Source organism: Netta rufina (assembly GCF_964035555.1).
Source record: "Netta rufina genome assembly, chromosome: 9".
Taxonomy (NCBI): Eukaryota; Metazoa; Chordata; class Aves; order Anseriformes; family Anatidae; genus Netta; species Netta rufina.
In genome coordinates, this window is record NC_140132.1 from 8,735,429 (window position 1) to 8,806,865 (window position 71,437).

General features: G+C 46.7%; 3 protein-coding genes across 3 annotated transcripts; 1 reads left to right on the plus strand and 2 right to left on the minus strand.

Moving 5' to 3' along the window:
- Nucleotides 1-15,518: 15,518 nt before the first annotated feature.
- ADIPOQ (adiponectin, C1Q and collagen domain containing) lies at nucleotides 15,519-19,950 on the plus strand. The gene is made up of 3 exons (XM_084291643.1): nucleotides 15,519-15,631; nucleotides 17,759-17,978; nucleotides 18,106-19,950. The coding sequence occupies exons 2-3, from the start codon at nucleotides 17,768-17,770 to the stop codon at nucleotides 18,630-18,632; spliced, it is 738 nt and encodes a 245-aa protein (XP_084147769.1). The 5' UTR covers nucleotides 15,519-15,631; nucleotides 17,759-17,767; the 3' UTR covers nucleotides 18,633-19,950.
- A 5,897-nt stretch (nucleotides 19,951-25,847) lies between these two features.
- COPS9 (COP9 signalosome subunit 9) lies at nucleotides 25,848-27,187 on the minus strand. The gene is made up of 3 exons (XM_084292089.1): nucleotides 27,088-27,187; nucleotides 26,934-27,006; nucleotides 25,848-26,156 (listed from the first exon to the last, which is right to left on the minus strand). The coding sequence occupies exons 1-3, from the start codon at nucleotides 27,148-27,150 to the stop codon at nucleotides 26,119-26,121; spliced, it is 174 nt and encodes a 57-aa protein (XP_084148215.1). The 5' UTR covers nucleotides 27,151-27,187; the 3' UTR covers nucleotides 25,848-26,118.
- Nucleotides 27,188-27,782: 595 nt separating this feature from the next.
- Nucleotides 27,783-30,057, minus strand: OTOS (otospiralin; the record flags this gene model as incomplete). The annotated part of the gene is made up of 3 exons (XM_084291916.1): nucleotides 27,783-27,967; nucleotides 29,645-29,671; nucleotides 30,006-30,057. The coding sequence occupies 3 exons, from the start codon at nucleotides 30,055-30,057 to the stop codon at nucleotides 27,783-27,785; spliced, it is 264 nt and encodes an 87-aa protein (XP_084148042.1).
- Nucleotides 30,058-71,437: the final 41,380 nt, after the last annotated feature.

The window sequence follows — 71,437 nt, forward strand, 5'->3', positions numbered from 1 at the left end:
GGTGGCTGCACGGAAAGGAACAGGCCTCAGGGTGGTGGCTGGCACAGCTTTGCCCCCTGGCTACGTGCACACACCAAGGTACAGCTGTCTGGTCAGAGGAGGAAGGGCACAGCGTAGCAGTTCTTGCTAGAAACACTGCAGACAAGCAGTCAGCTCTCCAGTGAGGAGCATTTGTGATCTGTGCCTGCTAACGTTAGAAGTTTGGGAAGAACAGGACTCCTTTATTGAGAGGCATGTAAGGGTGGCTTTGAGTGGTTTTTATGTGAAAAAAATAAATATATTCAGTCCTATCTTCAGTTTCTTAGCTCTTTGATTAAAGCTTTAATAGCTTCATGACAAAAAGTTGCCCCTATCTCTGTTGCTCAGCCTGGCTTTCCTTGAAGCACACAGGAACCTGCACGAATGGCCTTACTCTGAGCTACAGCAAAAAACTTCTCCTGAAGCGTCTGATGTCAGTACAGAAACAGCTGGAAACAATTGGAATGAGAGTTCAGAAGGTCCCCCAAATCCACACTGTCCATCCTCCTTGCCCCAAAGCATGGTTCTTGACAAAGGTTTGTCTAACCTGGTCTTAAAAACATCCACTGATGGAGATGTCGCAAGCTGTATCTCTGCCAGGGTTTAATTATCCTGCAGTTGGAAGCTTTCTCTCACCGTCTTTTCAAAATCTCTGCTGTTGTAATTTTTCCCCTGTCCCCAGTGGGCACAGAGAACAGTTTATTGACGTACTCTGCGGTAGGCTGTTATATATTTAGAGGTTAACTCATCTCCCTTGTCTTGTTCTGGGTAGAACAACGCCAGTTCGTTCAGCCTGTCCCCACGGGTCATGTTGCCGAACTCTGCCGTCCTTCTTGCTGCTTACCTCCAGTTCCTCCCCAGCCAGAGGTTAAATTTTTATTGCCCCAGCCTGGCCGCAGATGGCTGTTCTGAAGCCCAGCCTGCCCTGAGCAGAGTGCAGGGGTTGCACAGCACCACACGGGCACGCTTCTGCCCATAGTCTCCAACTCACGAGCTGCCTTCATGGGAGGCTGCTGTCACCGACTCGTGGTGTCACCCTGGCACTCACTGTGCTGGCCACGGCTCTTTCCATCACCCTGGTGTCAGAAGCTGGGCAGCCTGCCCTGGGCAGCAGGAGCAGCCTGCGCCCCCTGACAATGCAGTGTGGTGCCAGCCTCCTCCCTGCTGGGCGCTCCTGCTCCTCTTGGCATCCGGGATTCTTGCATGGGCACGATGCCTCCTGCTTCCTGCATTCCCACGGGTGCACTCTCCAAGCAAAAGGGAAGTAAAAGAAAAACAGGCCATGGTGTTTTCTCCTTTGGCCAGCTCCAGACAGTCTCTTGGGACTGGGGCGAGGCTACCAGAGCTTGTGATTCATTGTGCCCATGGTGTATTTATCTCTTCTCAGTGTTGTGCTGTTGGCATTCAACAAAAATATGACACATTTAACTGGGAGAGAAATGGCAGACCCCAGGCAACAACAGCAACAGGATTTATAATTGTTGCTGGCACACAGCATATAGACTCAGCAACAATTTAGGAAGGTTCAATTGTCTCAGATTGCACTTGCAGACACGGTAACAAATGCAAGTCCACACACAGCCCCAGCTGGAAACAAAATAAAAATAATAAAAAGGTGGGTCGTTTTTTTCTTGGAAAATCCTATGTCACTGGGTTGCAACACAAGGAGGTAAAATCTCCCTTCAGGCCAGGCTGAAGAACGCTGTAGCATCAATGCCATCAGCTCAGTTTCCATCCCCTACCTGCACACCATGCTGCGTGGCAGCACACAGCAGAGGGAAGCCGTAGCCCTCCCTCCCGTGCCATGTATGTAAAAATAACGAACATCCAAGTGCAGCTTTCGTTCTCTTTGTTGTCTTCACACAGGAGAGGGTTCAAGTCCAGACAATTAACACCTAGATCGATTTCTGCAATCAGCGTCCCAGCAGGATGCTGCTCGTGCCTTGGCTCCTTGGAAGTTTAAATTAGGGAATAAAATGTCACTTCCTATTGTTTAGGGAGAGAGGAATTCATATATTTTAGAGCCTAACAGAACCAGAGTGTATGAACAACTTTTCTCCCCCATCCCCTTCCAATCATCTTGATTATGGCAACACAGGAGGAATCTTCTCCTGCTGAGAAGGAAAAGGATCCTGGAGACCCTCAGGCTGCACCACATCACAGGGGGAACTTGAAGGTACTGCTACAGAATCTGCCATTAGCTGAAAAACACTTCGTAGAGTGGTTAAGTGCAACTGAAACACCTTTAAATCATGTCTTGGATATCCATAGCAGCAGCACATTTCTGGAAGAAAAGCCCAGCCCTGGCTACGCTCCAAGCCACCCAGCTGCTGAGGTGACAGTGAGCAGCACCATGGGTTCTCCCGGGCACAGCTGGCAGAAGCAGGCAGGGACAGGGTGGACCTGTAACTCCTGATGTGGACCTGTAACTCTTCACAAGGTCTCTTCCTGCACGTCAGGCGTACCGCAGCCACGCTGCTGGAGGAGGAGATCTTCCTTGGGTCACAGCCAGCAGCCTGGGAGGTCAAGGATGAGCAGGAGGAATTTCCTTGGACGAGAGCAGCATTCCCCGGAACAGGCTCGCGGCAAGAAGTGGTTCCTTGCAGGGCTGTGCTTTATTCCACACACATCGGTGCTTTTTCAGGCTAGCCAGGAGAGCAACCCCAGTATTCATTCCTTTGGGACAATGAAGTTGGAGGCCATCCTTTGGAGATTTCCTGGCAGTGCAAGAGGTGCCCCTTCAGCAGCCAGACCACCTGACCGCGCAGGGCTGCTTTCTGGGGGGACACGGCTTCCCCGGGAAAGGAAAAGGGGCTGTGCTGTGGCACTAAGGGACAGTGCTGTTGGCACCTGACATCACTGATAGGAAAACAGCAAAAGGACAGAGCTACTCGCACCGCACTGCCCCACGACATGAATTCACAGAAGGATTAGCGGCGTTCTCAGCATTGCCCGACTTACCAGGAAATCCCGTAAGCACAAATTGAAAGCAGTGATGTAATATTTTCATGAAAACCACAAATTTCAACATAGAAAGTACTCTGTTTGAAATGTTTTCTTGATTAAAAAAATAATTTTCAGTTTGTTAGAAAAAAAAACACAACACACCACTTCAACTGAAAAATAATTTCAACAAAACATTTCCAAGTAGTGCTCACGGAGATATACTACTCCTCATTGCTCCCCAGAGTCTGGGACAAGAGGCAGGGGCTCTGTGAGCCTCCTCCTGCAGAGATGTTCCAGCCCGATGCAGAGTTAAGGAGCAGTGGATCCAGTGTGATTACTTCACACCCCACCTTGTGCACGTCTGCTCAGTGATGAAGAAGTAGGAGCTTATCTGAGCTAACTGTGTACAGTAACCCTGAGAAACCTTTCAAGACATCGTAAGTAGGTCCATAACGTGATGGCTCTGCAGGACAAAGGCAAGCTTGCTGCTGCCCAGGCCAACAGGGAGGTTGACACCCAGCCGCCAGCCCCCAAGAGCTGTCGTGGTCACCCCCACGGGGCTGTCAGCACCTGCATTATGCTTGCCTGGATTTGCCCTACAGGGAAGTAGGGCTAGGTGCTGGTTTAAGCACAGACTTTTTGGCCAGCTGCCCACCCTGCCCCATTGTTACCACCTGGGGAAGCCCAGCGCATCCCCCATGCTCAGTCAGGTCTCCTAACACCCCAAGCAGGCTGCGCGCAGGGAATGGAGACAAGGCAGACACTGCACCCCCAGCCCCGCCTGGGCCCTAAGGTGGTTTGGGACCCAGCATCTGATCACAGTGCACGGAGCGATGCTTGGTGCTGCTTACCAGGAGGTGTCAGCTTCTCCCAGCTTGTGGTCCACAGCACAGAGAGTGCTGATGAGGAGCTGTGCACCCTTGGCATCCTTGTGTGGGGTGTTCTGCAGATCCATCAAGCCATCCGACCCACTGCAACAGGGCTGAAATTAGAGGACGTGTGAGGCAGGCTTTAAGAAAGGAAGTCATTACTTACCTGCTTTTTTAGTGAATTTACGAATAGCCTAGTGACTTCAAAGGGTTGAAATGTATGCCATTCCTCTGTGCTTCAACAAAATACAATTTTTCTGGGTGTGCTTTGCAGCTTTTCCTTCTGTTTACGGCGCTAGCTGAAGCTGGTGGGACCAGGCACCTGGAACCAAGTCCCCAGGCACTGATGACCAGCCTTACTCCAGCTGAACCAGCTCTGCTGCAACCACAGGTGTACAGCAGAAATACCGGTGGCACACCAGGACATCACAGTGCTCTGCAACCACTTCTTTCCTTTAAATCAAGAACCGGGCTTTGAATTTAAGGAAGTGTAAAGTTTCTTTCTGTATTAACCAGCTACTTGACGTTGTGCTGTGTTGTGCTGAAGAAGGGTAGCTGCAGGATGTTCTCACCATGTGCTCTCTATATTGAGAGTTATCAATTCCTCCTTACTCCTCCTAGGTGTGATTTAATTATCACGTGAGTACTTTCACCTTTACACCGGGAGGATCCTGAACTGATCTGCAGACTGATTACCTGCATTTTCAGGTTGCAAACATGGAAGTTCAGGGACAGATTTTACAACTCTCACTCTGGTTGATCAGTGCTAATTTGTAGGAGTAGTTCTGCCACAGTCACAGTGAGGTGTTGCTCAACACAGTAAAACAGATTCTGCCTTTTTAGGATTTCCAGAGAGCCGGTGGGGTGGTGAGAGGTCTTCACACTCTCATTTTCCGGATGGTTCATTTGAAACTCAAAATTTAAGTCCTCCATATTAATTCTGGAGCCTGCTATTTAGCGAACTCTTAAAGCAACATATTATTTTATGCTCAGTCTCAGTGCCTATTTCCTAAAGAACTGCAAGAAGAGCTCGTTGTAATGGTGCTGGAATGGTGATTACAGCACATCCTGTGCCACAGCAGCCGGCAGGTGCTTTGCACCCTCTTTCCAGACAGCCCAGTGGGGAAGGTGAGGCAGCCAGCAGCACTGGCCAGGTGGCACACTGGCTTTTTGATCTGCACTCAAGACAGGATTAAGGAGCGCTCAGGCAGCACATGGCCCCGGGCTGCACGTGCAGCACACCCCCAGAAGTTGCTCCAAGTGAGCCCTGGAGCAACACGCTGGGACTGGGAGCGAAACCACACTCACACAGAGCCCTACAGCCTCTCGAAGTAATGAAACCCCTAGGAGAGCATCCACTAGAAACACAGCGTGGAGGTCGTCAGGGCAGCTCGCTGGCCCATGGCTATAATTCACCATCAATATGTGCTGTTTGGAAGCTGATTTCTCAAACAATCCAAGAGGATAATTTCTGCGAGGTCACAGCCTCCCCCAGGCCAAGAGCGGATGCTTTCCATTCTCCCCTAGCAGCAGCATCAAGTCCAGCCTTGGCCTCAACACCAGTCCAACCCTGCAGCATGCACAGGTGATTTGAGTGTTGCAAAGCTCTCCCCTTGCACATCCCCAGCCCCTGTTCCTTCCAGGAGGCAGCAAGGGACAAGGAGAGGGATGCTCTGCAGCCAGACACAGAGTGCTCTCCAGGCTCAAGTCCAAGGCAAACCATGCTCTGCAGGACCAGCCCAAGCACCAAGCACTTACTGGGTAGCACAACAGCCCTAAAAGCTTTGGAGGAGCTCTGGGGACACATAGCCCACTGGCAAACAGCTGAGGTCACTGACAAGTAATGTTTATGCAGCTGAAGGAAACATATAGGGGATTTTTATCTGGCATTGCAATCCCAGATAAACAAGGAGCAAATAAAGATGTCACCAGCTGGTAATATATGCACAGGAATTTCCAGGCAATGATTTACACTGACACCGGTGTATTTGCCAGTGCAGAAATACAGTTGCAAGCAAAGCATTTGGGATGCAGCTCTCCCTCCTTCTGAAGGCCCCTGCCATTTGCTCCAGTTTGCTTTGGAATTGTCCAAACGAGAGTCGCTGGATGCCTTCCAGGCATTCACCCAGCACCTTCCTAGCTGGGAGCCCCTCACGCCCACTGGGTTTTGTGCACAATGCTCCAGACACTCAAGTACAACTTTCCAATCACTGTTGGGGTGGAGAAGGAAAACCCCCCAGTTATTCTGCCAGCACAGCAGCACAGGCAGGGTGCTGGTACAAGCAGAAGCCAGCACAGCCCAAGCTCTCCCTCTCCTCCCACCTCCTGTACCCGTACGCAGAGGTACAGGCGTGTTTCTGGCCAAATCCTCTCTTCTCAAGACCAAGGTTCCCATGGGACTGTGAGGAGCCCTGTGCACACTCATGAGACCTTCCAGGGCTGGCGTGGGGGGCCACCAGCTGGAAGCACTGGTCCAGAGCCACGCTCTCTGCATGTCCCCAGAGCAGGCTGGCCCTGGCCCCAGCTCTGCCCCTTTGCACGGGAGCCTCCGTTCACGGTACCTCTTCTCTCCACCCTCCTCCTTTTTGAAGTATTTTGCCTTCTGCTGGACAGATGCCAACTGCAAGCACAGGACCACGGCAGGCGTTATTCCCAGCCCGCAGCTCCTGCACCACCTCTTTTCCAAGGCGTAGCTTCAGGGCAGGATGCGACCCGAAAGCTGCCCGCATCAGGGCGTGCAGAGGGCATGCTGCAAATTTAGAAAAAAAAAACAACCTCAAGGAAATGAAGTTCATGAGGAAAGAGGGTTTCTACATTAACTGCAGCAACACAGGAAGTAAAAATCTCACTATTAGATAAGAGCAGCAGATAACTTCTCATTTTATCACCGACCAACTGAAGTATAAAAAGATCAGCCCCTCACCGCTTCCTGTTTTCCCCACACCACTGCCTCTCCGGCTCTCACAGCACAGGGTGGTGAAGCCAAAAGCCGCTGGCACAAGGTGCCAGGGCAGCAGCCGCGGCCACCACCAGGGAACGGGGAGCACTGGGGCTGCCGCTGTGCTGCTGCCTGCAGCAAGGAACCGACCGCAGCCGATGGTATTTCAGTGGCAGCAACCTGAGAGAAACACCCCAGGCTTGCCCCACGCTGTTCCCAACTCACGGGCAGGTTCAGTGCAGAAGGCTGCCTCCAAAGTCCCTGTTTTTCCTCAGACTCTCCAAAATGCCTCAGCCAGCTGGAAAAGACTCCAGCAAGAAACTCAGCTTCTCAAGGAGGCAGAAGGAACCTGAAAGGAAGTATGAATAAAAGCAACATCTCTGATTTAATACCTCTGATTCTAAGGCAGCGGGACTGCTCAAATGTTAACTGGGGAACAGTAAGCCAGTTGTCGTGTGCTTCTGCAGATTTTAAAGCTGTTGTATTCGTGGATGGAGTTAAGCCTTGAAAAATACCCTATTTACAGCAGAAATGAGATGAGCAGGGGACTTGTGAGGAGGCTGCACTAAGTGAACAAGCTCTCCTCGAGGACAGGGAACCCCTCACTATGCTGTTATGGGTTCAGAAGTGTAGAAGGGAGGAAGAAACTGCCAGAATATTCCTTCCTCAGCACGGAAATACAGAGCTTGGCTTGGGTAGAAGCCACACGGGTGGGTGAGATGCTGGGCGGCAGACCATGGAGGCACCACAGCAGTGGCACAGCAGCCCTAGGCCACAGGAATGTGCTGAAACAGGGCAGGAATCAGAGCTCCGAGGAAATGCTCACAAAACCAAAACTGAGTCAAGGAGCAGGGAACGGTGAGAGGAGGCACACAGACGGTGAGAACAGGCACAGACCAAAACAGAGTCCTACCTGCAGGCTGCGGGATCTGCAAGAAGCAAGGCTGGTTTGCAGAAGTATGAGAATAAACAAAGCATTTAGCTGTGAAGGGAGGGGAAGGAGGTGACAGCAGGGGCACCGGGCACCGCTCTCCAAGCTGGGGGCCAGGCAGGTGGCAGACCAGTCCTCCTGACATCTCCTGCAACAGCTGTGCTGGGGCCCGGAGTCAGGGAGCTCTGCAGGGTGCCACTGCAGGACAGAGACATGCTGTGCGCCCAGGCCCGGCACACAGAGCCCCGAGAAACACCCCCAGTGCTTAAGACAGAGCCTGAAGGAAGGGTCAACGCACACAGCTCGAAGAAACATCAGGGAGACGACACGCCAGGTTCCTTTCCCATGGAAAGGGGAAGGATGATGACCTCTTCCTGCATTCAGAGCTAAGCACTATGCAAACCAGAAACACTTCCCCACGCTCAGCATATGGCACGTTGGTGGTAACAGGGCAAATGCCGGGGGGGGTTTCCAGGACAGAGGCTTCAGCTGGCTTCCTCGAGGGGCACAGCAAGCATCCCAGCCCGGGTTCAGCCCTGCGCGCTCTTGGGCAGGTGGTGCTCAGACACCAGGCAGCTGTACCACTCCCTGCGCCTGCAGCCCTACAGCAGCCCCAGGGGACACCGAGAGCCCAAAAGCTGCTCTGAGAGGCAGCCTGGGGTGATGGTAAGCCACGGGGGGATGTACCCAAACCTCAAGAGGTTTGTAAAAGCCACCTCAGGGTGCACGGACACAGATGAGCTGTAGCTGAGACCACTTCTACCCATGTTCCTTGGCTACCTCTGCCCCCCGTGTTTCCTAACCTGCCTGTTGTTGAATTCTCACCTTACACAAGGTTCCTACCACAGCCCTGTAAGAGATCATTTATTCTGGCACACGGCACCATCAGTGGAAAACACGACTCAGATGTGTCTGGGTTCCTGTTCTGCTCAAGACCGGCTGCAAATAAATATGAAGGAGGTGAGGAAAAAAATAATAAATCATCGGGTGAACAGCACGGGAGAGCAAGAAGAGTAACAAACACGATGCAACCAGGTCAGTGCTTCTCTTTGCAATCTCCTTGCAGATGCCCAAGCTGCCATGGGCACCAGGAGACCAGGCCCCAGCCGCCCCGCTCAGGGAGCTGGGAGCTGCATTGAAAAGTGACTGCCGCACACGTGGCCGTCACCGTGGTGAGGGGCTGTTCCCGTGCCTTTTGGAAACAAACGTAAAAAATGACCAGGACAAGAAGCCAATTATTTTCAGAGGTATTGGAAAAAACACCACACACTGAGGGGGAGGTGGGGGACAAACAAAGCCCCCAGACACAAGGCATGACAAAGCCACTAAACACTGAAGTGGCCTGATCATCTCTGACAAGCATCTGTTGACATTTGCAGGCTCATCACAAACTGAAGTGGCAAAGCTGTAAGTGATTATTTATGTTTCAGCCTAATGACAATATTTGCAGTGACAGCTCGCACACGGCCGTGGGCAGGGCGCCTCTGCCTTGAAGGAGCATCGGCCCGACCTGGCTGGGTTCTGCCCCGACACCAGTGGCAAGGCCCCGAGGAAACAAGAGTACCGAACGGCAGAGAAGGAAGTATTTAGAGTGTTTTTCAGATGTGTGAAGCTGTCTGAAAAAAAAGAAATAACTCAAATCTTTTTTTTGTTTGTTTTTTCCTCCTTGCTATTCAGAGAACCTCTGTGTCATTTGAGAAGGGACAAAGCAGGATGCCGGTACTTGCCTTGCCAAAGCACTGAGAAAGGACAGTCCCTATTAGACACCACCCTCAGAGGGGCTATAAGTATAAAAGGAGACGAATTTATGCCACTGAGAATTTATGCCATCTGCAGAAGACAGCACAACAGGGAGCAGGAGGAAGAGGAGCGCCTGGCTGCAGGCAGCAGGCCAGGTGCCAACATGAAAACCCTGCTAAAACCCTATAGAGGCGCAGGAAGGCAGTGTGCCTCACCACAGAAGCATCTGCAGCCCTGCAGGGTCCCCGTGTGAGCACAGACCCTGGGCTTTTTAAGGCCCGGGTGGGCAGCACTACATCGGGGGGCTCGGTGCTGGGCACTGGCCCCACAGCCACAATGTTGGCGCCCACCTCCCCGCAGCCACACGGCCCAGCACCGTGCCATGCTGTGGAGGAAAACGCCCTGGAAATGAACCTCTGTTCCTGAGCAGAGCCCACGGTGCTCCGAACACAGCGCCCGTGGTCTGCAGAGGGCTGCCCGCAGGCTGCCAGGTGCTCCCACAGGCAGGAGGATGTCCCACACCGTGAGAGCCCGGGAGCAAGTCGCCGCATGCATTGCCGCTTCAGTCGTCTTCCGAAGCAAAGGGAGGCAAAGTCTGCAGCAGAGGCAAAGTAATTTGATTCCAGAAAAAAAAAAAAAAAACACAATTTACTGCCGAAGCCAGTCATAGCGTGGTTTTGGCTGTTCGAGGCAGGAGAACAAGCACTCAGAAAAATGAATAATTAAAGACATCATAAGCCTTGCATTAGCCCTACAGCAACCATAAACGCTTTCTCCCGAGCATAAAGAAATTCCCCATCGAAACCATCACGGGTGAAGCAGCCTGTGCAACTTCCCCAGGAACACTCTGTGCTAATTCACACCACGAAATGCCCAAAGTCAGAACACACAGCAGTCAGTTTTGATCAGATTTACAGCTTCTCAATGAAATATGCATCATTCATAGTCCACAATAATATTTTATTTTGTGGACAACGTAAGACTTACACTGCCTTTAATTAACCCCGTCCTCGTGTCTAGGTCATTAGGTTTTATGAACGATGGGAGAAACACACGAAGTGCTGTCCCCTAGCACCTCCCTGCTGTTTTGAAGCAAAGCTTATTGGGTTTAGCCCATGAGGAACCTGTTCGCACAGCTCCCCATGCTGTGGTGCCCCCGCTGCCCACAGCACAGCCAGGCGCACGGGGACGAGCTGTCTGCAAAAGGACCAGGGCATGTGCCAGGCAGCTGGATGCCAGCCCAGGAGGTTCCTGCCCTGGGAAAGCAGTTCCCAAATCCAACCAGCCAGCATCCAGCCCGCCTGCTCTACCGCCCTGCAGTCACAGCATGTCGGTGAGCAAGCGAGGGGTGGCACAGTGAGGGGCAGAAGTGTCAGAGAAACGGGAGCAGAGGGGACAAAAGGATTTATCCTCTACATTCAGTGTTACCCAAGAGAGTCCTGGAGTTGTCTTTTAAGTGGGAAAAGTCACGGAACTGCTGCAAAATGAGCCAAAAGCTGTGCCAGAAGCACAACACAGAAACAGTCCCCACACGAGCCCAGGCCACAAAGAGAAGGGAGGCAGCTGGGGTCACCGGAGCCAGCAGCCCCAGGTCGATACCAGAGTGAATGGAAAAACAGGCTGTGGCCAAACGTGATCCTCGTGCATTTACACAACGGGAAGAAAAGTGATGGGCGGACACGATCCCGCAGGGGGATGTGCACAGGGATGGTGCTAGGCTGCCACCAGGCTCATCCCAATACCCCAGCAGCCACCCAGCACCCCTATCAGGGCTGCCTTCCCACCAAAGCTCTCGGGGCTGTGGGGCCCCTGCGCCTGCTCACCTTCCCTGCCGGCCCTGCACAGTGCCCAGGCAGAGTCCCGCAGCCACTGCAGGAGGCTCGGCGTGACAGCAGCTGGTCTGCCAGGGCTCTTAGCACCATCTATTGTCCAAACCTCACAGCTGACTTGAGTGATGCAGAAATCCACATCTGCACAGAAAGCTGCTCTTCTCCATGTTTAAGTTATTACAGAATCACAGAATTTCTAGGTTGGAAGAGACCTCAAGATCATCGAGTCCAACCTCTGACCTAACACTAACAGTCCCCACTAAACCATATCCCTAAGCTCTACATCTAAACGTCTTTTAAAGACTTCCAGGGATGGTGACTCCACCACTTCCCTGGGCAGCCTGTTCCAGTGTCCAACAAACCCTTTGGGTAAAGAAGTTCTTCCTAACATCCAACCTAAAACTTCCCTGGCTCAACTTTAGCCCATTCCCCCTCGTCCTGTCACCAGGCACGTGGGAGAACAGACCAACCCCCACCTCGCTACAGCCTCCCTTGAGGTACCTATAGAGAGCGATAAGGTCGCCCCTGAGCCTCCTCTTCTCCAGGCTGAACAAGCCCAGCTCCCTCAGCCGCTCCTCGTAGGACTTGTTCTCCAGGCCCCTCACCAGCTTCATCGCCCTTCTCTGCACCCGCTCAAGCACCTCGATGTCCTTCTTGTAGCGAGGGGCCCAAAACTGAACACAGTACTCGAGGTGCGGCCTCACCAGAGCCGAGTACAGGGGGACGATCACCTCCCTAGCCCTGCTGGTCACACTGTTCCTGATACAAGCCAGGATGCCGTTGGCCTTCTTGGCCACCTGAGCACACTGCTGGCTCATATTCAGCCGACTATCCACCATCACTCCCAGGTCCTTCTCTGCCTGGCAGCTCTCCAAACACTCCTCTCCCAGCCTGTAGCTCTGCTTGGGGTTATTGCGCCCCAGGTGCAGGACCCGGCACTTGGCCTTGTTGAACTTCATGCAGTTGACCTCAGCCCATCGGTGCAGCCTATCCAGATCCTCCTGCAGAGCTTTCCTACCCTCAAGCAGATCGACACGCGCACCTAACTTGGTGTCATCTGCAAACTTACTGAGGCTGCACTCGATGCCCTCGTCCAGATCATCGATGAAGATATTAAAGAGGACCGGCCCCAGCACCGAGCCCTGGGGGACGCCACTAGTGACTGGCCTCCAACTGGACTTGGCTCCATTCACCACGACTCTTTGGGCCCGGCTATCCAGCCAGTTTCTAACCCAACGAAGCGTGCGCCAGTCCAAGCCAAGAGCAGCCAGTTTCTTGAGGAGAATGCTGTGGGAGACGGCGTCAAAAGCCTTGCTGAAGTCAAGGTAGACCACATCCACAGCCTTTCCCTCGTCCACCCAGCGCGTCACTTTGTCATAGAAGGAGATCAGGTTTTGATCAGGTATTGAGAAATACTCTCTGGATAAACAATTCACCTGATGATAACATCATGATTTGACGGATGCACACAGATTTTGGGTGGCTGCAGGATTACCTGCTGTCAGCTGGGTGAAGGCAGGGGAGAGCTGGGCAGAGACGTGCCCAGGTGCCTCACTGGGAGCACACCATCACTGCTGGGAACACGGCCTGGTGGGGTGCTTGGACAGGGGATGGCTCAGGGGCCACGCTGCACACCGGGTCACCAATGCTTTTCTTCTGATCCCTGCCGCAACCCTGCCCACCCCAGAGCAAGCCCCAGCCCAGACTGGCCTGTAAGAGGAGCAATGCCTGGCTCAGCTGCCAGCCTGCATGAGAAAGGGCAGGACCTGGCAGGACTGACACAGCCCCAAGGCCTGAACAAACACGTCTGGATGTCCTGTTTTTTCGGCACGAGAAACACTGACGTGCCAAGATCCCTCGCTGGGAGCTAAGCAGCGCTCCCTGGGGCCAGGAAGATCACCCACGGTCACTGAGCAGAAGGACACCAGCGTGCTCCAGCCTGGCAGGAGCCACCCTGCCTGAGCTGCCAGCTGCAGGGACGAGCAGAGCCCATCTGTGTGAGTGAAACAGGACGAGAAATTGGAAGCCCTGAGTCACCCAGTGAGGGCAGAGCAGGGGGTGAGGGCTCCCCAAGACCAGCACCCCCAGCACAAGCACCGCCAGGCTCCCCTCACACCCCCGTGGTGTGGGGCGCTGGCCATCCACAGCGCACAGCCTGGGGCTGCACGGAAAGAGCATTTCACAGCCTGGCAGCCTGCCCGCTGAACGGCATAAACACTTCTCGCTGTTTTTAGTGAAGTGGAGACTGTGCTGCCCTTCCTACGTGCAGTATCCAGGGCGGAGGGGAAGGCGAGGGGACGGGGCAGGGCGGGCGTCCCTGGGGGGCACGGCCCTCAGCCCTCATCCCACAGCAGCAGGGACCATGCCTGAGGGAGCGCAGCTGATAATCAGCCTCCCGCTATGCTTTATAGACTCTAAATATAACTTTGGGCTTATTTTTAATTCTCTGGGCAGCCTGCAGTCTGCAATCCGTCAGTTCTGCAATCCGTCAGTTCTGCATTTCTCACATTCACGGGCTGGGATCGGGCCCAGCAGAGTAAATAAGGTCAGGCTCCGCACAAGGCTGGTGGCCAATGCTCATGGGGAGCCGAAAACACCCAGAGCACCCGGGGGAGCTGCTGCCTGCCAGCACCCCTCACTGGGCGGCAGGCTTGGTGTGACACCGGGCAGAGCAAAGGCGTTTGGGGTGTTTCACATCCCACAGGCGGGAGCAGCTCACCCCGCAGTGGGAATGGGAGCTGGCCCCGATGCCCAGAGCGGGCGGGTAGGAGCACCTGGGCACAAGCACGGGGCAGTGGCAGACTTCCTGCCCTCCTGGGGGAAGCAGAGATACTGTCTGGAAGGCTGCTGATGGACCACGAGCCATTTATGCCCGCGGCATTTTCCATACAGCTGAACCAAAATGCCACGCCACAATTACAGCACTACCTATTAAACACATCACGTCTGATCCTCAGACACCAGCAGCCTACAGAACTTCTCCAGCCATGCATTTCGGGGGTCAAGCCGAGAGCTGGCAGAGACAACAATCTGCCTGGCTCCTGGCACCTCTCATCTCCACTGAGTCCTCCAAGCAGTTCTCCGTCCTGTGTTACTGGGACCGCATGAGGGATGATTGACTTAAGTCTCAACCCTGCCTGGAAAAAAAATTATTGTCAAGAAAAAAAAATAATATCCAAATTCTTCAAATGCTGGACCAACAACTTGACCAAAATAAGGAAACAAGCAAGCAGCAATCCAACAGCTGCTCCCTTCTTTGGCCTTCTCCTCACTACTTCAGAACTTACCCTTGCCGACTCCCAGCTCTACATATAAGAAATTATTCCATTTACACATCCTCCTATTCCCCCCTAGATCGCCATCTCTTTAGAGCAGCAGAAATTCAGGACACCTCTCTGCTGACACCCCCTTGGATGAGCTATACCCAGGGACTCCAGCTCCCCAACACTGCTTCCCTGTGCTTGCTTGGGACAACACCTAGCTTTGGTTTTCCCCGGCCCAATTTTGCAGGCAGGCTTTGCTGAGGTTACACCCAGTTAACCCTGAGCTGCCCAGCAGTGACCAGGGCTCAAAGCCTCCCCTCTGAGATGCAGTGCCCACTTCGGAAGGAGAGAAGCACAGGAAAAGACAACTTTGGTTTGGCCTAAGGCTGAAACCTGTGATGGACTGAAAACCATCCACAGGGCTGAGCTTGCTCTGTGGATTTCCACCGGCTCTGACGTGTGCCAGCTGCTCAGAGGCTGGCCTGTCAGCCCAGCTCTGCTGGAAATACTGCTCTGCTCTCCCCAGCACTGCCCCGTCCTGGGCCATTCCCTTCTTTGGTGCGGCAGCCGCAGCTCCAAGGAGAAGCAAACATTTCTCATACAATTTACTAGCACACTGGGGGAAAAAAAAAAAAAAAAAAAAAAAAAAAGAAGAAAACATTCAAAGGTGTTAACACAAGCCTGTAGACACACTTTCTCCACCAGCTGCTAACAAGGGCTCCCAGCTGACCCAGAGCAGCTGCTGTTCATGGGGGCTTGCAAGAGCTGAGCCCCTGACAAGCGAGCTTTCAGGCACTGACTCCCCCCCCAAACGTTTCTGTTTGGGTTCATTTGAAACTCCCAAACCAGCCTTTCCCCTGGTACGGATATCTTCACAAGCTATTACTTGCAACCGGATTATATAAGTGGCCCCAAAACCAAGCAATGACCAGGAAAAAATAATGGGAAAAGCCAAATTTTAAGCCAGCATGCGCAATAGCAAATGGAAAACACAGCATCTTTGCTGACAGCTGCTCGTGCCCTTAGGGACAGTGACATGCTAGCCGGACTTCACTTCTAAGGAGACAGCAGCAAGCCAACTAGGACTCAAAGAGCTGGTAAGCTTGATTTTTTTTTTTTTCCCCTCTTCCTAAATTCTGGATTTTCTCTTCTTTTGGGCTAAATCACAGACAGGCTTCTCTGTTCACAGAAGTTTCCTTTATTAGGCTTACTCTTGGACTGGCTAGTGATTATTTTAAACCCAAAATAGCCGATCTCCCTTAGATTCACACTCCTGTTTTTGGAAACGCTATTTAGAGATCAAAACTCCTAAATCAAAAGTAGTCAGGAACGACAGTAAAAAAACCACATGGCTCTTTCAGGGAGCGTTGTAAGGGTACCTCTGGATTCCCTTCTTTCCACAAAGAGCCCCAAGAAGGCTGCTTTGGCTCCAATCTCCCTGAGCTGTACATGCTCCTTACTGGAAACTTGTGCCACTCGCATTTACGGGGTGAGCCCCAGCAGCAAGTCACTGCTGGAACTGCAGCAAGAAGTACACTGCCTGTAGTTAGCATAAAAAAAAAAAAAGAAAAGAGATCAGCGTAACCCAGGCCCCCAGCTAACAGCCTTTGAAGAAAATACGGGAGCTGGAAAACATAGCATTTTTTTCTGTTTTGTGCAAAATTTGTGTGCGTATGTATATATACACACACAAATACGCACATGCATAGCTATGTGGCACTGCAATTCTGAATGGCGTAGTTCTTATGGGTCACATTCATTCATCAGCATAGACTTTGTATAATGCACAGGAGCTTCTATCTCCTCAAGAGCTCCTGTATTATCTGAAAGCTACCAGGAGTACTCAGGTCCTCACCCGAAAAGGTACCACTGACATGCAAATGCCAGAGAATTGCTCGGTTTTTCCAACAAGCAAATCGCTTGTGATCAGAGTCAAAATGTAGCAACATCTACTAGAAATCATTTTCTATTTGCTTATCGCAGCACTTTTCTCATTAAAAAGGAAAAAATTAGGCTGCAAAACATAACCGGGGTGCTGTGGGATGCACACCTCTCCTGGCCCCACAGAACAAGGCAGGAGGATGATGGCCGGGGGACTGCCCTTCCCACCCTGAGCTTACAGGAGGGTTGCTCTGTGGCACCAGCAGGTCTGGCTCCAGCTCTCAGCACTGAGCACACGACACTGAAGTTTTAATGCTACTTCACTTGTAGGCAGTGTATGAGAAAGCGGAACTAACCCCAGCAAAACCATCAAAACACAGCTGGGGGGGCTACGTCCCCACCGCAGGGTGCTGGATTCCAGTGGCTTGAAGAGTTCCTTAATCCTACAAGTTGGGTGCTGCCTGCTGGACTCACTGTGCAGAGCACTGAAGTTTTCTTTAAAACCCTTCCACATCCCACAAAAAAAAAAAAAAACACAATCATGGTAACCTCATTGCTATTTAGCTTCCATTGAAGCTGTTATGCCAGAGCTAACGAGACACTATTGGAAATACGATATTTAAATACCTCACTTAAGAAAAAAATCAACCCTGCAAGGAAGTTGCTGTGAAATATATATATATTTTTGGAAATTACAGAGTTAAGGGACTGTAGAGGCCACCCTGTTATCCACATTTGTTGTCCTGTATGCTACTTACAATCCTCGTAACAGGATAACCCTTTTGTTCCAGGGTATAATCTCTGCTTGGGGAGCTGCATTATACAATGGACATTTAGAAATGTGTTTCCTAAAAGCCTGATCCAAACCTGCTAAGGACCCACCCATTTCTGTGAGCCTCAGGACAACGTACCCGGCTGGCCATAGTGTGTTACCACACACCTGGTTCGGGGTAGCCACACCAATTGCTCTGATGAGATTAACATCTCATCAACATCTCATTAACATCTCATCTCAACACCTGCCGGGCTCAGTCCCAAGCTCCAACTGCCCCAGTGCAGAAGCGCAGCCCCGCAGCCTGCCCCTCTCCATGCTGGGTTTGCTCCAGGGCTGAGGTCCTTGCTTCTGCTGGGTGCCCTGCCCTGGCTCAGCGGGCTGGACTCGATGCCAGCACCCCATGGGATGGAGAAGGGCCATCAGGCCAAGCAGAATCACTTTCCTTCATATATGTTGATTAAAGTTTTAACCACCCGTACTTTGTTATTCAAGAGTGGGGTTTTTGTTCACTTTATTTGTATTTTTCCCTTTTAACCTCTGAAGTTAACAAAGCCCTTATCTGCTTCAGGAACCGACCATGAGGGACTCAGCAGGCTTCCTCCTTTGCTCACTGCTGCTGGTGGCCCCCCATTGCACGGAGGTGGCCGCCCAGGAACCCCAGCCCGACCCCAAAACACCGTGCGCCAACTGGATGGGAGGAGCACCCGGCCACCCCGGTCACAACGGGCTCCCCGGCAGGGATGGGAAAGATGGAAAAGATGGACTAAAGGGAGAGAAAGGAGAGCAAGGTTGGTGTGAGCGTGCGGTACGGTGGCACCAGAGGAGCTCTGCTCGGGGCTGGGGTGGACACGGTGTCTCACACCACGGGTGTTGAGCTCAGTACCAACAGCTCCCAACCCCAACTCTGTCCCCCAGGTTTGCAAGGCACCAAAGGTGACCAAGGCGCCATGGGAAGCGTGGGGCCAGAGGGGCCAAGAGGCTTTCCAGGACAGCCAGGGCTGAAGGGAGACAAGGGCGAAGGGGCCTATGTTTACCGCTCCGCCTTCAGCGTGGGGCTGACAGAGCGAGCCCCCCACCCCAACGTCCCCATCCGCTTCAGCAAGATCTTCTACAACGAGCAGAACCACTACGACGCCAGCACCGGCAAGTTCCTCTGCAGCATCCCCGGCACCTACTACTTCGCCTACCACCTGACGGTGTACATGTCAGACGTCAAGGTCAGCCTCTACAAGAAGGACAAGGCCGTCATCTTCACCTACGACCAGTTCCAGACCAACAACATTGACCAGGCGAGCGGCTCTGTCTTGCTGCACCTCAGCTCAGGGGATGAGGTCTGGCTCCAGATCTACGGGGAGGGGGACAACAACGGTGTCTACGCTGACAACATCAACGATTCCACTTTCATGGGCTTCCTCCTGTACCCAGACATGGATTTCCATTAGAGCAGGGTGTGCTGCACGGGAGAAGGCACGGCAGCTTAACCCCAGACAGAGCTCTGGGGCTCTGGCACTATAGCTATACTATATTCACCAGAAAATTCCCTTCTTTGGGGGCAACGACTGCCAAGGGTGGACCCTACCCCCTGTAAGATCAGTGAGGTTATACATAAAATGACTTGTGTGGGGCCAAGAGTTCGCTCCTACCTCTGCTCTTGCTCTCTTTGTAGAGACCTGAGCCCAAAGGCAGCCACCACGTTGTGAAACAGTAACTCTAAAGATCAGCTGGCCTTTCCTAAATATAAAGCTGACCAAAACAATGGTTATTTTTAAATATCACATTCTACATTTCCCTTTTTTAACCACTTGGATTCATTTACACCAAAGGTACATATTTTAGCCAGCATTTTAAAATTTGAAAGCCATTGTTGTGCCTGCAGCTGGAACCGATGGCTGCGGTTTTGCCATTACATCTCCCAGTCTCATTAGGGCCTTCGACGTCCACCCATGGTTTGTCATCTCCCATTTTTAGCCCAGACCTTTGAATATATTCAGATTATTAACTTTCATTAACTTCAATCTTATGATTTTCCTTTTACGTTTATCCCCTATCATTACCTCTAATTCAGACGACGTGCTCATTTAGGTCAGGGATCTTCTCTTTCGATTTACCTGAAAAGACTTCGGGGCACCTGTAAGGCTACACAGCAGCAGCAGCCCATTGCCTGCATGGCTTCATGGGTCCTGGGGTGGGCACAGAAGAGCAGAAGGTCCTCGCAGCTCCTGAGGTGGAGGTGGCCCTTCCCAAATTCACTGACCTGGCACTAGAAGCGATGGCAGGAGTGTTCATTCAGCCCAGAGGCTGCAGCATGTAAGGTGCCCTGGTTTCCACCTGCAGACTGGCAGGATCCTGTCCCGGCTCCCCTCCGAATAGTTCCCAAGCTCAGCAGCAGGCTGAGAGCCAGCACAGCCATTTTGCTGGTTCTCCACCCCATGAGAGTGCCACTGGCAAGGGCTCGGGCACCAGCCAGGCAGAGCTCAGGCGGTGCAGCCTCCCCCACTGAGGGAGGCTCCTGGCACGAACACCCCCGAGACCTGGCCCAGCTCTCAGCAACATCAGCTCGATGGAGGGAAGGGCGTTAGGGCTGAGCTTGGTGACAATCCTACCAAGCTGCTCTCCGAGGAATCTGCCTTTCAGTGAAGAGCATTTGATAGCTTCTCAGATACATTAAAGAAGACTCCCACTGAGCTCGAGAGCAAGCCAGCACACAGAGCTAATGCATCACTACCAGCACGAGACAGCACAAAAAGCTTCAGCTGAAAATATTTCCAGCAGCTGCATTTTCTACACTACAGTCAACAACCACACTACAAATAACAACAATAAAATACTGTCTCAGTAAAGGATGCTCTCGTGTTTTTGTATGCATTGTTGGGAAGGGTTTAAAGAAATGGGACATTCTTGCAGCCCTACCAGGCAGTCCAGGAAAAAAAAAAAAAAAGTATATGGAGATTATACTTAAATATTATCTACACACACTGAGCAGATCCCAGTGTGGCTCGCTCTGAGCCAGGAAGGCAGGGGCACCTGTGCCAGCACACACAGGGTCACCCACCTGGTGCTTTCTCAAAAACCTCCTGTTTAGCTGTTGTCAAGGCTTCAGCATCACACCACCTCGCACTGCGCTCCCTCCTTCTCAGGGAAGATCAGCTCGGTTTTCCAGAGTAAGTCCGCAGATCCACCCGCCAGGAACCAGCTGAATGGTTCCTGAGCAGCCAGGAGCTGGAGAGGCTCCTCTAGCCCAGGCAACTTCAAATACACCAGACCCAGCAAGTCCTGAAGTGGCGCTCAGGTCGATAATGTTGAGTTCAGACAGCTGGGAAAAAAAAGCCTGCTCCTACTGTGTGAGTTAATGGGAAGGGAACAGGAGGAGCGAGGGAACGAAACTAATCCATAAACAAAAGGAGATTTAAAAATGAAGCAATTGCTGGATCAAATCGTATAAGAAGCTTAAATCAAAAGGAGCAAATAAAAGCTTTGCAGCGTTGTGTTTTTTTTTTGAGGTCCCTCAAACATTTTCAAATGGATTTTCTAAAGGCAGGGAAAATGGAAACTACCAAAGTGCTACGAGACATCTGGAATAGGCAGTAGGAGAAGATACTGATTTACAGACTGGCTCCCAAAATAAATTATTCCTTTCCTTGCTGCCACACAGCAGGAACAAATAATCTTAGTGATATCCCATGCCCCAGGTCTGAGAGGCTTAGGCCCAGCTCTTCACCCTGCCAGCCACACAGACCTGGTGCCACGTGCCTGCAGCCAGAGCAGAGCCCGGGGCTCCTCGCCCAGCCCACGCGAGGCCCCAGCAGCAGCATCACCCCTGCCAACGCAGCACCTCCTGCCCCAACCTGCCACAGCTGTGGGAAGTGTTAGAAACCTGGAGACCAGGGCTACGCTGGCCCTGCTGGGAAGGGCTCAATGAATCCCACATTTTCCTGCCCCCACATCACCCCTCACATGCATTCAGCCCACTCGGGATGCTCCCAGGTGCCGTCAGGCCTCGTGGCTGATGGGCAGCCTCCCAGGAGAGGCCCGGGGTCACCACCATTGGCCTCCTGGTGGTGTCTGACACACAGGTGTCTGCATGCAGGCTCCCGAGGAGACACCCACACCACAAACACACCAGGTAGCACCAGGGGTAGCAGCTGAGGCAACATCAGCTGCTCCTAACTGTGCCTCAACCCGCTGTAATCACTTGTGTCAGTAATTAACCAGGCTATGAATAGCAGTCCCACTAAACCCTGAAGAGCTACAAGGAAGAGAGCAATGCTCTTCCTGCAGGACTTGCATCATATTTACTTGCCTAGTATAAAGTTGCCAGAGGCTTTTTGGCAGGGAAGGTGGCACCGGATAAATGCTGCCTCTAGCCAACCTGCGCAGTGCCTTCCCACAGAACGGCTCCCAGATTTAGTTTTCCCATTTCAATGCTTTGGACAAAACCCATCCTGAGCACACCCCAACCAGGAACAAGGCTGTTGGGTGCCTTTGACTTGTTTGTACAAGATGAAGAGACTCAGCGTGCCAAAGGCAGGGCAGTAAATGAGCAAACCCCATCCACAGCTCATCTTCCACAGACTCATCCCCGGACACCCGTCCTGCTTAACTCCACCGCTCTTTGAGGACAGCGGTGTGTTCTCCTCGTGCGCAGGCTCAGTGTGTTAGCCTCCCCTGACTCCGACTGAAACAGGAACGTGAAACTTCAACTGTTTCCTCCTGCGGCCCTATCAGCCAATTTCAACCCACAAAGAAACCTGTGGAAGCCCTCCCATAAAGCTGTAGGACAGCAGAGGGGGAGGAGACGATCCCACCTGAAGCCACATCCCCTACAGAATCGGGACAGGGAGTATGAAGCAAGACACTTTTTGACAGCCAGGTCCCTCTGATCCCGTGGCTGACTCTGAAGCAGAGTGCTCTTCTCAGCAGGGTCAGGCACAGCTTTCTCCACTGTCCTGGCAGGGATTTTTAGAAAAGCCGTTTTATTTCTATAACACATTCCAGTGAATGTTTTAAGGCCAAGGTGTATCTGTCACCTTGGAGGCAGTGCGAACAGAAATGGGATTCCTACAGCACAGTGCCCATATCCCAGCAACACTGAAGCCACCTCAAATCAGCAGCAAACCACACGCAGACCCAGCTCAGCACTTTCAGTGCTACCCCAAGGAAGCCAAGACCAAAAACAACCCAAAACAACCCAAAGCAGTGCTTTTAGGTGACTACAAGGAGGGTCCTTCCCAGCCCCGTGAGGCAGTTACAAGTTCATTTAACAGGACCGTAAAGGCTCACGCATACACACCAAAACTGCAGGCAACATGGCATGAACACAGCTGAAGGTGTAGCTGACTGGAAATTCACTACAAGCAAACTGAATTTTCCATAAAGAAGGGAGAAAACATTCAAAGGTCCTATCTGCCAACTTTAAAAGCTTTAAGAAGGCGGTGTTCCTGTGTCCCTCTGTTCTGAGCTGCTTGAGAAAAAGGGCTACACTGTCATCTGCTGAGCGTGTTTCCATGTGCTCAACAACTGCATATTCAGAGCTAGATGCCTGCCAGCTTCCCAACTCCCCAGGGAAGCGGGAAGAGCTCCATTTATTCATCTAAATCAATTCCTTTATTGAGAAAAATACCTTCTACTTCCATTATTGAAGTAAAACAAAACCTGATTTTCATTCTCTAGGAGTTAACTTCAAACCAAACCAAATAACCAAGCCACAGCCACTGCTATGCCAGGTCTGAGCTTCATTCCTGCCTGCATGAAGAGCAACAGAGCTCTGGGTTCTCCTGCTGCCCAACTCAGAAATGGCACAGCAGAAATACCACGCACAGATTAAAGCCAGCCTCCTTCAGCCCTGGAACTTTCTCTCCCACACAATGACTTTTTTCAGCTGAAAATAGCTTGCACATTCCTAATGTATTGTAGCAGCTGGAAATTTCCTGCTAACAGAGAATCGGCCCTGTGAGACTCCCAGCGGGAAAGGGCTGACATTTAAGCGTTCTGCAGCCCGTGCTTTTCATCTGGGCTGCACCCATTCCAAAGCGTTTCGGCACTTAGGGCCTTGAGCTGCCAGGGCAGAGGCAGATGGCCAGCCTCCCGTGCTGCGTCCTGCCTCACTGAGATCAACGGGACAATTCATGGCACTGGGCTCAGCACCTCCATAAAGCTCCTCAGCCCACAGCATTTATTCGGGCACTGAGACACCAAGTAGTACCCAGCTGATTACAAAGTCATCAGCCAGAGCGTGTGTGAAATACTGCTGCGAGAGGCTCATATTTTAACTTCGAAATGCCTGTTAAGAATGGTGTCAAAATCCACAAGAGGTACGGGAATCAAACCTCTGTAAATGAAGTGTCAGGAAAATGCCCTTTACACCAATTCTATTAGAAATTTTGACATCTTGTAATTATTTCCTGATGACAGGCTGATTGTCTGCAGACTAATTAGACCGAAAGACTTGACAAATGCTAATGTAGAAACAATTTGAAGCTCAAGGGTGTTTTGTTCTTCAAATTAGCCTTTCCATTTTAACACTGTCCTAAAAGAGACCCAAACAAACTAAAGTCCCTGATGAAAATTCTTATTTGAAGCCTTCTCAGAAAAAAGAAGTTATACACAATGAGACTGGATGGGGAGTGTGTAGAGGCAGCTTCATGCTCCAGACAACTGACAACACAACACACGCCCTCAGTGCCACCCCCTTCTGAAGAACATACCTGTTCATTTCACTGTGTCCTGAGAACAAACCTGAGTCAGGTGCCAGATCTCAATGCAAGCTCAGTGCCTGGGAAGTAATATCAGAGTAGTGCTCACAGCAGCTACGAACACATGGGTATCAGCTGCACACCAAGACAGCGCATCAAATCAAGGAGCTTTCTTCACAACAAATTTTATACCGTGAGAAAATGTTGGGATTACTCAGCTCCTCCCCTACAGACATGCTTCCCACATGTCTACAGACTGCTTACACTACTTTTTAACATGAAACATTGAGACTCTGGAAAGCTTCACAAAAAGGAGTTAGCTATACCTACCTTGAGCAGATGGCTAAACCCCTCAAAAAAGGTGGAAGGGACTGAGGAAGTGTTCATAAAGAAGATCAACTAATTCAAGAATTTATTTCATAGAACATATATTCTCGCTGCTGTGATCAAACTTAAGACTTGTGTTTCTTAAAGGTTAGGGAGAGCAAGTGAAAACCAAAAGGACAAACCTATATAAAACAATGACAACGAAGTGTTCCAAAAGCAAGATGACTGCCTTGAAGGATTCAAGCATCCGCAAAAGCATCCAAAACAGCAGAAGGAACAGTTACTTCTGAAAGCTTTTTTAAGTGCACGTGCTCAGAACGCACCCTCTGCTTGGTAACAGCTCACTTCCCAAAACCTAGCTGAGAAAGCACAGCACCAAAGACAGCAACTTTGTTTGGATTGTTTCTAACACCCAACAGTCAATGTTTACATTGGTATCAATGAAGGACACATGAAATCCCTCTTCAACCAAAGCAAGAGCTAAAATGGAAAAGCAGACTGCTTCAGTGAGCCCAAGGGAGCTTGTGTTCCTTGAGGGACACATCATAATGTCAGACAGAGCAGAGTGCATGTCAGAACGCTGCTTGAAGGTACTCTGGATGACAAAACGGAGGATGTTGAGAAATCCACAAGAACACAATAAAAAACACTTAGTTCTACTGTTCTCGTGTAGAACCTTTCTAAATTTAAAAATACGCAAAAACCTACGCAAGAGGTATGGAAGGAGCGTTTCATTTTGGGTTTTTCCATACAGTTTAGCATTTACCGCTATCAACTTTCCCAATGAAAATTTAAGTCTCTTTCAGAAAGACCAGTCACAGGATTATTTCTGTGATAAATTAATGGGATCACCGCCGATCTATTCTTCTTAATCACCAGCGATAGGACCCGAGGAATGGTGTCAAGCTGAGGCAGGGGAGGGTCAGGCTGGACATCAGGAAGAGGTTCTTCACCAAGAGGGTGGTTGCACACAGGAACAGGCTCCCCAGGGACGTAGTCACTGCACCAAGCCTGTGGGAGTTTAAGAAGTTTTTGAACTGTGCACTTAGTCACACGGTCTGAACTTTGGGTAGACCTGTGCAGTGCCCAGAGTTGGACTCGATGATCCTCGTGGGTCCCTTCCAACTCAGGGTATTCTATGGTTCTATAATAGAGATTTCACTTTGATCTTCAAGGATTAACATAAGATCAGAGGACAGGATTAAACTCTTGACTCTGAAACAATGCATTAAAAACTCTGGCTCCTCTCATTCTGAGATTCATTGTGGTCACTGAAAGGCAAAATAGCATACACTCATTTCTATAAAAGTAAAAACCTGCATAAAAAAATGCTATGATCAGATTACTGCTTTTTGTTCCTGCGCTACTTGGACTAAAACAAAGTACTGACAGGAATCACGTATCTGTCTTGGAACTGGAGAAGACCCCCACTCTTCCTAGCACTACTGCTACACATGAGAGTCAAAGACTATTCTGAAAAAAGTCATCTTAGCCCTAGATAATCCTAAACTACAAGATGAACAGATCTTCTCCAGGCAGCAATACATCTTGCCACGTACCTTTATATAATATCCAAAGTAAGAGCAAATTATTGCATTTAAAAAAAGGAAAAAAAACAACACTCAGAACACGGCAGCATCTACTTTCAAAGTATATCCCAGAGCTTTTGTTAGTATTTTATTGAACGAAGACATCAGCAAGTGCAATTTTAAGAAAAGCCTACGTACAGCTTCCTAGAAGTAACAGTCCACAATTCTCTCCTTCGGTATCTTTCACCATCTGGCAGCTTACACAGGTTCCACCCATCCGCAGGATTTTCCCGTTTTAATTATTTTAATAAATAACGGACACCACAGGCGATCCTAGAGAAAACTCCACATCCCAGCACTGCACAGCAGGACAACTAAGTTCACTGGATGTCATCATCATCAAAGAGATCTTCAAAATCTAGTCAGAAAAACAAGGCAAAGTAAAGTTAACCTTTGAAGTCTCAACTGTTACACATGCACACACCACACAAGCAGTTCATTGTCATCGGAATTAAAGAAACAATAAAGGTGAATTAGGCACATGAGAGTTACTGCACTGCCAGTTACTAGATGTCTAACATCAGCACAGAAGACATAAATGAAAAAAAGGCAGACCTGAGGAACATGCTCACTACCATGCGTGAATTTAACCGCTTCACTTGCACAATACAAGCTTTGCAATTAGACTCATGAAAGCAAAGTAAAGGTTGAAAGAAGGGACTTTTAAAGATGCGTTAAGTAGCCATCACATCCAGAATGGATAAACAGTGACCCAGAGAGTACAAAGCCGAACAAGTATTAGCTTCAAGCATGCATCAAGATGAAGAAATTCGTGCAGAATTCTGGCTGCTGTCACAGTATTCAGGCACGCTTTTATACATTTAGCAGATTTACATTCATATCTGCGATTTACTGCTAAAAATCCCTTCCTGAATAAAGTCTGATTGCTGTGAAGCAGCTTCTAACATTTCCCTCAGCAAGCAGCCTACAATCGCCACGCAATAAACAACTGCCCTCGTTTATAGGCGCTGTCAAGGCGATACAACAGCACAGCCTACTGGCGGAGCTCCGCGGCAAAGCCCACCCCTTAACAAGCCCGCTCCAGCAGCGACCCCCCCCCAGCTGCCGCACACGGACCCGGCCTCTCCCCGCGCCCCAGAGCCCCCCGTCCCCGCCTCGCCCCGCAGGCGCTCACCGTTGAAGAAGTCCGCGTGCACCGCCTTCTCGTTGGCCGCCAGGTCCATCAGCAGCCCCGTGCTTCCCCCTGCCTGCAACGACAGCCGGTGAGCGCCGGGCACGGCCGGGCACAGCCCCCACACCCCGCCGCCCGCCGCCCGCCCCCCGCTCACCTCGTCGAGGTCCACGTAGGGCCCGGCGCCCTCAGGGAACATCTCGTCCACCGCCGGCTTCATGGCGCTGCCCTGCCCCGCCGCTTCCGGCCGCGCCCGCTTCCGCTTCCGGCCCCGTCGCCCCGCGCGCCTGCCCTACGCGCGCTCCCCGCGCGGCCCCGCTGTTGCCATGGCGACGCGGCCTGGCCTGGTGGCGGGGCCTGCGGCCTTCCTGAGGCAAGGCCTCGAGCGTGACGCGTTAAAAAAAAAAAAAAAAAAAAAAAAAAACCACAAAACAAAACACGAAACCTGACACAAGCGAGGAGTTTATTGACTTAGCACAAAAGCAGAAATTTCACAGAATTTCTAGGTTGGAAGAGACCTCAAGATCATCGAGTCCAACCTCTGACCTAACACTAACAGTCCCCACTAAACCATATCCCTAAGCTCTACATCTAAACGTCTTTTAAAGACCTCCAGGGATGGTGACTCCACCACTTCCCTGGGCAGCCCGTTCCAATGCCTAACAACCCTTTCGGTAAAGAAGTAGAGAATGATGGAAAGAAAAGGCTGCTGTTCCTCGCTGTCCTCCCAGCGCAGGCAGCACTGCACGCACCTGCTGCAAGGAGCCCAACGGGCAGGCCTCCCGCCAGCCGCCTGCTAGGACGCATTGGCTCTGGCCGTGGCACCGCAGGGACGCGCAGGGAAGCGCTGCCTCAGTGCTCGTGGCCAGGCAGCTGGTAGCCCAGGTGGCTGCCCGCGGGCAGCTGGGTGAACAAGGCTCTGGCCATTTCGTCGATCCTGTCATAGGCGCCCAGCGCCCGGAAATACTCCACGTAGGACCAGAAGTCGCTGGAGGAGAAGGGCCAGTAGGGCATGGCTACAGGTTCCCGATAAAGATCTCAAATAATAAAGACAAATGGCAATTAGTGTACGAAGCATTTCTGTTGAAAGCTTGTGCCAGTGTGGTTTGGGGTTCCCTGCTGCTGGGCACAGTGTGCAAGAGGGAGCCACTAGCTCCTGAAAGATATTTTAGCTCCCTAAAAAAAAGATATTTCCCCGTTGCTCCTCTAGTACATTTCCTCTGCCACATAAAAATATAAAAGCCAAATATAAAATGGAAACAAAAGTTTTGTAAATACCAGGAGCTGACCAGCCTTCAGCCTAACCCCAGGCAAACACAGAATCGTGTACAATGTGAACACTTCCTGCAACCACACAGACAGAAGTGGCTTTCTGTGCAGCAAAGCTAAACCCCAAATTTTGGCTTTATTTAAAGCCCTTTTAAGTAAAAGAGAGCCATTTCATTCACTAGACTCAGCTTCATACCAGGGTCTTCAGTGGGTATTAAGAACCTTCAACAACCCTACAATCAGACCTTAATTTCGTACTTTTTGGTGCGTGCAGGCACAGATGGCTCATAACAAACCAAACAAATCAGCCAAATGCTGCCTGTGGCAGAGAACACACTGATGGTATCTGCTGAACTTAGATTCACTTTGCCGTCTGCTGCTTGGCCAATGAAAGAAAACCATAATTTTTGATAATGAGAACAACAGGACGTTGCACAAACAGTTTTTGCTTTTAGATAGCACACGTTCATTTCAGAGGTTGCCAAAGAAACATTTGCTGTACACACATAAAACTTAGGTGCACTTAAACCTTAAACTTGTGAAAACAGATGATACATTCAAAAGATGCTAGAGCCATAAGGAAAGATGCAGCATGGGGAAAAATACTTTTAATTAGAAATAATCACATCAGCTCTTATTCTGTATATATGTTTCTGTCTTCCATATCTGTTACAGCATTCCCTCTGCATATCTGTGCCTGTGCACTCTGGATGCTGCTGCCTGTCCTGTGGGTTAGATTTATGCCAGCAATAACAGTACCTTGTTATGACAGATATTTCTGTGCTACCTCCTTTTTCAAAATGAATTTATTATATCAGTAAGCCGGTGTAAACATCATTAAGATGCTGAGTTTTTTTTTTTTTTTTTTTTTTTTAAGTCAAAGGCAAACACCAATCCAATGGGCTAATCACCCGAAGTGTCACACACCACAGGGTGGCTGTGCTAAGGGGGTTGTTAAAATATTTCTTTAATTGGATTTGTGGCAATTTGTAAATTTTAATCTTTTTGCTGTGGAACTGAGTATTTCTTGCCAATAAGTAGACAGACATCTAGCATTACTTATTGGGACTGCCAGAATTCTCAGATGTCTCTCATACATTTATAAGCCTGGTGCTTTCCAGTTACGTTTTTATAAAACAGATCATTCATTAATTGACCTTAACCCTGTGGAGGATTCACCTTTAAGGAGTCGCAATATTTGTTACAGATGTTTTTTTCATGTTAAGATTGCAAATACATTAGCTTAAATTTTCATTAAAACTTAAAACTCCCCCTTCTTTCTCCACCAGAACTAGACGAACGCGATTCTGAGAGCCTGAATCCCAACCCACTGAGTTGACTTAAGTGTTCCTGCCAAAACTGATGCTAGGGATCAGGCCTGGGAGTTACAATTGACTCTCTGAATTGTTAATGATACATAGGAAAGAAAAAGATACAAGAATTACCATCTCCTTCCTGAATTGACCGGGCATCTGTAAAGAAACAGAAAACTTATCAATATCAGTTCTTGCACTGAAGGGCTTTCAGTTAATAAAAAAAAAGGTTTGCTGTGTAGCCAGAAGCCGACAAGCTCTTAGAGACACACACAGTGCCCTCCGTACAGCCAAATGTTTTTCTTTCTCAAACAGATGAGTAAAGAATTGCCCGTGTGTGTGGTCACTGAGTGCTATAAGCCAAATACACCAGGAAGCAGTTACAATTAATACACAAGCAATAGCTGATACTAAATAGAAGAGACTTGTTTGGTAACAAAAGATTTCAGACTGCTTGAAAAATAAAGAAGAATGAATATATCAGTAATCTTACCTGTTAGCATGTTCATCAGCATACAGAAGAAAAGGAAGCCAATAAATTTCATTTTTCTTGCAAGCTGCTGTTTCTGAAAAATTAATCTGTACAACTGGGGATTATTAGAAGATATTAAGAATTATGCAAAGTATATTATTTCTTCTCGTATTAGAAGATTCTGTTCTAAAATAGATTTACTTATTAATCTAGGCATGAGAAGATTCAATTATATTTCCTTACATTTTCAGAACTGTATCAGAGTATTAAAAAAATACAGTACTGAAGTTTTAAATGATAATTTATTTTAAGGTAGCATAAATCCAAAAGGCTTCTCTAAACTGACATGAAATTTTCTTCAGAAATGTTTTATTTTGTGGTTAATTTAATTTCACTTTAGAAATTACCTCTCTTCCTCTTCCCTTTTCTCCTACTTGCAATAGTAAAGGTCTGCAGCTCCAAGTCAGCCACAAAATTCCAAAAGGATTGCTATTGCCATAAAATATCAGCACTGTTCAAAGAAGGGTGGGGGACAAAGGAGAGAAACGTCACTGAGTTAGCACACCAATCTGATTTTGTCATCTTCACATAGAGGAATTTTAACTGCTCACATTTGCATTATATTTCAACACTGCCTATGGAAGAGACCTCAGAATCAACTTCAGCAATAACACTTCTAACAGAGGAAGAAAATCCAGAAGCAAATTCAGAGATTATTGTTACTTTTGCTACCCACCTTATTTCCTTTCTTTCCCCCTCTTCAGAAAAGTAGATTTTTAGAAACATTCTTTGAGCAAATTGCTGAGAGGATATTGAGTTCCCTCTCCAGCTGAGAGGCAAGAACTTCAAATGCCTGACTTTTTGTGCTTTTACTTGGGATCCTTAAAATGTAGATGTGCATCGGGTGCCAACTGGAATCAATTAGCTTGCATAAAACATAAAAGCAGGTCCCTGACGACATCTGCCATGGTGATGAGGAGAGTACTGCAACCTTCGAACAGGGTCGATAAGGCGCACTGACATGTATTTTCGTATCATGTTGATTTGCAGTAAAGATTTCTCTCCTGGTGCCAAACAGGTGCTTTGGGCTCCATCACGCTGAGGTTGCTGAACAGATCGAGCACTTCCAAAGTCTGGAAGGGAGAAGCAGTTTGGAGAATATTCCATCAATGTGCACATCTTGGTTTTCTTTTAGCACAAAACTCCTGATGCCAGCAGGTGTAGGCAGAGACTAAGGCGCAGCAGGAAGAGCTCTGTCATCTCATGGCCATGTGCAGATTTCTGCACTTCTAGAAGATGTGGCCAGCTCAAGGTTGTGCTGTCAAACCTGGCAGCTGTTTCTAGAACGCTCCACTATGGAAAGGTGCTGCTGAAATGCCACTGCAGAGCTCACTGCTTACGTTCAGCTGGAAACTTTCAGTTGCCTTTACTTTAAATCTGCAAAATCATGTACCCATCACAATTCCAGGTAACTCCTACCGCTGCATTCCCCTACTGCATCTGTGGGATCTGACGCTGGTGCCTTTGCTCTACCATGTCCACTTGTCTGCCACACGAGCTTCACACAGTGGAAGTCTCCTTACTCAAGCAAAGGCCTGGAGTGGGGCAGCCCAGGCCAGTGGCCTTGCAGGAGGCCCCAGCTTTGCTGGAGTTTCTTCCTATCTACGCACAGAGCTAGACAGACCTGCCAAGAATTAATTAAGGATGTTCTGAGCAAGGGAAAAAAAGAGTGCTTTGTAGCACACCAAGCTGTGCCAACTCATGCGGAGGCTGAGAAGAAAAATATTATGAAAGCAGAACCTATTCCATCCTTAAAAAGCTTTAATCCTCCTGTTTAGTATTTTTGAGGCTTGCAGGATGTGTCCCTACATCCCCCACAGACAGGCAGCAGCTCTGCCCCACTTGCCTGGGATGCAGCAGCTGCTGGTGAGAGGAGGTATGGTCCCTGCTTGGTGGAGTCCTCTGGGGAGCTGCGTGCCCAGGTCCACACTCCAGCACAGTATGAATACGATTTATAAACTTCGCTTTGCAATGAGAAGCACTTACATATGCTAATACGCGCACAAAAAATTAATTGTCTGTAATTAAGAAGCATACAGCTACTTCTGTACTCGTCCATTGGCACCTTTGTATTCTGGCAGACGATAAGGGAGGTGTAGTTCCAAGTGGGAGGTGAGACAACGAGCTTTGGGGGGTGACAAAGGAAAACAGCAATGTGACACAGCCACATGCTTCAGCTCCCCCCTGGAGGATTTAATGACGTGCTGTGGGAGGATGACAAAGTCACAGAGGTTTTCAGGTCCAGCATCCCTCGGGTTGCAGCAGGGTCTGCTGCAACACCCGTTGATCAGAGGATTCCCTTACCAAGGCTCCCACTGACATGCACTGAGATGGGGCAGAGTGCCTCACCTCCACCTTATCTACATTTTCTTATTCTGTCTTTTGCAGCTTGGAGTTACCCACTTCCAGAGCTAAGAAAACCACAGACCTGACGTAGTGTGACAGTCTTCCAGCAATTACAGGCTTTCAATTTAACTTTTATTAAAAATTTTCATTTGTTAAAGCACCAACTGGAGATGGAAATAAATTCTCAGGGTTTCTGTGCTAAAGGAAGCCTAGGAAATAATAAAGAGGATCAGAATTAGCATTTAAAACAGTCGTATCAGGGTATACAGACAAGAGATACAGTTGTTTTAAATGTTAATTCTTTCTATCAAGACTTCTGCTCTACAGGACTGCTTCTCAGGGAGCAGTTGCGCTCCCTGACTTCTTCACGGAGCAAGTTCTCAATAATGTTTTCAGGTGAGGCCTCTGACTCATGCAAGCTTCGTTACATTATAGAGGGGGCTGACGTTAGTGAGCACATCCCACCAAGCTGCCCTAAGAGGATCCAATCAATAAGGACTTTCTGTAGATGGCTCTCAAAGCCAGAAAATCCCACACACATCGGTCAGCTCTGTCAGAGGCAGAAATCAATAGGAGCATTGAGGACATCCCCTTTGGAACGGGGTAATGCAGAATGGGCCGAGCAGTTGTTTGTGTGACTTGCTCCCTGGTGGGGAACAGTCCTGCAAGTGCCACAACCCTGCCTCCTGGTCACCTCACTTCCAAGGGGCTGCGTTACTGAGACAGTTTCTGTGGATCAAGTCAGTTCTACTTGTTAAGATTAACTAGGAAAAAAAAATTAATAAGACAAAGTGACTGTTTCCACCGTAGCAATATTAGATGGGTGTTACACAAAAATTTGTGTAGTCCTGCAGGCACTGAAAGGAGTTGTACATTGCTTTAATGAACGGAATACTTTTTACTTAATAGGCAAAAGTACATGTGTGCAGAGCTCTGTAAGAACTTATTTGAAAACCAAATGACACTTACAGTTGCATCTCAAGTGCTTTGTCCCTGGTTTGAGCAAACAAAATGTTCTCTGTAAGGCTGCAACACTTCTGCACATCAGAGACAACCAACAGCTGTGACTTGCAGAACATCTCTGGAAAACAAGTGCTTGATTATTTCCCCCAGCAACTTGGTCCAAATAGCACAGGTCAAAAGGAGATTCATGTGACCAAAATATGCTTTCCTTAGATCTGAACTGGACTCAGCTTTCAGGTGTTCCTAGATTCATTTTCTTTCCTTTTTCTGAATACAGAGGATCCAAGTTTTCTGACAGTGTCAGGTTGCCCAAGATGGCAAAGCCAAGGGCAGATGAGGAAGAATCAAGAGAGGAACTTGCAGTACCAAACAAGTGAACAACAAAACGGCCAACTAAAGTAAGGTCAAAATCAGGAACCCGGGGAAATATCTCCCGCTTCACTTTAAAGGCCCAGGGCAGCTGAACATTTCAACCCCCAGATTAGTTACAGTAAACTGCTGTTTGCTGCTGAGCCACATGCAGAAATACAAATCAAATAGGCCATAAAAAACAAAACTAGGAGGCATCATCATGCCATCATGCAAGTCCATGGTCACTCCCAGTTTGGATATTGCATGTGTTTTTAGGTTTCACCATGCCAGGGGACATTATAGTATGAGAAAAGACGTAAGGGAAGGGGCTGGGTCACGACCAGTGGAAGCAGAGCAGCTCTCTCTCTCCAGCCTGGCAAAGGGACAAAGAAATCTTGGTCTGTATCAAGAAACATCACATTAGCCTGGCAATAGCTTGATCAAAACAGAGTGGCAGTGGGGTTGATACAGTTAACCCATGATGTGCTATTAACTACAGAGCCCACGACCCCACAGCTCCCCCAGGACCTGAAGATAACCCTAAGCCCCAGCCCCAGGAACCAAACCCGAGCCCCAGCCCTGAGCCTCGGACCCTCAACTCCACGCCCTTGATCCTGGACCCTCAACCCCGGAGCCCCCTCCCTGGAGCTGACCCTAAGCCCTGACCCCAGAGCTGACCTTTAGCCCCTGACCTGGAGCTGATCCCAAGTCCCCAACCCTGAGCCCCGAACCTGAACCCTTGAACCCGGAGCCCCAACCCCAGACCCTCAACCCCAGGCCCTTGAACCCAGAACCCTGGAGCCCCCACCCCAGAGCTAACCCTGAGCCCCAGATCCCAGAGCTGACCCAGAGCCCTGACCCCACGGCTGATCCTGAACCCCAAACCAGAGCTCACTCCAAGCCTCAACCCCAGAGCTAACCCTGACCCCTGAACCCTGGAACAGACCCCAGACCTGGAGCTAACCCCCTGCCCCAACCCCAGACTCTTGAGCCTGGACCCTTGACCCCTGACCCTTCACCCCAAGTTCAAAACACAAACCCTAGCCCCGAGCCCTCAACCCCAGACCCTCAAGCCCGGACCCTTGACCCCAGACCCAGCCCTGGACCCTCGACTGCAGACCCTTGACCCTGGACCCTCAATCCTGGAGCCCGAGACCTGGCCCTTGACCCTGGACCCCTAACCCCAAACCGTAGCCCTGGACCCCTAGCCCTGGACCCAAACCCCAGACCCGAAACCCAAAACGTCACAGGTGACCTCTCTGTAATTTTTTCAAATTCAACAAGTGTTTGCGGTGAGTATTATGAAAAAATAACATCAGGAAAAGAAGATCAGTTGTCTCGACAAGTTCCCTAATCAGGAGAACTTGCCCAATCACACCATTCACTAGAGTAACTTGTTGGTCTGTGTCCTCTTGAAAGCCAAACGAGGAGGTGCGCATCCAACCCTTTCCCATCTGTGTTCTTGTTCTGGCTTAACCTGGCGGGTGGCTACAGCAAACGGCACTGTGGGAGGCTCTGGAAGAAAAAATAGTCAAAGCTCGTGGGCTAGGATAAAGACAGCTTAATAGGACAGAAAAGGCAGGGCAGTAACAATAACGCTGCTGCTGATGGAATGTCCCAAAGCAAGCGATGCGCAGTGCAATTGCTCACCACCCGCTGACCAATGCCCAGCCCGTCCCCAGGCAGCAGTCTTCCCCATCCTGTCCCCCCCAGCCACCCCATATGAGCTGTTCAGCACGATGCCACGCGGGATGGAGAGGAACATCCCTCCAGTCAGCCTGGGCCAGCTGTCCTGGCTCTGTCCCCTCGCAGTTTCCCATGCATTCCCTTGCTGGCAGGGCAGTATAAGAAACCCAAGCTGCTGGCCCAGGAGGTGCTGCACACCATGCGGGGCGGCAGCCCGCACCTCCTGAACTCTGCACACACCAGAGGCAACAAGAACGCTCGCCGCGCCCCGACCCTCGGCCCCATCGCGGCACCGCGCCCGGAGCCACTCCGGAGCGACTCCGGATCGGGGCGGCGCCACCTGGCCGCGGGCAGCGGCAGTGGGGGCGGGGCTGCAGTACCGCCTCCGGCCGGCAGGGGGCGGCTGCACTGCGCCTGCCAACCGCGGCGGGCAGCGCCGCAGCGGCTGGGTTCGGCTGGGTTCGGCTGTTGTTTTTTTTTGCCTTATTTATTTATTTATTTAAAAGTGCTCAGTGATGTGGGTGGAGCTACGGGTTGCGCAGATTGTAGGTGCCTTGCAGCCACCGCTCTTTTTTTTTGTTTTCCATGTTCTTGGTACAGCCTGGAAGATGATCGCTCATCAGAGCTGCCATTCAGGAAGCGCTCGGCCAAACCATTTCGTGTTATGAGCAAGGAGTTAATTTCGAGAACAAAGAAGAGTTCTCTAATCCTCAGAAAAGCCTGTCAGAAGAGCCAGTGTCCCCTAAACATGTGAGAACAGGAGCTGTGCGAGTGGCAACACGGGGCAGCCAAGCTCGGTTCCGATCGCTGTAACTTCCACCTGTTTCTTCTGTGGACCCACTCTTAGGTTTTCCTAGAGAAGAACTGGAAGGATGAGGTGGGTCAGGGAACAGGCTGATTAAAAGTCTACTGACGTATCCAGCAACCTCGGCATATGAGGCTGACGAGCCCGCTGGCTGAAGGGGTCTGCTTGCCACTGCTGGTGCCACGCTGTCGAGCAGCTGCCCCGGGTGCAACAAAAGGCCCCAGAAAAGCAGAAGGTGTGGCAGGGAATTCCCTGTCCCTGGCTTTGGTGACCCACATGAAAAGGGAAGTTCCGTGCTTAGCAATGCTGCGACCAGAATTACCCATCTGAGCCTTGCACAGGGTCTGTTCAGAAGACCCTCTGTTCAGTTCCCACTAATGGAAGTCATTTTGATAGTACTCTTCCAGGCAGGCAACTTGTCAGAGGTTTGCCAGACAACTGTGGCAGGACAAAGGGACCTCTCGGTCCCTCTCAGTGCCAGCCCGCACAAAGGAAGGGAACGAGCCACTGGAAGCTGCACATCCTCCCAGAGCCTGCCCCATGCTGCTGGCCCTGCCCCAGACATTTCAACAAATTCTCCTAAGTGCTCCCAACAGAAGCCTTTGGGTAGACCTGAACTCCCTTTGGGAGCCTTTACACAACCCCACTCACAACAGGACTCTGCACTTTCTCTCCGTCCAAACCCCAACCCCAACCTTACGGCAGTTTGGACCGAGTGAACTGGAGATTCGTACTGCATCCCGTACACGTCTGCATGGCTGATCTGCTCTGGAAAGAGGCCACCTAAAACCTTTCTGCGTGACCTCCGTTGGCTCCTTCTGCCTTGACAGCCTTGCCTTAAGTCAACATGCTGACGGTTCTGTTCATGGAAAAGTGGGTAATAATGTCTTTTCCAAGTCTGCTGTTCTTTCATTTTTAATTGTGCTTCTGGTACTATCATCTGATAGACATTATCTATAGCAAATTAAGAATTTATTTACTTCAGGAAAATCTTGACTGGAGGCTCAGTGAGGGCGGCTGAATAGAGGCTTTTTCATTAAACTTTTTCATTTTGCTTAAAGATTGAAAAATGTATGAAACAACTTCTCTGGGGAATGAGAAATTTCTATCTCTTTAATAAGAACTATTTATCAAAGACATATAATGTGAGCTGTCTGACAGATGTAGAGTACATGGTCTGGAAATTCTTGTATACGAGCTGCCTGAAGGCTTGCACCTGCCTTTACTCTTGTGTCTGCTACGTTCACCTCTTTCCGACAACTGGCAGATCTCAGGTAAACTGCTCGCATACATGTGCACTGCCAAAGCCACCATCTTCCCGTGCCATCTTTCTTCCCCTCCACAATCAGGACACAGACCCAGCACACACTAATGGGGGCAAACAGTGGCCCTGTGCAGAGGACCAGCAGGCCTGGTCAGCCCCAGCCCAAGTTTTTCAACACACTGCACGACGTGACCCCTGCAGTACAGGCTGGTATACAATACGGCAATGAGGATATCAATGGAAAGGCACCGTGTAGGAGAAGACCATGATTCAAAATCACAAGCACACTGGGCTGAATTGAAGCAAGTTGTAAATTTAGCTTTCTTTGAAATTTTCAATTCTACCTTCTTTACATATCTTTATAGCAGCTGTATTTATGGAGCGCGCTTAGATAGAGGAATGCAACTTTTTCTTATGTAGCCATGGTAAATATTTGTATAGCTCAACTATAATTAAATTGACCCATAAAAGCTTCATTATATTTTGAGAGTTAGGGTCTCAGTGTAATGGAAAGCTCCTTCCATTGCTATTACTTTCTACTCAAATCACTTACCTAATCCTCCTCATTTATCAAGTGCATCAGGATTGATCTGCAGCTTACTGGAGCTCTTCTGTGTTTCTGGGGAGGTTTATTTCTGCCTCCTCTTCCTCACTTCTTCAGCTACTGCAGAAATAGAAAGATAAAGCTGCAGCACGCTGGCTCTGTACAGATCTCTAATACATAGTGAAAGGCACTACTAGGCAGATTCACTCTTAAAGATCAGTGTCTTTCTTGGTATTTAAATTAGAAAATGGAACAATTATTTTTGCATTAGCAAGTCATACTGACAGATTCCCTCTGCACCCTCTTACCGTCATGCCAAAATGAATCATCAGCATCTTTGTAAGATACCCAGGCTATCCCATATCAGTAATAAAATGTAAATGTGTCCCAATTATTCATTTACTGACTTCATGAATATTCAGTATTAAGCAGCAGTAACTGAACTCCCTACAGTAGGTTACAAAGGACACAGGCTGCATAACCTTTGTTATTTCAGAGATGCCTTAAGGTTTGTTCACATCCTTCCAGTGTCTACAACTGATAATTCACTGGGACAACACCTATTCTGTACCAGGTACAAACTCCTACAGTTTTAGTGCCATCATCTATATATTTCTTTGGAAATGATCTAAACCAGTAATAATCACAGAATCATAGACTGGCCTGGGTTGGAAGGGACCTCAAAAGTCATCTAGTTCCAACCCTTCTGCCATAAGCAGGGATGCAACCCACTAGATCAGGTTGCTTAAGGCCTCATCTAACCTGGCCTTGAACACCTCCAGGGATGGGGCATCCACAGCCTCTCTTCCAAAGCACTAGGTGCTAAATGCTCTCTTACACCTGCTCAACAGAAGGTCTTCACATTTTGCTTTTTGTAGTGAGTGAATTTGTTTGTTGTTTTCTATACATTGTGTACTCAATTTTGCTATTTCCTTCCTCCTCCTCCCCTCTCCCTGCTTTAGCCCAGCCTTTGCCAGTGTTGTGTGCTCACAGGAACTCTCCCATTCCATTTCATGGAATGGTGCATGGTTAAGTGTTGGAATATGAGTTGACACCAAAATGTTCAGCACTGTTAACGCAGGAAATTGCTGCTACCTCTTTTTTAAGGAATGAATGCTAATTAGGGTGTGAACAGTGATTACACATGATACGTATTTATTGTTCTCAGAATCACACACAATCTTCTCCATCTGCCACAGGATTTTGTTCAGTACTTTGCCCTGTCCTGGCTGTCCCTGAGCGCAAAAACTACCCCACATCTCCACAAGACTCTCTGGAAACCCATTTGGCCTGAGATCCCTGGCAGTGCCAGAAGAGATCCCACCTCTGCACAAGGCTAGTGGTGGAGGGCTGTAAACTCCTGATAAGCTTATAATCGCAACAAAACATTTTTGTTCAAAGAGCTGGCTACTGCCCAGAGCAAATCTCAGGTGGACAAATGAGCAACTAATCTCCTGACGGAAAACCTAATTACTAGCCTGAGATTTAAAAGTGAGCGCAAAATCTTGTGACAGAGCAAACCAGACATCTTTACAAAAGGGTTTATTACTATTACGGAAACCTGGACCCAAACCCAAAGCTGCACAGGAAAAGATGGGGGAAGAGAGGAATCGTCCTGGTCTACTTAGAGGTTTAGGATCAACTCCTAGAAGCCTCTGAATGAGAAAGGAAATGAGACAAGGATTCATGTATAGCTCTTGCATTGTTTAAAATAGAGGGATTGATTTAGATATGTTCTGCTCAGACTGTGGACCACTTGCTTCACAATGATGAATTCTTGAACACATCATCTGAAAATAGATCAATGGCTTAAGAGGGAAAGGGGGCCAACTGATAAGCTGTTTGAAAATCAAGACTGCTTGCACACTGGCTAGTCCCTGGGAAGCTGAAAAGCACAGGATCTTATGACTGTATCAAAGCTTAGTTGTTTGCCACCGAGTCAGCAGTTACAGAGGATTACAGAGGATGCAAAGATGAAAAACCCGTAAAAGGTTTTCAAAGATGAAAAACTGTATAGATCATTTATGATTATTTATTAGTTTGACTTTATCAGTCCTACAGATACACAAAAAACAATGCCTTCCAAATACATAAGTTGTCATCCTGCAAAATTGCTGCTGATTTGGAAGGGTTGTCCTTGGTTTTCTATTTTCTGGTTAACTGGATAAAGTGTCACTGTAAGTTGACATGTTCCCATGAGGATGTCCAAGAGTCTTTGAAAGCAAGGAGCATCAGGCAGCGGATGCATGGTTTGAATATTTAGCAACCAAAAGTGCAAATGGTTTCAAAATGAGCGAGGTTCACAAACGGGCTGAAAAGTTCATGGCAGGTTGACTCATTAAGTAGCTATTAAACATAATGCTCTAGGTGCAACTTTGAGTATGAAAAATCCCTAGCAGCAAGCTAGGAGGTTATGCCATGGGAAGGATCACACCATGTTCCTTGCTTCTTACACTCTTTGCCTAAGTATATGTGATTGGCCGTTTTCAGACTTAGAATATCAGTCTGATGCTACATGGTAGTTCTGATGAATTAAACTGAACTGTACGGCCATGTCCCTGCAATATGCTTTGTAGTTTGATTTCCTAGAGTTCACTTCACACAGAGATCAATTACAGCTTTGCACTTCATGGAAGCTGGAAAATCTGATCTAGACATTTAGACACTTAAGTGACATTGCCCTGTTATGTAAATTGCCTCTTAAATTAAGAGTGAATCATCCTACCTAAATATAGTACTGTAAAAGCAGGCACTTAGATTATCTAAGTAGCTCTTTCATTTTTTGTTATTGTCAAGGAAAGATAATTCATCCTATCAATACAAGAACCTGATGTCGTTTCCTGTTCACAATATTTGTTCCCTAGGAAAACACATTTTCATGTAAATTCCTGTAGACAAATGTGTGTATATATGTGCAGATACGTATTTATACGTTGTAGGTATAAAATCTGTTTTACCCTTCAGATTTAACTAACGATTCAGTAAAAGGCAGGGTTAAGTCTGTGAAGGTCAGCTACTTGGTTGGATACCTTGATAAATTCACATTCAGGAGGATTCTCATTTCTAGCCATTCCATCTGTGATATCTTTCTCTTTTTAAATGATTATGAAGACTGAAAGTCTCTATTCTCTGAGGACATGCTCTGGTTTTTAGATAGCCGGGATGTTTGTCATGAGCAAGCTAAGAAGTCAAAGGTTTTAGGTTTTACTGAAAATATTTTATGGTCCTATAAGCTTTCCCTGTAATTTATGTGCAAGTGGCTACAAATACCCAGCTGAGGATGGCGTCTGGGAATACACTGAAATGTTATTTCTGGGATATTGCATCAGTGACTTGAGTCTTAACCTACAAGAAATGGGATGAAGAAAGAGTGTGACAAAAGCTACCCCTATAATCATTTTTGAGACTATACTCCTACTGAAGATAAATATTTCTTCTCTTTCTTGTCATTACAATCAAGTTGTGTTTACTCCCCAACACATTTCTGCACAACACCAAGTAACAGCGTAAAAAGCAGAATTCAAGTGAAAAATTTCCTAATTATTGTTCCGTCCCAGTAATAAATATGTATGGCTAGCTTCTGTGCACAAAGGCAAACAGACATCCTGGGAAAAGTTTGTGTTGCAGAAGTCAGATGTATTTATTACTGAGCTGTGCAACACGACAAAGGCATGTGCTAGCATAGGCTGTGATGTTGACTAGTGGAGATTCATTGCACAGCAATCTGTGAAGAGAAGGGCCACCTGGCTGACCCTTGCAACACACATTGCAAGGACAACAGAAGGAGGTCTACATGTGAGTCGCACTGAGTGACAACATACTTTGGAATTAACAACGAAGAAACCTTACCCAGTGCACATTAGTCAGCCCCAAAAGAATAAAGAGCATTAGTTAGCCCCAAAAGAATAAAGAGAAGTACTCATGTGCTACTCATGTGCTTAAGGTTAAATCAAGTATGTTCTTAGTCCCTTTGCTGGTTAAAAGAGGCTTTTTTTAGAGAAGCTTCTAATCCTTATTAGAGCCTCTTTATCATAAAAATAAATAAACAAATAAATAAATAAATAAATACTGGCTGCTATCTACACTTTCAATTTTTTCCAAATTCTTGGAGAGTTGAGACCACTGCTGTAGCTAGCCTTATCCTAACAGAACTGCAAGGATCTACCAGCCACTCTCACTATGTAAACTGATACTTACCTTGACAAAAGTATGTAGTGCTTCATAGCAGTATCTACTTCTCTACTTTTTAATCACTCTTGTCATCTTCTATACGCTGGCTTAGGGGAATAGTGTAACTATCCCTTACTAAGACACACACAGGGAAACTAACAGATTATACATGAAAGGAGGAAAGTCCTTGCAATGCCATGTAACACAAGTCACGCTTAAGTTTGAAGATCCAAAATCTCCGGGGTCAAAGACCACTACCAAATGTCAGTGCTTCCCACAGAGAACTGTAGACAAGTATCACCACATTTGAAGCTGGAAATGCTGTAAATGCGGTACGATTCTACATATCAGCTGTAGAGCACATACTGTGGACACTGAGTTTTGGAAGTCAGATTATAGAAAATTAAACAGAATCTTTTTTTAGAGAGGGCTAGGAAGATTGTGCAGCACATTGAACTAAATGCAGGTTTGCCCATGCCTCAAGGCATCCAGGCAAGAGTTTCTTCAGGTATTACAGCAAGTTTCAGAAAAATCCATCATCACAAACAGTTCTAATTATTTCCAGCCAAATGCCTCTAACTGTAGCAAAAAACAATTATTGAGCAGGTTATTGATCTAGTCAGTAGGCTAGCCTAGTCACTTATGTCATCAGTAAGCTAGAACCCTCCTGGGTATAAAACCAAAATCTTAAGGACTACTACTTATCTGACAGGTGATTTTAATTAGGATTTATTGATTAAGGTTTTTTAAAAACAAATGGACTTTATTGATAAAAGGCCTAGCACAGGATTTCTTCAAAGTTAAATAATGTCTGATTTGTTATATAAAAACCTCTGACCCACATCCTAATTACTTCACTAAGGAAGTTTGTTGTTTCAACACAACAATGCATGCACTATTTATTATAAATATCATAAATGTTTAATGCAGAGCGAGAACAACTCAGCTAATGAGAACACAGGGAGGTGATTCTCATGCCTGGTATTAGCCATTTAATCATGTTTACTGCCATGAAATTAGGAAAAAGAAAGAAAAAAGCACAAAACCCTCTTAAGTGCTAATTCTTCTACCTAGTTAGATTTAAGATTAACTCTAACATCTCTTTGGAGCCTGCTACAGCTAGCACCTGCCTACAATGGGGTTTCAGTACAAGCTTAAGTGCTCTCTAGGAAGAATCCCGAAGTTACATGGAAGTCAAGGTCCCAGGGCATGCAGGTTGCTAGTATCTCACTTAAGCTCTGGGCTGAAGTCAGTTTGGAATTGATTCTCCATGCCCAGGGTCAAAATCATTTTGAGCAAACTCATCTGAGTCTTCATGTTTCCGTGGATAAAAAAGAAGCACTTTGGGTACTGCAGATAGCAATGAGAACAGTATGCAGAAGAGAAGCCCCAGCAAAACAAATCCCAGACTGTTTACATTATGTTCCATAAAATGATTGTTCAGATCACAAGTTTCAATTCAAGGCAAACTACATGCAGCCATATTTATTCTACTCTAAGCTGTAACCACACAAAGTTATGCAGCCAAGAATCTGACCCTACTTCATTAGCAGCCTAGGCAATGTTCCACACAACATGTAAAAGCACAGCATCCCCTGCTCCTCTAAGCAACATATAACATGACAAACATACAGATCTCTCCAGCTAAGTCTCATATTCTTTATCTGTTGGTACTAAACTCTATATAAGAATCACAGAATTGTAGGGGTTGGAAGGGACCTCCAGAGCTCATTGGGTCCAACCCCTCTGCCAAAGCAGGTTCCCTACAGCAGGCTGCCCAGGTAGGCATCCAGACAGGCCTTGAGTATCTCCAGAGTTTTGGAGTCTCCAGACTCCAAAACCTCCCTGGGCAGCCTGTCCCAGTGCTCCCTCACCCTCACCATGAAGTTCTTTCGCATGTTGGGGTGGAACTTCCTGGGCTCCATCTTGTGGCCATTGCCCCTTGTCCTGTCCCCACAAACCACTGAAAAGAGGTTGGCCAAATCCCTCTGTCTCCCACACGTCATGTATTTACAAACATTGATAAGATCCCCTCTCAGTCTTCTCTTCTCCAGGCTGAACAGACCCAGGTCTCTCAGCCTCTCCTCACAGGGGAGATGCTCCAGGCCCCGGATCATCTTTGTGGCCCTCCGCTGGACTCTTTCCAGCAGATCCCTGTCTGTTTTGTACCGGGGAGCCCAGAACTGACCAGGGCAGAGTAGAGGGAGAGGATCACCTCCCTTGACCTGCTGGCCACGCTCCTTTTAATGCACACCAGGATCCCATTGGCCCTCTTGGCCATCAGGGCACACTGCTGGCTCACAGTCAAAAAGAACCACCATAGAGAAGATATTTCCCTTAAATATACCCATTTGAGTCATAATCTTTTATCCACCTGAGTCAGGAAGAATTAGCATTTCCTGAGATGCCTGTGGGGAGCTTCACAACTCTGTCTTTAAGGTAAAACTAATCCCGTTGCATTGTTGTACACAAATGACCACCCAAATCTCTGTGCAGCTTCACTGGAACTATTTATTCTAGAAAATGTCATTGACATTTGATTTTTCTGAAGTACTTAAGAAAAGGATAAAAGGACAAAAACCCAAAGCTCTCCGGAGGTCTCCTGATGTTTGAGTGACATAAATGTTCAGCAGACCATAGGAGAGTCTAGTCTAGTTTGTTTAAATTCAATTATGTCATTGTCTGCAATGTAATTCACAAGGGACTAATAAAATGAATGGCATACCTGCATAAGGGAGAAGACAGACTGAATGGCCCACTTGCAACAAGAAATGGGGCTGTGTGAGGTTTTGTACTTGGCTGATTACTTTGCCTTTGCCAAGTGTGACCCCATCTCTAAATGTCACCAGGAGATAGTGAAAACTTAAATACGGTCATTTTAATTTCCTTCCCAACGGGTAATTACAAATGAGACTGGAGGCTCTTTTATTGTCTCTTTCTCAGTTCAGCTACAGCTGCATAAACAATCATGACAGTCTTTCATGTGGGTAGCTCTGCTGCACTACATCTGCTTAGTCACTCTGTACAAGCTCTGGACAAAACACTGAATTTTGGTGCGGCCACAAACACTACAGAAAGAAGCAGGAAAAGCAACTTTACTTTTCTGCGTGGGTTAAGAGGAAGCCACGTAACTGCCAGTCTGAGGCTTTCTCCAGTGGGGCAGGGTGGGGTGAGAACACTGGGTCCTACCTCGTTCTTGCGGTGCACACAAGGATCTTGATGGCCGGTGCCTCTGAAAGCTGCTGAAGATGAACCCCTGGTGCCTGTCAAAGACACCACCAGAGTGGATGTGTCTTGGGTTTGGTCATTGCAGTCATCTTCTGGCTGAGTGATCTGAAATTCAGGAAGTGCAGATCTGTGTTGACTTCACTGGGCAGGGTACCTGCCTTGTGTGGCCATGCCTGTGCTTGGGTTTCAGAAAGCCACTTAGAAACTCCGTTTATGGCAATTCTCAGCACAGAAGGCAGCTGAGGGAAGAATGAGGCCAAAGGCCTGCCTTGCTAGTGGGCAGCAGACACAGCTTTGGGGGTAAGGCTGCTTGCTGCTCCTGGGTTCCTTATGGGGAAGAATATGTTGTTTTGCTGCAGTGCCCAGGTTTACTGGAAAGGATGAATTTGGAGAGAGAGATGAGGCTTATGCCTCCATGGTGCCCTCGTGTGTCTTTTTTAAAAGATGCAGTCAGAGCCTGCTTCTTTAATACAAGTCTGTACAGTGGGGCTCCTGACGACAGAGCAGGCAGAGGCAGAGAAGCTTGAGGTGACCTGCCTTTGTTTTGTGAAGTACAAAAGGAAGCGAGAAGCACCCACAGCAGCAAAGGGGCTCTGCCCCTCTGTACCAAGGAGCAGAACTTCAGGGCAGCCTCAGAGCACGTGCAGTGACCCCATGGCAGCTCCAAGGAGTACCAGGCAGCTGGCTGAAAGAAGGCATGTCTGTTCAGTGTGAAATCCAAAACTGCTTTAAAAGTACAGAAATGATTCTCTTTGAGAGGAAAACATAAGTTTCCATGTCTTCCACAGCAGAGAAACAGAAATAAATTTCACTTAAAAATCACTTCTCTTTTTTTTCATATTTGAAAATGAAATTGCTTCTCGAGACTTATTTGACACTTATTTGACTCATTTGACAGTAGGTATGTTTATTCAGTGCTGGGCAGCATGGGGGGGGCAGTCAGTGCCACCTGGCAAGTTCCACCAGGGGAGCCAGGGCAATCCTGCTCTGCCGCCAGGGGTGCCACAGACTTGAGGAGCACCCGGGGCCAGGCTGGCGTGGGGGGACTGGTCTGTCACAAGCTGCGCTGTCTCCTAGAAAGGAGTAAAAAAAAAATTTCAGGTGCTTTTTGTTTAAAAAGCTGTTTGATCAGACAGTTCCCATCCACCTATTCCCACTGCACCACGCAGGCTGGCAGGCTTCAAGTTTGGCTGAGGCATACAGGCTGCCTTGAGAATACCAGCAGTGATAATGAGGCACTGAAAGAGAAACGTGGCCTTGGACCTCCAAGATAAACAACCTCAGCAGAGCAGTGGGCAGCTCCCAGCCCGCCCAGTGACTGCTGGCCCGACATACTGGTGATCCACTGCCTTTCTGGGAGAGCACTGTTATCACAAGCAGCTGCACAGTTTAAAAATGACAATAATCCTATTGATGCCAATAATACATCCCTAATTGCTGTAAGCTGGTGTTTGGGTGTCTGGATGCTTTTCTCTTGCACAGGTTTGCCCTTCTAGACAATCTATATCTATTTGCTTTAGAGGGAAAACTAGCAGCAATTATAGTGCTGTGGTACTGTTTGCTAATTCCCCACACCAATGAAATACACCTTTGAGTGGTGTGGACTTCCAAACTGTTATATAAACCAGCAGCTAACTTATTTATTAGCTCTGAAAAGGAGCTGAGGATCAAAGCACAGTCTTCAGTCCTCAGGGCCCACTGCTGCGCGGCTGCTGAAAGACAGAGAACACAGCCCTGAACCAGAGACGGGAATGCAATTGGGAGGAAATGGCCTCAAATCTAGCAGAATAAACCTAGCTGCCAGAATTTGCACAAATATATTTTCTATTTCCTTGAAAACCACAGAAGCTGCCACTATTTTCCTTATGCCTATTCTGTAGGAAAAGCTGGGGCACAGCTTTTTTTTTTTTTTTCCCACCAGAATATACTGGTGTCCCTGTCCCAATCCTCCCAGAAAGCTGCTGCTCAGTTAGGGGAAAATGTGATGCAACTCCTATTTGGCTTCTGTTTATCACAGAAAGCAACAAATACTTTAGATTACCTTACAAAGAAAAATTTTAGAAAAGAAAAAATTAGGTGGGACATTCCAATTAAATACCACTAAGCAATGTGATTTTGGGTGTGAGAAATGGGACTGATTATGGCAAAAAAGCTGGCTGAGGAACAGAAGAAACAACAAACCACATGGCAGGCGGCCTTGGTAAGGTGAGTGACAACACCCCAGCCATGTGCAGCAGAACACCCTCACGATACGCCCATGTCCCTTCTCCACTGCTGGAAGAAGACGACAAAAAAAAAATCACTTCTGGCTTGAACTGGCTGTGAAACTCCTGTCCTCAGTGCACATCTGAGCAGGAGCTCCTACTCCCCTCTGCAATCAATCACCTAAATCATGATCTGCCCCAGGATGAACGAGAACATAAAAAGCGGCCATAATGTATTACGTTAAGAGCAGAGACCAGGGAAAAAGAACAATAATTTTTTTTTCTTTGAATCTGAAATAAGAATAGAACAGTTCTTTGATTATTACTACTGCTAGGATTGCTATTCAAACGATTTCCCTCATCTCTGTTATGGACAAGAGGCATGGGAGAAGAGAGGCAAAAATGATGATAACAATAATAATAGAAAAACCATCCCAGGCTGATGCAGTCATCTCAAAGCAATAAGTAATCAGATGGCTATCTTCCTGTACAGGTGTGGTAAGTGAGGAGAAATCAAATGTCTTCATGTTTCTTTTTTCTTTTTGATTTGTAGGGGTTTTTCCTTTGTTGTGTATTTTATGAGTTCCTTTTTTTTTTTTTTTTTTTTTTTTTTTAAAATCTTAAATGTATGCTTATAGTTTTTCCCACTAGCTAAAAGGCACAGTCCTAGAAATAATGTTTGGATACTCAAGGTGATTAATAACACAAGGTTCCACAGGCTCTGCTACAGAACATTTGCATTACAAAGAGCTATTAAAAAAAAAATGATTTATTTTTCCCCAGAAGTATTAGAGCATCTTTATACCAAACTTTCAGTCAGCAGCCTTTCTCTAAGATAAACAACATTTTTACCATTTTCCCCCTTTGTTAGTCTCTGAGTTGCATTAGAGGGTGGTAGCTCAGTTAGAGACTTTAGTAGCATTGAAAGAGCACAAAGACTACCAGATAACATCAAGGGGAAGTCTAATGCTGCATTTAAATAATGAGCTATCTTCCATTTTAGGTTGCAATAAAAAATGGTACAGAATTTATGCTCACAGTTAGAATGGGTAAATTTGAAAACTATAAGCTCAAACTCAACCCCGAGCAGAGGAGAAGAACACAGTCTGGGACCCCCGTGAGCCCAGGTTTAAAGGGATGGGCGACATTTGAATCATCTACAAGCAAAAAACAGCCCTATGTGAGGTGTATTTGTTTCAATCTTTTATTTTTAAAATTTTCCTTTATTTTCTATCATCAGCCTAGTTCCAGTAACTTTCCACTAGCTCTATCTTAGTTCCACTAATTAGGCGATGTGACTGACAGTGGTCCTTGCATTGCCTTCGAACAGAAAGAGGCTGGATATGGGGCACGGGGCCTGGCTGACGCACCTAATGGCTGCAGCCCTTGGTCTCAGCAATAGATTTGTGTTCCTGTCTCCCTGAAGGACAGGATTTAACAAAAGAGGCAGAACCTGGGTGGAGAAATGATGTCTGAGGAAACAAACGTCACTGTAAAGCTACCCATACAAACGAGGAGTTAAAATCCCCCTTCCTCTCCATGGCATTAGCCCTGCTCCCAGGCAGGGCAGAGCAGATGGAGGCTACACAAGAACTGCAGAAATGCCAAGTCCAGACTTTTTTTTTTTTTTTTTTTGCTACAAATAGAACACCAAACCACACTTTGATGTTGAGCAAGCTTTCCATTTGTTTAATGATCTGAAAATTTGTTCAATCCCCCCATTCGCTGCTTGCTAACCAAGAGCAGCATCACTATTTACTTTTACAGCTGCCAATCAAGGTAGCCTTAATAACAACCTGCCGCTGTACATCTCCCTCACATCAGAGGCTGTTCCTTATCAAGAACACTCTTTCATCAAGTGCATTATTGGCTAAAAATAACAAACATACCTAACAGCCTGTTTACTACAAAACAGACGTCCTTTTCCAATATATGAACATTTTCCTGCAAGTGGCGTCTTTTTTCCTTCCAACCACCTTACTTTGTATCCTTCACAAATTTCCTGCCAGCATTTGGTGGCCAAGGAACACATGCTGCAGCAATGAATGTGCATGAAGTACATTCCTTGAAAGACACAGTCTGTTCAGCAGTGATCCTGATGACATGTCCACTTGCCAAATCCAGGCACTCCAGCTGGGTGGTCAAATGGGGACCCACACGCCGACCCGTGACCCACAAACATTCAGCCATGCCGTGGATGAAATTTCATTAAATTCCACCAACACCAAATCCAGGGCTAAAGTAGTAGTTATCTGGAGCCACAAGGTCTCAGCTGTGCTGTCAGGTCAAGCACTCCCCCAAAAATACAGAAGGGTTGCTGGGAGGTTTGCCATACTCTAATCAAACTGCTTCTTTATTCCTTGAGAAAAAAAACTCCATCTTCCTTTTAGCCTCAAATTACAATATTGCTGCAGAAGCCCTCAGAGGCTTTGAAAAAAGAATTGTACCCTTGTTTGGAAAAGGACAAGATACAGGAGGAAACTTTCTATGGGGTATCTTGGATTTATACTCTTGTTGCCTGTTTTGGTTAGACTGGGACATCAGCCTTTTCTTTTATAAAGCAAGGATGAAATGGTCCTTGGTGAATCTTCAGTGAGTGACTTACCCTTAGGATTCAGAAGGGCTCGGGCTCAACCAGTCACCAGACCTTTTCTCCTCTAAGAGATCACTAAATGAAGTTTGATTACACGAGGGAAAATCAAAGGACAGGTGGTTTGTTTTCTTCCAAGGCATTTTAAAACATTCTCAAGGAAGTGGGAAGCCTGTACAGTGCCTACTGTCTCAACAGCAATATGAACAGCAGCAAAGAGGACAGGCTTCAGAGCACCATTCTCTTTAGGTTCCCTTCACAGGCATTGTGCAGTGGCTTCTGGCTGGAAGCGATACCTCCAAATGACTTGACTTCACTGAGTTCCTTGGTTTGGTGAACTTAGCTGGAAGGTAAAGGCCTCTCTGACAACGCTTGCACACACTCAGCCTTTCCTCCATCCCTGTCCCTTGTTCACTTTTCCCTGAAGGGAACTTTCAGTGCTGTGTTGAGCACCCTTCAAACACAAGCTCCAGGACGCTTCTCCAGGCCTGCCAGCAGTATGTACCTCATCTGACCTTTGCATGATTAAACCAACTCCTCCAAGCTACTGCATGTCATATGGTCACTAATGCCAATAAATCAACCTTCTCAGGATTTTTGACTCCCAGAGGCAATTTGGAGAGACCCATCTTCCCAAGAAAGTCTTCAGAACATTGTTTGATATCCTGCCACATGATTCAAATGGGCCTTCTGAAAATCCCACACATTACTTCTAACACCTTCTTCAAAGAACCATTCTCCATCTGCTTACAGACACAGGCCTGCTGCTGCATTTTAGTAACATTTGCCACAGCTACGTCTTGAACTCAGAGCTGCAGGAACAGCAGCTATGTGCTTGATTAAAGTAAGATTCCCTCTCTCAGTGTTTAAGACCAAGTGGGCCTGTCACATTGTTCATTCAGCATCTCATTTATTTTCAGGCTATTACACTTGCACTCACCCTGTTCTGAGTTCTGTACCTTGCATGTTTCACAACGGCAACCAAGAGTCAGATGTACAGTCTCCATTACAGCCCCAGCACCCACCACATACCCTGACAGATAGCCCCAGTCACTCTCACTTGGAAAAAAAAAAAATTCTAATTGATTTTTATTGACTTTACCTTCCAGTCATTATTTTTGGTTTGCCCTCCTCTGCAAGACCAAAGTGTTACGTGGTGTTGCTTCTCAATTTTCTTTTAGACAAGCTAAATGAAGTGGCAGATTTCAGTCGCATGCAGCAATGATCTTTTTCTAATCCTCTGGGGCACCTTTACACTGCTACAGCTACATCCACATGGGAGACTGTTCTGGAAAGATTGTCATAGGATAGATCCACTATGCCTCTTCTCTTCTGATCCGTACTAGACCAGAACTGGAAATAAAACCTACAAAGAGCTAAAATGTGGTTCCCTCTGAATCTCACTTGGATTTGTTAAGCTTTCAGAAATTTTGTGCTTGTTTTGTCTCTAACAAGGCACAGGGTGCCTTTTCACCCAGACATGCATTTACTTCACAGATTACTTGAGTACAAAGGAGATTTAAAATAGCTCTCAGCAGTAGAACTTACATAAAATTCTCCCATCCTATACTCAAGGAAGGGAAATACCCTCCTGGAACAGTTTTACATTTTTGTTCAAAGGAATCTGAAATACATCTTTCAGCTTTCCAGAAGTATTTTCCGCTGCTGCTGATCCTTTCCAAGATTCAATGCAATTACTTGTTAATAAAAACACGTTTTAATATGCCGGCAGAAAAATTGATACCATTTTCCTTCTCTGCCTTAAAACAAATGAAACGTAGGAAGGAATTGAGCTCTTTCATTTCTGAAATAAGAAGCAGATATTTTTTAAAGTTCAGATCATTACCAAGTGTAATTTTCATATAATAAGTTTAACACCAACCTTGTACTATTACTCCTCTGGTGCTAACTTTGTAGGGGAATGTATTGCTTATAAAACCTAAAAAAAATAATAATAATAAAAAAAAGAAGGAACACAATACCATTTCAAAATCTTCTGAAATCTTCTGGACTTCTCACTGATCAAAGTGAACAATGTCTCTAGGTCATCATCAGGGAACCAGTTAGTGTGAAAACAAGTTGTGTTTACTGCAATGTGTCTGCATAATAAGAGACTATGAAGCACACGGGGTTACTCCAGCCATTTGTGTTTACGAGCTATGAGCCCTCCTAACAAATGGCCGCACTGTTCTACTGCACAAACATTGAAGCTGTGTTTCTTCCTTGTTCACACACTTGTTTTTTTTGTCCTTCATGGAATCAAGTAGCCTGCAAATAAACAAAGTGTCGATTTTCCTCACTGGCTGTTAGGGGAAGCTACTAAATTTCCTACTTAAGCTACTAGAGAAGTGACACTGGTCATTCATCATTCTTCTTTTCCCCTTTTTTTCTCCCCAATGCAACAGATCTAATACAAGTTAAGCAAAAAACAGTCCATACTGATCTGAAGTTTACAATTCTCAGTTATTCTTGATGGCATTAAACCTAGAAAAGGCATTAAATTATTTCAACGTAGCATCTGCCATCCTTGGACTTGGGAGAGCCAGGTTTAATTTATGCCCCTGCCCAAAAGGGGGGGAGAACACATCTACCAGGAAGCCCTCCAGAGAAGTCCAGGATCTGTGTCTTCCAGGCAACTCTCCTCATTTACAACAGCACTGACACAGGTAAAGAAAGAAAACGGCTTTCTAGCCTGATGCTTAAGGCTCTCAACAGCGTTATGGGATAGCGTTGCTAGACTTTAACATTTAATTTCTTCTAGTGAATGAAAAATAATACCTACAAGTGACTGAAATATAACTAGGCCGCACCACCTTTTGAATAGGTCTCTAGTATGTGTGAAATAGTCCATACTCACTCATTCAGAGAAGGGAACTTAACTTGGTGCTCTCATTTCTGAAGGCATTGCCTGAGCAAGAATTCACCTGGAAGAAGAATTCTGGGCCTGATCACCCCATCTGAAGATAAACTTATCAAAACTGCAACAGATGTGGAGAAGAGCTTTTAGAATAACAGGATGTGGAGAGGTCAGCTGATCAGAGAGGAACAATTAAAGAGCTCAATTAAGAGATCAATTAGGGCACATTTAACCTTGCAAAACCAAGGTTAAACTTGCTGTCAGTAAAGTCAACATAGAGCGTAGAGAAAAAAAGGAGGTTAAACCAAGAAGACAAGAAGAGCTACTTACGCTAGAAGAATTCCTATGTTATGTAAATGGAAAAAGATAACATTGACAAGGAATAAATAAGTATGAATGCGTCAAAAATAAATTCAAGCTTGAAACAAGATTTTTTTTAACCACCTCCTCTGAGATGGTAGAATAAGGAGGCAATGGTAACAGCACTTCAAGTAGGAACCTGTTTAGTTTTAATAAGAAGCCTGATGAACTTATAGATAGGATTAGAGGGGATTGATAGTAGTAGCAGAAGACTGAATGTGATGGCTGTGAAGATCCACTGTAGACGCCTGTTTCTGAGTCACAGAAGCACCACAAGAGAGATTTTAGAGGTAAGCTCTTTGATGGAATTCTGCTTGTTTTATTTTCCTTAGAGACAGCCTTTCCTTGGCTGTCCTTGGATATGGGTCAGAATTTAAAGAAAACCTTTGAATTTAGCACCTGCAGTACAGCACTTAGGCCTGCATTTTCAAAAGGACAGAACTGATTCAAAAATCAATACTTTTTCAAAGCCTATAAAGATCTGTCCCATACATACATTTGAGTCCTTAAGTTTGCTTTACTTCAATTTCCTAAAAATAGGGACAAAAATTACTCCTTTGCCTGTCTCCATAGAGTTGTCAGCTCTGTGGTACAGTGACTACTTCCTGCTCACTCGAGTGTCTGCATACAGTGGGACTTTGACATCTGATGGGTCTGCTGGCTACCACCACAGTTCTAATATAAAACATTTATGTATTTGCATTCTACTAGATATACTGATAACCCTTTCCCTTTCTCCTGTTCATGGGGGTGGAGTAGTTCCAACACAGTTAAGTAAATTCAAATAAATTGTGTCGGTACTAGGAGAAATTATAAGGTTTTCTTGATCAGAGAATACACAGCAGATCACTTCCTTCAGTTCTACCTCTATGTGTAAGTATTGCATTTAAGTCAGATATAGCCCTGCACGAATACCAGCTGCAACACTAGCCTCAAGCTTGCCACCTTGCCACATCAGCCTTCATCTGATGTCAGAAAGTAGTTTTATTATGGTCAAGAAGGTTCTGGCCACTGCAGTTAAAACGTTTTTGTCTCAGTGATACTTTCTTCTCCCAGTGTGCTCTACCAGGTTTGATCTGTCATTTGCTTTGCTTTACTTTGTAAACTTTGAATTATTAATGTGCAGAGCTTAAAACAGGCATCAGAAAAACTTCATAATATTAAGAACATGCAGGAAAGAATTTATGAAAACCTGCAATGCTCCACATGGATGGCTCAGAAGAGAAGTAATCAACTCTGTAAATGTCAAGGGGAGGATTAGCTTTGCTTCAGATCCAATTCAGAAGCCACGTTAATAGGAGCCTTTGTACGTAGAACTAAAAGGACTATTTCCTGCTCTAGTTTTCTAGGTTGAAGTAATTGATTTACCACTTCTTTTATATACGGATTTGATGCACAGAGCAACATTTGAAAAGACTAGTAAATTTCTTGAGAAAATACTGGTCTATTTTAGTATAATTACAGAGTCTTACCATGTTTCAGTGGGTTGATCTGCAAAGACAAGCTGGGAGTCCCAGGCCATCACCAAGACAGCAGGGCAGTGACTTCCCAACCTGGTGCTGTCCCATTGTACCCAAGCAAGAAGGGCAGAGTGAGTTGGGTGACAATAGAAAGTGTCAGCCTACAGTTCCCTGGACATGAGACAAGTCCATAGTGATGTAGCACGTCCAAACTCACCTGCACCACACCAGTGCTGATCTTGCACATGGGCAAGCAAAATCCCAGGGAGACAAAGATGCTGCAGAGCCTGGTGGAATACTCAGGGCCTATAGACAGTGTCTATTTGCAACATGACATATGGACAGTAAAGGCTTTCAGATGCCTTTTCTCAGGATGGTGAGTATGTTGGTGCTTTCCATATTTCAACCTTCAGGTGGCATCCATAGTATGTACTGCAGCAGAAATGCTTGGCCTTCTGAAAAAAATAAAAAAAATAAAATCTGTATGAACTTATGTTTTCCTTTCCTTTCTAAACAACAGTCCTTCCTAAAAACATCACTAAATTAATATTACAACACCTTCAACGTCTTTTTTTTTTTCAGTCAGGATGACTGGCGTTTACAGGAAGAAGAGACACAAGAAACACAAGCTCCTGTTTCTTGTTCACATGTAAAACCAAAGGAAGGGAAAGCATAGGTCAGAGGTTGGACTCGGTGATCTTGGAGGGCTCTTCCAACCTAGATGATTCTGTGAAGAGATGTATAAACTGCTTCAGAGACATTTCCATGGGAAACACTTGAAAACCCAATCTTCTTTTGTAGTGCAGGTATTTCAACACAGCCCAATAATATTAACTTCTGTATTTGCCCTATAAACAATGAGGCAGTAGTTTCACAGTCTGTTAGATGTAGGAGCAAACAAAACCAAACTGCTTGTTGAGCCGAAAGAGGAATGGATTATGAATGTCACTGATTTTTGGCCTCTTCCTTGTGTCCTTGAGCGATCCCAAACTGTTACATACTAATATAAGATCACTTCTTGCCAAGCTATCGAAGTAAAATGTAGGGAGAGACATGGAACTGGAGCTACTGTTCACATATCCATGGGATAGTGGAATTGCATGCAAGGCTGTTCTTGTAAAACTAAAACTGCAGTTTATTGAAGGTAATGGGCATCGTTAACTGGACACCACAGAAGCCAACACACTGCACCTCTCCCTAACTCCAGAACAGGGAAGCATACATGGGAAATGAGTAAGCAAGTTCATTCAATGCACATCTCTAGTTGATCCACTAACACCAATAGTTACTTCATTTTTAACGAATTTCTGAGCTGTCCCAGTACTTTTAGTAAATGCCTCTCCCCAGATTTTCTACCACTCCTTACTGCTGTGTAGAAGCTTCTTTTTCTAAGGAATTTAAACACAGTGTGCGTTAAGATATCCTCAGCTTTTTTAGAGATTGACTATCCTTTCTATTTACAGCCATTAACTTTTTTGAATCATGTGTGAGCCCTGACATCTCTCTCCCAGCATCATGGCTCCCACAAAAAGGTTTGTCCCTTTCCTAGCATCACTTACCAATTTATTCGCTGACAGAAGCTTAGCAAACGAGGGCTTAATTTTCCAGACCTGCTTTTATTTAAAGCAATTCAGTCAAATGTAGAGCTAACCTCTGACAGAATATGAGTAGAATCACAATGTGAAACTTAAAGAAATTTCTCACAAAAGAATCCCTTGAGTCAAGAGAGGTCACTGGCAGAAACCATAACTAATGTAGCAAAATGGAAGAACGTCATGGAGAGGGAATGGTCCTTGGCAGCTGTTTAATGGAGCTCCTCAGCCGTAGCACTCAGGGCTGACCAGCGCTGATTTTCTTCCTGATGTATCACTCCCTTTGGTCTGTTGTGACTCAGCCGCTGAGCCCTCGTAGCCTGCGGCAGAGCTAATTGTGATTCACTCACTGCCTCCCAGAAAACCGACTGGAAAGTTAAATTTTATAAAGTATTCAGCCTTAGCATGGAAGATCCTTGGAGGCAAATTTCCTCCTCTGAGGTAAGGTTCTTCCTTTTCTGCCCCTCTCCTTCCCCCTTTCAAAATGAAAGTCACGGAGCAGCAGAAGGCTCCTTGTACCTCAGGACCTGACCCAGGCCTGGATATGGGGATAGACGCAAAGAAAGGGAAGGGAAGCAGAGCTTTCCTTTCAAAAGGGAAATAAAATATGGCTCAGTTAACCCTGGAACATGTCAGGCAGTGACACACAGCCACAGGCAGCCCAAACAGGGAGCTTGCAGCGTGGCATGCAACGCCTCACCAGCGTCCTGAACACCTTTGGTCCCTGCTCCCAGGAATGGGGCTATGGCCATGCAGCTCCTGTGTTTGGAAGGGTGTGAAGAAATTACTATTGCCTGGACTCTTCCTGTTAGTTTTACGTATTTATAGCAGGGACAGGCCTGGGCAGTGTCTGAGATTCATCCGCAACTTGCTGTTGGTGTTTCCCCACGTATATCTGGGGCTCAAGTCCACCAATGACCTGCTCAACACCTTCCTCTTGTCTCTATATCCCTCACTCTCCCTTTTAACCTTTACCAGAAGTTTCTTTGCCAAACTCCATGCAACATGAGAACCTCACCCACCATATCTAACAAATTTACATCCCACCCTGTGGCAGTGTCAGGCCCACTGCAGCAGGAGCCCTGTTCCTGCACGGGGAGGCGGCTCCAGGTGGCACAGTGGGATCGCGAAATGAGGCCAGGGCTGGCACAACCTCTGCTCCCTCACGCCCAAAACACTCAGCTCTGACCTGGCAAGAGGCTCTGCTGGGCTCCACTGCAGGGGACCCAGCGCAGACTGTCCCGATCTCCACTGAAAGGAGATGCAGGGAGAGGAGATGGACATGGGACAGACAGTAATTGCAGTTTTTAGCAATTGTGGAAAATACAGTGATACAGAGAGGAAGAAGTATCAATGGAGAAATGGGAGACAGCTGCACTGGCATTGCTTCCTGGACTGAAGAAAAGCCTTCAGAGTTATTGAGTAAACTTGTATTAATAAAAACATCATAAGCTTTTCTATTTTTATGTTGCCAGTTATATTCTCATCTCATGAGATCAAAGTTTTTTTCAAAGGCAATGAAGACAGATATTAAATAAATATTTAAAGACAATGAATTAACAGCAACAGACATTTTCAAAACCTGGCTCTAGGAAGTAGTTACATTTCAATCTGAGCAGCCTTTCAGTTGGGTTTGGATTACAGCAAGCAACTTCTTTTAGCTGCTCTTTATTCAACACATTCAAAGACTGCACGTGCATTGGGATTTCTGCCAGCTCAGACCTGGCCTTTCTGTCACAGAAGAGAGCACACCTTGCCAGCACCACTCTTGCAAGGAGTTTGGCAACTGGCCCTATCACATGAATCTGAGAATAAAATCCCTGCTTGTGTACTGTTTTTAGCTTTTATCACTGCTACAAAAGTTCTGAAGTTTAACTACCCTTATCAGCAAACACCAGTACTTCCCATCAAGAACATGCCTTAATGAACAAACTTTGTCTCTCTCATTTGTTGGTAGCTTAATACGAAAGTATCCCACTGAACCTCACACTGGACATCTTCCAGGAATTATTTTACTTAATGCAAGTATCAGAATCTGGTCCTAAAACAAACAACTGCACATCACAACATACAAATTGTAACCATCACTGTCTTAATTTATTTTAATGAATTGTGCTTTAAAACCTGAGTTATTCTCATGTCTTAACTGCTCCACTAAAAAGTGAGTTTTCATAATTAGGAGTATTACAGCCATACTAATTTGTTCCTTATCTATTTGTGCCAAGTCAAAATGACCATGAGTGTCAATCTGCTCTGTGGGATGTGTCTTTGCTTGTCACCTTCCATCCAGTCTTTACACTTGTTTGTAAAGCTCAGCATACAGCTCACTAAACTCACTGGCACCTGATGTGACGTGCACTCTGAACACAGTGAGGTGTTCTGGTGTCACAGTCCGTTCAGGGGCCTGCAGGAGCTGAATTAAAGGCTGCCTGAAGACACAGCACATGCTTTTTGTTGCTAACTGTCCTGGTTCAGATCGCACTGGCAAAGCTACTCGCCATACATGTCCTTTCCTTAGGATACTAAACAGAAGGCAGGCTGAAAACCAAACCTGGTGCATGTCTTGACTCAGTTCCGGGAATCCAAGAGCACCAGGGTAGATTTGCTACGTATAAATCCTAGTTGTTTTGATACCCAGGAACCTTCCAGAAAAAAATGCACGGTAGACTTGTTGGCCTAACATGATGCTGCTACAAAAACAGGAAAGGATGTACAGAGGAAGAGATGGGATAGAAGAGAGAGAGGTTATTCCCCTTAACCCACACCAACGTGTCGCAGGCCTGTCTTTTCACTTGTCTGAACAAATGCAAACATCTACTCAGTGAGGACACAAGATGAATTTCAGTTTGCCCATGCACTTAGGCCTGCCTGAAAGGCAGCTCAGCTGTAGCCCTAGAGCTGAGCCTGCCCCCTCAGGCACACTTTGTTCAGCAAGCATTGGCAGTCTGCCTTTGGCTCCTATTTCCCCAAAGGAGCATAAAGCCTTTGCTTCATCTTCAAGGAGGTGAAATTGCAATAAACATAATATGAGGACAGGGAACATGCCAACGGAACCTTTAGGTTGAAAGTGGACACTGAACAACTAAGCGCATTAGCAGTTTGTAAAGTGATTTTAATTCAGACAATAGAAAAAAGGAGGTATTTCATTGTGTCTGTCTTGAAGACCCTGCCATCATCAGTAGTGATTTCTGCACCAGACAGCTATTGACACCATAGCCCTAGGAATACCACATGCACTTACATCTGTGTGACAGAATAAAGGTCAGGGCTGTTCTGCTTATGTTGCAAGGCAGACCCTGCAGTGTCTTTATGCAGCTGGATTCATGATGACTTCTCAGGAGAGACAAATACCCAGGAGACTATAAGATACAAAAATAGAGATTTTATATGTCCAAAAGGTCCTGACAGCATACAGTGGAACACCTTGAAGTGTCTGAATACACTGAAAATCTGCGATAGCCTTCTTACACCATCATGAATTTCTTTCAAAGCTTATGTAGCTTTCTAAGAACTAGCTCACTTAAGAGCAGCGTAGAGTATTCACCAGTTTCTGATTCTTTCTTTTCCCTGGGGTACTCTGTCACTCATAGCTTCTTTCCCTACTAAGTCCACAAGTGCTCTTCCTTCGGTTCTACCTCCCCAGCAAGTAATACACTCACTTTTCATAAATTCAACCAGTGGCCCAACTGCTAATCAAGCTCTCTGCCCTTGTTATGGATGTCTGTTTTCGTTGCATTTTGTTTCCTCCCTGTCACTGCACCACTTCTCTGCTTCCTGGTAAGCCTTACTGCTGATCTAGAATATGCCTGGGCTGCCCCTTGTGTTTTATTCATGGCTTCTGGAAAAAGCCTGATGCAGAACTCTGGTCAACAGAGTTATTAATATACAAAGGTAGATGGCAAGATTGAAAGCCAGTCTGAATTTATCAAAGCAGAAGGTGAAACAAAAAAGATTTCCCAGCAAAATGCTACTGACATTTATATTAAAAGGGGAAATGAAGTCCAGGTTTGACATTTAAAAATAATGCCACCTCTGTAAAACCTAAAGCTCATTTTTTACAGGCACTGGGAAAGCTTCAAGGCAACTTCTCTTTTCCCTTTGCTAATTGTGCAGCCTTTCATCACAAATTATTTACTTTTTTTGCCTTTTTCTTTAAAAGTGGTACTGAAGTGTGCCTCTGCAAAGAGGGCAGTGCAGCAAGGTTTAGGTGAGTTGAAGAGATCTCAACACAGGTAGAAGAGCATCACATTTAATTCCTTTGGTGCTTATTTTAATAACATTTATCACAATGAACTCTTGAGTCATTAGAACATGAAATATGCAATACCATGCTTTGCCATTCAACATACAATTTATCTTCTCATTGCTGTGATGAGGACATCATTACTATTTTTAATAACTTCTTATCAGTGAGGTTCAGCCACAAACTGTTGGTTTCATTTCAAAACTGTACAGTTGTCACCGAAGGAACCAAGGCCTAATTTCTCTTTGTTACCAAGGAAAAAAACAACAAGCCACATGTCAGAGTCACTCATCAACCGAGTTCCATGCAGGTGAAAGGCAGGGAAAGGAGATCTCACCTAACAGAGACCTTGTTCCCAGGCTTTTTGTCTCTTCTCATATAGGTGAATGCTTTGCAGATTCACGGAGTAAAAAAGCAGGGATATTTCTTCAGCAGGGGCACTCCTCTGACCTTTGGTTCTACCTTCTCTTGACATTTAGTCCATTAATCCAATGTTTCATCTTTCCTTAGGGACCACGTTTTCTATAAGTCTGATCCTAGGAAGGATCATTCTTAGCATCAGACTTACTGTGTTTTTTGGATGCTTTCTGCTTGGTGTGTTTGTTACTTGAAACACAATCCTCAGCAATAGACACAATTCCAGTGGAAAGAACTTCTTGACAGTGAGGGTGAGGGAGCACTGGGACAGGCTGCCCAGGGAGGCTGTGGAGTCTCTGGAGATATTCAAGGCCCGTCTGGACGCCTCCCTGGGCAGCCTGCTCTAGGCAACCTGCTTTGGCAGGGGGGTTGGACCCAATGCTCTCTGGAGGTCCCTTCCAACCCCTACAATTCTGTGGTTCTGTGATCTTGATCTAGCTGAACATCTAGTGCATCTTGATCTGAAGTGTCTGGAGTACTTCAGCCCTACATAAATCACTAATTTCTCTCACTGTGAAAGTGTGCGAGTAACGTCCCTCACTGTACTTCTATGTCCAGCTACTGGGTTTTGTAGAGGTGGAACAAAGAGCCTTCTTTCCGAAATCTCCTCATGCATTGGTACTTGCAAGCCTCCTGCCTCTAAGCCTAGTGGTAAATGACACTAGTAATAGTTACGAATGCTGTGTAAATATTACAGTGCCTTTCTTCTGGGAAACCTCTGGCACCCCAGTGGTACAGCTGGCCTTGCGCTGTCCCTGCCCTGTGGCAGGGAGCAGCCCTGCCGTGTGCTGCGGCACCAGGCTGCTGCTGCCACCCCTAGCACATAAGGTAACCCAGACCTGGCGAGTGTAAGCCGTGGCAGGGCTCTGGTGGTCATGATAGGCCCAAGCAGCAGCACACATTCCTCCTGAGGGCTCCACAGCTGTACAAAGCCAAGAAGAGCAGCTGTAGAAATAAGTCTTAAAAGCCATTCACTGTGTTCAAATCTCATTTATTTCTCTGCTCACTTCAAACCCAATAGGATCTAGCCCCCCTTGCTTTATCAGCTTTTACCTCCTCCCCCCCCCCCCCCCCCATCAGACAGATATTTGAGCTTTACTTATAACTCCTTCGATTGGCAACGAAGTGGCTGAAAAAAAAAAAATCTCCAATATTAGTTTCCTTTTATGCATACTTGTTCTCACTCAAGGGTACTTAGGAAACTATTCTATTTGTCACAGTATAGTAACCCGGCACTTTGGGAATCATAATGTATCCTCTCATAGCTTTGGTGGATAAATAGGTATAATTTTCATTAGTCCTCCTTGAGCAGGCTTCCCACTGAAACAAGAGACAAGACAGACCGGGAGGTTCTCTGTCGCTGAAACTATGGCTTTGTATTGCTGACTGGTAAGATACAACAGAATGATAGAACTGATAATAAAGCAAATCAATACGCTGCCCTGGATGTACACATGAGACACAGCAGACAACGAGCTTCATTTATAACAGATGCTGATGGTGACCTGCTAGCATATTCTGCCAACTGCTTTCTGTGGAGGTCTTAGATGGACGAGGCCCCACCTCATTTCTGTGGGGTTAACACTATGGATTCCTACCTGGAGGGGCAGCCACCCTGGCCTAAGTCTCTCACAGGAGGAGGAGCTGGGCCTTAGCTCCTGGGGATGCCGTTATACAAGAAATCAAGGATCTGGTTCTCAGATGCAGAAATGAGCGAAATGTGCTGTGAACATGGGTAAATACCCCTCTGTTAAAGGATCAATGCTGTTTAAAACAGCAACAATGGTGGGAAGGTGTTGTGGTTTAACCTGGCCGGCAGCTAAACACCACACAGCCGTTCACTCACCTTCCCCCCTCCCTCTCTGCGACGGGGGAGAGAAATGGAAACTGAAGCCCGTGAGTTGAGACAAAGACAGTTTAATAAGACAGGAAAATAATAATAACAATAATAATAATAATAATAATAATAATAATAACATAATAATAACAACAACAATCGCAATGATGATGATAATAGTACTACTAATAATGTGTACAAACAAGTGATGCACAATGCAATTGCTCACCACCCGCTGACCGATGCCCAGCCTAACCCCGAGCAGTCCGGCGCCCTCCCCCGGCTAGCCACCCCTATATATTGTTTAGCATGACCCCAGATGGGATGGAATACCCCTTTGGCCAGTTTGGGTCACCTGTCCTGGGTCTGTCCCGGGTCTGTCCCCTCCCAGCTCTTACTGCACCCCCAGCCTGCCTGTTGGCAGGACAGAGCAAGAAGCTGAGACGTCCTTGGCTTGGTGTAAGCACTGCTCTGCAACAATTAAAACATCGGGGTGTTATCAGCACTCTTCTCATCCTAAGCCAAAACATAGCATTCTGCCAGCTACTATGAAGAAAATTAACTCTGTCCTAACTGAAACCAGGACAGAAGGTTCAGTATCTCAATGGCAGGAACAATCTAGAATATCTGCATATGTGCAGTTTTCCATAATTAAACAGAGCATTGAAGTACACAGAAATTACACGGAAATTAAACATTATGTAGAACTGTGAGGGGCTTGTAAGTCACTTTCTATTATCACAGAATCACAGAATTGTAGGGGTTGGAAGGGACCTCCAGAGCTCATCGGGTCCAACCCCCCTGCCAAAGCAGGTTCCCTACAGCAGGCTGCCCAGGTAGGCATCCAGATGGGCCTTGAATATCTCCAGAGCAGACTTCACAGTCTCCCTGGGCAGCCTGTCCCAGTGCTCTCTCACCCTCACCATGAAGAAGTCCTTTCACATGTTGGTGCGGAACTTCCTGGGCTCCATCTTGTGGCCATTGCCCCTTGTCCGGTCCCCACAAACCACTGAAAAGAGGTTGGCCACATCCTTCTTTTTCCCACACTTAAGATACTTGGAAACACTGATAAGATCCCCTCTCAGCCTTCTTGTCTCAAGGCTGACCAGACCATAACGCCTATATTTATGAAGTTTTGATGTGATTTAGCCCTGCTTTCGGGCAGGAGGCAGGTGGACCAGAGGACCTTCATGGGTCCCAGCCAGCCTAAATTACTCCATGACTCTCTGAACCAGTATCAGAGGTTTACTTACTAATATTTCCTATGACATCCCTTACCAATCCAGAAAACATCCATTTATGCCTATAGCAATGCTGGTAACATCCATCAAAAACCTGCTAGCCCTGTGCAAAGCCACCTTGATGCTAACTAAATACAATTCAAACCCAAGAAACGTAGCAAGCATGAGAAAAATTGTTTAGAAAAGACATTTTCTTTCCAGCCACGTATGCAAGCACAGAAAATGGATCCTTCCCCCAGCTGGAGCCGATTTCAACTCAAGTATTAGATACCTGAAAGAACATTGTAATTGACAAGTTATTATGGAATAATGTTTACTACTAAATATATCTTTATGGATTTCTCAGGTCTTGCTGTGTTTCTAAGGGCATTAATCCGATCTCCTAATATCTCAGTTATCTACAAACAGAAGCCAGAAGCCCTTGATTAAGTAATTAGTTATGTCAGTAGGCAGATACCATCAGCAAAATCATATCTTCTTTTGGTATAAAAGAAATAAAAAATATGAGAATAACAGACTTGTAGTAAAATAATAACAATAATTTTAAAAGTCCATTTATCATTCATCAATATTCTCCTTGGCATTTTGTACCCCTCTTGGGCCAGCATAGATGTTTAACAGCCCCAGCACTGATTCTCCCATGGGACAGGGGACAACACACCCCTCTCTCCGTGCAGTGAGATGACATCCAGAAATGTGAGGTTCTGTGGTCGTGTTTATCTAATTGACTTATCTTTGGCTATAAAGGGAGATGTGGTCTGGCCTCAAAATCTGTTAAAAATTCTCAGCAGGGTAACAGAACCCAGAAAATGCATTGATCTGTCAGACCACATTCACAGAAAGGGGCATCACTGAATGTTTCCTTCTGCTAAGGAATTCATTTAGAAGAAGAATACCTAACCTCTCTCATTTTTTTTTCCATTCACTTATAAAAAGCACAATAACCACATATTAAAGGCTGAATCATTGTGAGAGCAATCTTGAGAACTAATAACATGAAAGCCAGTGTTGATGAGACTGGGGTGAGGAAACAGCTAGGCAGCTGCTATTCCTATAAACACAGAGAGCACAAAGCCTGCTCATTTCCTTGTGGGCCAGAAAAGATGCTTGGGGGATGTAAATTCCACCAACTTCAAATTAGAACCAGATCACAGTGGTTTACAGTCCATTCATCTGCTTTTGAATGATTACTGCATCATATCACTGGTTATAAGAAGTCAGCTTTATTTCCAACTACGCTACGTAATAACATTTGACAATTTGTTAAATGCCAGCTTCACGTTGTGCCTTGCACTGTGACCACAGCACATGCAGAAGCAGATCTCTGCTTTCCCCTCTGTTACGTGCTTTTCCTCTCTGGCAGCATACAGACTGATGCTGTCTCTCTTTCAATGCCTGCACATTGCTCCCTGCTGTCCCTACGCACTGCGATGGGTTTGTGCTTAATGTGGCTGTCTCCAAGCACAGCTTTGACTCGCCTGCAATAGGCAGTATCTGGTAGGTAAAGGATTGGCGCTTTGCCAATTTTATTTTGCAGTCAAACAGAACCTACTTATTATTAGTGTTACATTAAAGTTGGGCAGTGAATACTTTTATAAAGCTGCTCATGTTCCTCACACGTCAGCATGGAGAAAGTAATGTCATAGCAAAAGACAAGCGTGCTGATCCAAGCCCCAAAGATATTCTTAAAGTGTGTGGTGTGTTTGGTGGTTTTCAATCTTTCTTTCACCATTATCTCTATCTGACAAAAGAGAAAGGACCTTTCTCCTATTCAGCAAGAGAAGCACCCTGTCATGCCCTGCAGACAGCTGCCTAAAGCTCAGACCCAGTAAAAAAACTTCATGGTCTAGTAAATCTCTGCTGCTCACCTTGACAAAGGAGTCCTCTGTGAAACAGTATTGCCTGTGCCACAGGGAAAGTCAAAACTAAATGATAATGGCTCCATCTGGTATTAAAACTTCACATTTGGTGGATTTTTAATGCCTTTTATAGCAGTCATGACGAGATGTTCAAGAGTAACTTGGGTTCTGGAAAGACCCCTTTTCCTACCTAAAGATTATCAATGCAGTAAAAAAAAAAAAAAAAAAAAAAAAGATAGGACTGAAATCAGTGTTTGTGTAAATTTCACACATTTTCAGCATGGCCACAGAATAGCTTTAGAATCTGTTTCAAAGTAACATAAAATGGCTTTGTAATTACAAAAAAGATTTGAGATGATTGAAGTCAAGGATAGTTTCTGAAAAGCATCCTATAAATGCCTTGGCATTACAGAGCCTTGGATGTTTGTTTTATGTTCTATCTTGGGAACAGATAAAGACTTCTTTTTTTTTTTTTCTAGACAATAATGTTTGCTATAAAGCGTAATGAGAAAGTTAGCTGGATGTAGCAGGGGAAGTGTCCTCATGTTCATAAAATACATTCTGAGCAGCAGGCAACCTTCCTTGTTAAACAGCTGCTGGGCAGGTAAAGCCGTGGTAACTGAGGGGAAGCAGGTGCATGGGAATAGAGCCTTGGGATTCAGGGAAGCAAAGCAGCAATCCCTTTGCTGTGCAGCCCCTTGGCCTGTGCAGCAAGCCTGGGGGCGCAGTCCCAGCCCGTGGTGCTGCTCGCCAATGCCAGGAGCACTCAGAGGCAAACACAGAGCAAGTGGGCAGCAAGGGGCCCCTCACCAAGCAGAAATGTGGCAGGAGAAGTGGCAACACGCAGCCTGAAAGCAATCAAAAGGGACTTCAAGGAACTGGGATGGATGATTAGGAACTCAGGTGCGCAAGTCATCTCCTCCATTCTCCTCAGTACTGCCAGGAACAGAAGGACACTGTACATTAACCTGTGGCTCCATGGCTGGTGTCGCTGCCGATATTTTGGGTTCTCTGGTGACAGGAAGCCTTACCTGGCACCAGGCTTGCTGGCATTGGACAGGATTCATCTTTCCTAAAGAGGGAAGAGGGTCGTTGGTCATGAGCTGGCAGGGCTCATTGATCGGGCTTTAAACTAGGTTCGATGGGGAAGGGGATCGCAGCAGGGATGCTGGCGATAAGGTACAGGATGACATGCCATCCTCCTCACACCTGCTGACAAAGGTTTCCAGAGCCTAGAGAGGGAACAGAGCTTAACAGGAGAGCTACCATAGGCCCACATGGACAAGTTATAGTTGCCCCATCCAGAAAGGCAGCTGCATTGGGAGCCCAACTCAAATGCCTCTATGTAAACACATGCAGCATGGGGAATAATCAAGGGGAACTGGAGGTGTGCGTGTGGCTGCAAGGTTATGATCTCGTTGCAATCACTGAGACACGGTGGGACAGCTCTCATGACTGGAATGTGGCCATGGACGGCTTTGTGCTTTTCAGGAAGGACAGGCCAGGAAGGTGAGGTGGTGCAGTTGCTCTTTATGTGAGTGAGCAACTGGAATCTGTGCAGCTCTGCAGAGGGGGAGATGCGGTGCGAGTCGAGAGCCTGTGGGTGAGGATTAAAGGGCAGGCCAACAGGGGTGACATTGTGGTGGGTGTTTCCTACAGGCCCCTGGATCAGGAAGAGGAACTGGACGAGGCCTTCCACAGGCAGCTGCAGGTTGCCTCACGTTTGCAAGCCCTGGTTCTTATGGGGGACTTTAACCACCCCAAGATTTGCTGGGGAGACAGCACAGCTCAGAACACGTGGTCCAAGAGGTTACTGCAGAACATTGCGGATAACTTCTTGAAGCAGGTGGTAGGTGAGCCAACAAGGAGAGGGGTGCTGCTGGACCCGGTACACACAGAGGTGGTCTAGTTGGAAACGTGAAGGTTGAGGGCAGTCTCGGCTGCAGTGACCAAGAGATGTTGGAGTTCAAGATCCTGCAAGGAGGAAGCAGGGCAAAAAGTAGGACCACAACAGGGATTTCAATAGTGCTCATTTCACCTCTTTAAGGACCTAATTGGAGGAATCCCCTGGGCCAGGGCTCCAGAGGGAAACGGAGCCCAGGAGAGTTGGCTAATATTCAAGCACAACTTCCTCCAAACTCAGGGTTGGTGCATGCCTTCGAGAAATAAGTTGAACAGGAGACCTGCGTGGATGGGCAAGGAACTCTTGGGAAAACTTTAACAGAAGAAGAAAGCGTACGTGATGTGGACGAATGGACAGAGCACTTGGGTGGAACACAGAACATTGACAGAGGGTGCAGGGATGCAATGAGGAAGGCCAAAGCCCAATTTAGAATTAAATTTAGCAAGAGACATCAAGGACAAAGCTCTATGTCATGAAGAATTTCCATCTATCTCAGGGAAGACAGCCCAGCTGTTGGATCTTGGTCTCAGTGATTTTATTAGTCAGACTCTGGGGGGCACTAGGATATCACGATGAAAGTCATGGGATAGAATTGCTGCTGTTTCCCACACTCATATTTGCAGCTACTCAGATTTTGAATGTAAAATCAGGGCCAACAGTGATTAAGTTTCAGATGAGCCTCATCATGCTTCAGAATTCCCCTTCTTCCACTTCCATTAACTCTCTCTAGATCTCTTCAGCTGGGAAACCAGCACAGAGATCTCCGGAGAAAATGCTTATCTGCAGCCCTAAAACTGAATATGAAACATAAAACCACAGTATTTTCTGCTATCTGTTAAATACTTAAGACGTACTACCCCCTCAGCTGGAATAGCAGGAGTGTGGACACAGGCTGATGTGCTGAGTCTCACAGCCAGTCCCTCTGCATTGCTTTTCCCTTCCCCTGCCCTTCACAACATATTAGTTCAACTCCTGATCCCAAATAAACGTGGAGAACACAGGGAAACGAGCAGGTCGCTGTTTCTTCACAAGGCTTATGCTCATATATTACTTTTTTTTTTTTTTTTTCCCCACCCAGAAGCACAGGTTAGGGTTGCTGTTTTCTTACAGTCTTTGTCTCCCTTTCCTCCCTAATCATCTCAGCTTTCAAGGACAAAATATCCAAAGCATTTATTAATTTCAATGAACAAATTGCTCCTAAAGAGAAGTTAAGATGATAATGGTAGGAAAAGTGTGATTTGAGGTAGTGGTAGGGAGACAGTCTAGGACGTCAGCTGCCTGGAACACCCATAGAGCCACTCACCCTGTCAGGAACAGTAACTAGACACCACTACCATCAGAACAGCAATAATCCATTCAATTCCAAAATTCACATTTCAGCCTGGTACTTCTATGAACCGTATGATGCCATCCCATCCTCCTGACCATCCTATATGGTTAGCCAACATGGAAAGAATGGCAAATGTTATCAGCAAAGTTATGCCCTGTCATGTGAGCAATAAACCTCCATGTAACTTCTTATCATGCAAGACAAAAATACCACAGAATTTAAGGGATTTGTCCACACACAAAATACTTCAAATGACAGTTGTCTGCTAGCAGTCTCAAGACCAAACAATCATACTCGCTATATTTAAATAAACCATACTTCTACTTAAATGTACAGACTTTCAAGGGGAACTGAAAACTGGGAAAATCTCTTCAAATTTATCACTGCAAATTACTCAGTCAGTTACAATTCTAGGCATTTGGGCTTTGGAGAATCAAAAGCGTGCAATTTATTTGTCTGACTCTCACAAACTGTCCACCCATTCCTTTAAGCTCTCTTTTCACTTTGCTTTCTGGAGACTGTTAGACAGCTCTACAAAAGAGTGCTAACAACAAACCGTGCTTCCCAATGTACACCGAGCAGAAACTGGAACTCCTAGGCAAAACCTCCAAGAGGGAATATTCTTCGGCATCTTTGATAATCGCAGTCCTTATTGTCTTTAATTTCTGGATTTAAAGCAGAAGGAGGTGGGGAAAGAAAATCTTTTTTCACAGACTGGTATTTTCATCTGAGGATATTATCTAACTATAATTTATGCTTTAAAGCACTTCAAAAGGAACTGATATTTTTATAGATGTTTGAACTCTCAGAACCTGTACAGTTGCCAGCTGTTAATACTCAGGAGAAATGGGAAATCAGTTATTTAAAACCAAAAAGAAATGAAAACAAAAATCCAACCTACAAAGCATACAAAGAGAATTTTAATTTGACCTTGGTCTTTAATCCAAAGTCAGAAACTATTTGTCTGAAAATAAGGTAATTGCAGACTCAATTCAATCCCACTTGGTGGCCAAGAAAGCAGATGTGTATCTGAACCCAAGTACAGATGAAACCAGTATACAGATCTGTACCATAACAAGCCTGGTGATGGCCTTTGTTTTGGTAAAAGAATCAATAGCCTGTGCTTCTATCACAACAGTGCAAATGAAGCAGGCAGAGCATATGTATGTGAATGCACATCTATACAGCCCCTGTCACCATAGCAGGTATACGAGAAAGTGCCACTTGTACCGTCCCTTCCACATGGTACCCTCTAGAGCTGTTTTGATGGGATGTACCAAGTAATCTTAGAGGCTGTATCAGGAGCCAGATTATGCTGCCCTTCACTTTCCTGGATAGTAGAGCTGACCTCAAATCACTGTGCAAACAGAAATGATTACATAGGAAGTGATGGAATAATCAAATAGGAACGAATGACTGTGCTTGGCCTACAGAGGGAATACAATGCTGCGCTTTGGGGCAGCTGTTTTAACAGGAAAGGCCTTGTGCCACTGCGTGTTCTCAGGTGCTATGCAGTGCCCAGATGCAACTCACTTTTCCAGGACTTTGTCTCTGGCACCTAAGATTTCTCCAGTGCTGTTGTCCTCTTCGTGAGACCAGCCTAAACTTAATGGCTCTTCAAGGAGCTCCCTAGTAAAGGAGCAAGCACACTTCTACACCCACAGGGCACTACACACCTATCTCTTACCCAGCCCATAAACTTCTGAGCCCTCCTGCTTCTTCCCCCAAAGACGGTACAAAGTCCAAGCCTCATACCTGTCTTGGGACTCCTCGGCTCAATACTTCTGTTTTATTTCAAGTGTACTAGAAAAACACATTTCTTACTTCCAACAAACACTGCTCTTCAGCGTGTCCCAGCAGTAACCGTTGAGAGGAACATCACACTGCACATGCAGCTCAGTCACCCCCAGCCAAACAACTGAGCGAGAAGCCCAACCCAAACGAAGTGCCCCAGCTTTGGACACCTGGCACCCGCTGCCCAAAGGCAGCCTGCCGCTGAGAGGCTGTGCCGTCTGGGGTGCCTTCCCCTCTCCCTGGAGTGAGTACTGAACACAGCCCTTGCTTGGCCCCATGTCCCCGGTCACCCCGTGCCTCCTGCTCCAGCAGCAGCGATTTGCTCCCGCTCACAGCGTGTCGGGGATGA

Bases quoted from the DNA above. Each gene is read 5' to 3' on its own strand.
- ADIPOQ (XM_084291643.1), top strand. From the start codon at position 17,768: ATGAGGGACTCAGCAGGCTTCCTCCTTTGCTCACTGCTGCTGGTGGCC. The intron at 17,979-18,105 runs GTTGGTGTGAGC...TCTGTCCCCCAG, and splicing joins GGGAGAGAAAGGAGAGCAAG to GTTTGCAAGGCACCAAAGGT.
- COPS9 (XM_084292089.1), bottom strand. From the start codon at position 27,150: ATGAAGCCGGCGGTGGACGAGATGTTCCCTGAGGGCGCCGGGCCCTAC. The intron at 27,007-27,087 runs GTGAGCGGGGGG...CTGTCGTTGCAG, and splicing joins CCTACGTGGACCTCGACGAG to GCAGGGGGAAGCACGGGGCT. The intron at 26,157-26,933 runs GTGAGCGCCTGC...TTTTCTGACTAG, and splicing joins GCACGCGGACTTCTTCAACG to ATTTTGAAGATCTCTTTGAT.